This window comes from Schistocerca gregaria, chromosome 3, assembly GCF_023897955.1.
Source record: "Schistocerca gregaria isolate iqSchGreg1 chromosome 3, iqSchGreg1.2, whole genome shotgun sequence".
Taxonomy (NCBI): domain Eukaryota; kingdom Metazoa; phylum Arthropoda; class Insecta; order Orthoptera; family Acrididae; genus Schistocerca; species Schistocerca gregaria.
The window spans coordinates 171,030,920-171,086,493 of NC_064922.1; the positions used below are offsets into that span (position 1 = coordinate 171,030,920).

The 55,574-nt window shown below is 38.9% G+C and overlaps 1 protein-coding gene across 1 annotated transcript; it reads left to right on the forward strand.

The window, feature by feature from the left end:
• The first annotated feature begins 1,099 nt into the window (after positions 1–1,099).
• Positions 1,100–53,243, forward strand: LOC126355067 (glycoprotein-N-acetylgalactosamine 3-beta-galactosyltransferase 1-like). The gene is made up of 4 exons (XM_050005235.1): positions 1,100–2,037; positions 21,227–21,384; positions 34,521–34,676; positions 50,466–53,243. The coding sequence occupies exons 1-4, from the start codon at positions 1,326–1,328 to the stop codon at positions 50,655–50,657; spliced, it is 1,218 nt and encodes a 405-aa protein (XP_049861192.1). The 5' UTR covers positions 1,100–1,325; the 3' UTR covers positions 50,658–53,243.
• The last annotated feature ends 2,331 nt before the right edge of the window (positions 53,244–55,574 follow it).

Consider the following 55,574-nt stretch of genomic DNA (forward strand, 5'->3'; position numbering starts at 1 on the left):
ACAATGGTGTACGGAACGTCACTGTGAACAGGAATGGTACCAGATAGTGTTTTCGGGCAAATCCAGTTTCTGTTTGTCTGAAAATGACGACCGAATTGTGGTTCGCTTCAGACAGGGTGAGCGGCATTACAGTGACTGCATTCACACAAGACTTGCAGCCCCAACGCGAGTCCTTATGGTGTGGTGTGCTGTTTGTTATAACCACAAACCACAGTTGGTGCATGTCCAGTGTGACCTACGTGAATGACATCCTGCGACCCGTAGTTGTACCCTTTCTGCATAACACCGCAGACGTCATTCTTCAGTAAGACAATGCACGACCACATGTTGCTACACTAACATGAGCCTTCTTGGTGTCACAGGATGTCAGCCTTTTGTCTGGCTCACTTGATCAGCAAACTTGTAGCCCATCGAAAATGTAGGCATGCCGCCTTGTGAGGGCCTTCATGCATGTCATCCTTCATTGGTCAGCATGCACAGAATCCTGGAAGGGAGTTGAGTGAGAGGCGTTCTGGCCAACCTTGGTCAATGTATTTCATAAATTGTTTGAGAAATAGGTCCTCAGCTGTATCTTTCGCAATTACAGATGCAGTGACAGGGAACTCTTGTAGGACGTTTTGCATGGCGTTGTCTGTTTGGAAGCACAGTGTTTATCAAGAGTCGAAAGTTGGATCCCGTCTCACAGGTAGTCTGGACTTGGCATCAGCATTAGCCCATTGTGTGGTCAGCTGATAGTGAATTGAATAATTGTAATTGCTGAGACGTGGCCACAACATTGTAATCATTGTGCTGTTTTTTCTGGAATAGGACCAAACAAGAAAATTAATGGTTTAGGATCCATTATGAGGTGAAATTTTTTGCCATAAAGCAATGTATGAAATTTTCGGCTGCCAGATATGTGTGTGTGTGTGTGTGGAGGAGGGGGCAATACTGGCGAACCAGTGACGTATCCCACAATCTCCAAAGGTTTTTGGATGAATAAATTAATAAACTTAATATAGGTAACCAAACAAGCGAATCGTATGAACTTCGTGACTTGTGAGACGAAGTATTGCATAAAGTGTGGATTATTTAATTGTGGTATCTTTCTTTTGGAACAACTTTGACAGGCGTTGTTTCTTGTCACTTGTCATTTGTCAATGTGTTTGTAAACTTTGAAGGATTCGAAGCGTGTGGAATGTTACCAATTGTGATAAAATCCTTTTTGTGTTTCAGTTTGGCCATTTACGAACGAATATAGACCTGTGAATATCATTCTGTCATACAGTACATTCATTCATGATTTAATAATATTGTAGAGCGAATGATAACCACAAACTGCCATAATGTCCAGCATCTGCAGCTACAAAAATATTGTGTTCCTGATTGGTTTTCTGATAGGCATGAACATAGCGTTTTCACTAATAAAAATGGAAGAGGATTATACCATAAACAGTTTTTCACTTAGTCTAACCGTTATTCATCCGTACAAAAACTGGTTCAGCAAGAAATTTTTATCTCGACTTTCAATAGATTATGATGAAATTAGTTACGGAAAAGAGACAAAAGTGTCAGAAGCAGAGTATCTTAATAAGGAAGTGTCCATAATATGTGCTGTTTTTATGAAGAAAGTGCAAAATGCAAAAGCTTTGCAGGACACATGGGGTAAAAAGTGTAACCGCTTAATATTTTTCAGTACTCGGGAATTTAATGATTTTCCAGTTGTACAATTCAAGCCTAAAAATTCATGGCACTTTTTATGTGACTGCATTCGGCACATATGGAAAAATTATGGCAATCAAATGCAGTGGGTCCTCTTTGTACCTGATGACATGTTTGTCATACCAGAAAACTTGAGATACTACGTGGCTCCACTTGACTATAGAAACCCCCATTATTTGGGTCATGCTTTGACATTCTGGGGTCAGTTGTACAATATTGGCCAAGCAGGATATGTTGTAAGCAAAGGGGCCTTGAGTGCCCTGGAGTCTAGATTCAATACAACAGAAAAATGTGCCATGGGAGGCAAATACTGGAAAAATGAAGATTTTTATTTGGGTAAGCATTTGAAAATAGCATGAAGTAACAGTGTCTAAAATTCTTTTGTGCCCCTGGAGCACAAAGATAATTTTGCGTATGGATGCTATCTTGAAAGACTGAAGCCCTATGAAGTAACAAAAATCTAAACTTTCATATTTTTCCTCCTCCTTCTGCTCATAACAAAACTTGTTACAATGGTTAAAAGCTTTACTTGCACATAATATATTGGGTGTCCCATTTATGTTGACCGCCTTAAATAACTGTTTGTCCAGATGCAAATTACAAAATGTTTTTTAGCCATCAGGGGGACATCAATCAGCATGATCGCCTTCATTGTAGTTTTGTTTTTTACCCAGATATGAACAGTGGTATGACTTTTTTAAATGGCACATTGTATTTTTTATTCAGTAATTCATTTCCTCTCCTAAAGACCTATTCAAAAATGTATCACAGTGTGCCAGTCACTGAAACACAATGTTATTAATTATTAATTACATAACACAACGTTGACTTTCAGCCCAGGATCACAACCTCATCCACTTGCTGGATTTGTCAGAAAACAAATGAAAACCAAGTAAAACATAGGCCTAACACAAAACTGACTTTGGCTCCCCCGTATCATTGTACATGAGTAGAACATTAAAAGGTGCTCAAAGTGGTGAGCTGGACACCGATACACTGGTGCACTCGTTGAATGAAAGAATTATTTACTGCTTCCAGTGTTGCCTGCTGAAGAGAATTACAAGCAAGCACTATACATTCCTTCGCATCCTCTGGAGTTTTTGGAATATCGCGATAGACGTCTTTAATGCATCCCCAAAGAAAAAAGTCCAGAGGATTTAAATCAGGAGATCTAGCAGGCCAAGCAACTGTTCCTACTCAACCAATCCATCTGGAAGAATAGATTCGATTCAGAATGTGACATGCACACAAGGCATTATGTGCTGGGCATCCATCGAGTTGATGCCACATAAGCATTCTAGTTCTTAGCGGCACTTCATCCAGAAGAGGAGGAAGAATTTGTCTGTGCCATTTAGACTACCATTGATGAAATAAGGACCAATAATTGTAGTACCAAGCATCCCACACCAGACATTTACTGTCCATTGATGCTGATGTCCTTGTATTTACCTGCCGTTTGTTTGAGAAGGAACATTCACCGGTAAATAGAACATTGAAGAAGCAGTTCAGTTTGGCAAAGATTTGCTGCTGTGCCCATTTACAGGACTGTACATGATTCTGGAAATCATTCCCATGCTATTATTGATGTAGGTGTACATGGTAAGGATGCAACAGGTGACATGTAAGAATGTGATGTGCACTGGTTTTAGGAATGCCAATCCTGTGTTCAAGCTGTCATGTGCTTACAAGTAGATTCATAACAGTAAAAGAGAGAGCAGTAACTTCGGCAGCTTTGCTGTGCGAGTGCTACGATGATTGCATTGATGTGGGTTGAAACTTCCTGTTTCCCGAAGTGTCGCAACAAGATGAGAAAACATCCATCGGGAAGATGGGTTCTTGTCAGGATATTGCTCTCTGTACAATTCCACTGCCTGCATAGCATTTTGTGTACCTTTAACAACAGTAAAAGAAACGTTATGTCGAAGCAGTTTGTAGGAAGGACAGCCTTTATTGTATGCCTACTCTACACAACAGTATTTTAAAGGACTAAATTACTGTACTAAATGCACCTGTACATAAGAAAACAGTATTGCAATTACTGTTCTCCTAACTTACATTCCCCATAGTTGAGTTGCATTTCTACCTTGTCTTTGCTAGTGTACATTCTACTCACACAACTTTTCAATTGATAATGGTTGATCGAATGACGGATGTGCATTTTACTTATGTTTACATTTGTCCACTGTCAACGTCAGCACGTGGATGTGTTCCATTATCCCAAGTCGTGCACTAAGCACTGGGAGTGTCAATGTTGTGTTATGTAATTAATAACATTGTGTTTCAGTGAATGGTACACTGTGATACATTTTTGAATAGGTCTTTAGGAGAGGAAATGAATTACCGAATAAAAAATACAGGGTGCCATTTAAAAAAAATCATACCGCTGTTCATATCTTTGTAAAAAAACTGAGCTACAACGAAGGCAATCATGCTGATTGATGTCCCCCTGACAGCTAAAGAACATTTGCTTGAAACATTTTGTAATTTGCATCTGGACAAACAGTTATTGAGGATGGTCCAGTTAAATGGGACACCCTGTATATCACTTTGTTGTACACAGGCATGGTTAAAACTAAAAAAGACCCATTACAAATATTATTTAAAATCTTGTCTTAACTGAATCTCAGATAAGATTGCATTGTGTATGCTAAAATGCAAGCCATATTTGGTACAATCCTCGTGTGAATATCTACAGTATTTGTAGGGACAAGGCCTTTTATAACTCCCACCGCATATCCTTACATTATTTTTTATTAATATTAACACACAGCTTTTCAAAAGAGATTGTAGCATGTCTTTGTTGACCGTAGAGCGAAAGCTTTTCTTCATCTGCTGCTGAATGAACTATAAACATTGTACACCAGACATTTTTGTACTAGTTCTCCATACATATGGTATTGAGATCTTTATACAAAATGTCAAATTTTAAAGTGTACCATAGACGCTTTCCATGGGCACAGTGTCTATGTTTTTCTCAGAAAGTCTTCACTTATTTCTTAAACAATGGAGAATCCAGGGCAGAATGTAACAATACCAGAGAAGGAAAGTTGCTACTCACCATATAGCGGAGATGCTGAGTCGCAATAGGCACACACACACGCGCGCACGTGCTGCAACTACACTCAGCTCTCTGAGACTGCAGACGTGTGTGCAAGTTGCATTTGCATGAGAGAGAGAGAGTGAGAGTGTCTACTGCTGACAAAGGCCTCAATGGCCGAAAGCTTTAATTGTGTGAATCTTTTTATTGTGCCTATCGCGACTCAGCATCTCCGCTATATGGTGAGTAGCAACTTTCCTTCTCTGGTATTGTCACTTATTTGTTATTATGGCATTCATTTACTAAAACAAGTGAAATAGCAAAGAAGTGCTCGACTTAATGAAGATAAGTGATCACCTGTATTTGAATCAACTAAGCATTTATGAAATCATTCAAAGTGAATCTTATGTGGTTTCCTTTGTGAGACCCCAACTGACAGCTTTCTTTCACATTTAACCATTGCATTGCAAAACTTATTAGTTTTAGTGCAGTATACTGGATTTTAAGCTTTCATTTTTTGATTTGAAACAATATTGTTAACAGATCAGCCTTCCTGCAAGGACATAATTATTTGTTTACCTTCACCTATAAATGTGTCACTAAACTTGTGGCATTATTGTTGGGTGTTTGTTTATATGCTGCAAAATGACAGTGGTAAAAGTTCTGTTAATTTGGAATCTGCCAACATTGTTTATCACCAGTGTTTACATTATGCTTAACTGGCTTATGTATGCTACCTTCTATTCCATTTCTGTTACCATACTTGTTTTATAGCTCAAGTCCATTTATTTGTAATGTGAAATGTGCTGACTGCAACAAGTTACTGTGTGAACCTTCGTCACTTTCTCCCTTTCCTATGGTAGTCACAATTGTTGTGCAAAAAGAGCAACTTTTGGCAACTTTTCATATGATATCGAATCTTGCTAAATTTTGCTTCATTGTCTGGAGAAAGAAGTAAGTTGATTCATTCTTCTAGAAACATACTCTTGGGCTATTATTCATAAACATAGTGGTGCACAAAGCTCCTCTTTTATTGTATATCACTAGTGTTGGACGAGCTCCTTGATGACACTTTTGCACTTACTAAATGAATCTGTGACCAAATGTAGTGCTCTTCTTTAGACCTTCTTGATCTGTTGTATCTGATAAAAAATCCCAGACTGAGGATCACTTAGCTAGGGATTTTGTATGCTACGTCTTTCATGGGTGGAAATCACTTCCTGTTAATTCTTCCCATGACTCTGTCTTTCAGTATGTTAATATTATTTTGACAAATTTATGACTGTGTGTCATTTAGCCACAGATTCATTGAAATTCTAATAAGTTAACCATTCCTTTTATTGCTGCATTATTATGTAGCATTTTCCACATCTACATTTTAATCTGCAAACCACTGGGAGGCAAATGGGATAAGGTATGTCCCATTGTAACAATTACTAGGCTTTCTTCCTGTTCCATGGATTATGTTTACAGTTTCTCACTGTGAAACAAAATGTTTCCATGAACACTTTCTTCAGTAGACATAAATGGTGAGTTTGGAATGGAACCTGTACCTGGAAAGATGCTGTTTTCTCACTGAAGGAGCACCAGTTAGGTTATGCCACCATGCAGAAATACATCTTATTGACTAGCTGATAAACTGCCTACATTGTAATACTGGCCAGCTAAACTATCACATATCAGCTATCTTCTAGCCTGTAGTTTAATTCAGAAACTCTTTTACGCAACAGATGGACTCCGAAGCAGATGTGAATTCACTTTGTGTGTAAAAGTAATTTTGTCATTTATTACATCCTCTACATCACTCAATTGGTGGTAAAAGACTTTTATGGGAGAATACCTCGCTCCTTTCTCTGCCACTCTAAGGCTGAGTGATGGATAATGTTAAGTCGTTTCTCCTTCATAGTGCATCAAAATCTTTCATGAATGCTACTGATGTTTTTGAAGAGTGAATAGGCTAATTGTTAATAACAAACTTCTTAAGGTTGTAAAGTACTGTGAGGCTGTTGCAGGTATGCCAACAGTTTAAAGAACTAGTGGAAGAAGTTAAAGGTAGCAGCTCACCACGCAGTTGTGAAGTTGAACAAGACTGAGAAGTTACCTACCTCCTAGATTAGAACTGTGCGCTGGAACAGGATCAAACCCAGAACTTTGCATTCATAGGCAGTTCTCTTACCAACTAAGCCACCCAGGCATAACTCCCAACTCAGTCTTACAACCTGCCTCGAGCCAGTATAAAACTATTTTCAGGAGTTTCATCTCCGACTTTGGGAGACATCTTCGAAGGTAAGACATCACCTTCATCAATTGCTAGAAGGCCCCACATTTATAGAGCTGCATAGAGCACACCACTATTTGTCAAGTGATGCTGATAGTGTTATTATCTCTAGCTGGTGCCATCATTCTCAGTTAAAACTAATCAATTGTCATTTTGTTGGTGCAAAGTCATCATCCTTGTTTTATGTAACTTAACAGCCTCTTCTTTTCCAGTAAAATTATGATGGTATTTATGAATCTCTATGGCTCCTCTAGATAGATGCATATTGCAGTTTGTTCTCTTTGCCAAAGTGCTCATCTTGCTGAATTTTATTTTGTGGTATCCATCACAGAAAACAGGTTCTGCTCCAGCAGAAATGTCAGTATTTTCCAGATGGCAGTTCCATTTGTGTTTGGCTAAGTGGGTGTTAACAGTCCTTTTTGTTGATCCAATGTATACTTTCTCACAACTACATAGAATTTTATAAACCCCCAGGTGTTGCTATTAGATCCCATAGGTCTTTTTTCCATTCTTAAGCATTCATTTACCTTATTGGTGGGTCTAAGGATCAGTTCAACCCCATGCTTGACCAACACTTTCCTGGGGCAATCTTAATTGTGTTAATAAGCAAGAAGAAAAATTCTCAGTTGGTGACTGTTGTTTCTCATTAGTCCTTGCCACCTCTCTTCTTGGACAGTGTGCTCAATCCACTTTCTTACCGGAGTAACCATTTTCCCTGAAACCTGACCGTAAGTGATTCAACTCATCTTGTGAATAACCCCATTAACAATTTCTATTAGCTCTATCCACCTATTTTTTTTTGTTTAGGGTGATGTTTAAATTCCTTATGGAGGTTCTGATCAGTGTGTGTAGCTTTCCAGTACTCATTATAGCCCAGAGTCCCATCCACTCATTATATTGCTGATACAGCCCAAAAGTTCATTTTGCTATGGAGAAAGAGAGCAATGGGCTACTTAATTTTCTGGATGAATCTTTCATCTAGTGGATAGACAGGACTTTGGACTATGATGTGTACAGGAAAGCTACACAAACTGATCCCTACCACCATATCAAATCCAGCCATCATGCAAGACAAAAAAGAGATGCCATTGAAACCTTGGTGGACAGGCCTAATAAAGTTTGCAAGGCAGTTTATTTACAAGATGAATTGAATCACTTAAAGTCAGCTTTCAAGAAAAATAGATCTTCCAATAAAGAGGTGCATCAAGCACTCCATCCAAAATAAGAGGAAAGACTAATGAGAAACAGCAATCGCCAACTGGGAATGTTTTCCTCCCATTTATTAACAAAATTATGGATCAGACTGGAAAAGTGTTGACCATGTAAAGGTTTGAAACGACCGTTAAAGCCACCTAGAAGATAAGAGTGCTTAAGAATGGAAAGAGGTGTATGACATTGACTAGCACCATCTAGAATGTATAAGATTCCATATAGTTGTGGGCAAGTATACAGTGGAACCACTTCCTCATAGCTGACTACAAGAGTCACTGCCATCTGGGACACATTGACAAACTGGCCTTAGCAGACCATGTTACCTGTGATGGAAACTAAAATTCAGTGGCATGAGCATTTTAGCAGAGATAACACATTATCATATGAGCATGCTTAGAGAGGCCAAAAAGGTTCACACATGCCATAATAATTTTAATACGAAAGATGATGATGTTACTTAAGATAAAATAGAGATATCGACTTTGTGCCAGCAGAACAATGATCGATTACTTTAAATAAGAACAATGGCGCCAGCCAGAGATAATCATACACTCGACATCAGGTGACACATGGTGGTGCCCTATATGCTGTTCTTTAAATGCTTAAATACGGGGGCTCCTCAATGCAGTTCAGTTACTGTTTTACTCCAAAGATGTACCCTGCAGTTGAAGATGAAATGTCAGGGAATAGTTTTGTATATCGACCATGGCCTTTCAGCCTGGAAGTTTTAACTGAAGCAAAACTGGCCATAAAGCTTACATTCTATAGTTCTAAGTCTTGTTTATGCACCCATCAGTGACTCAGTGCGTCAGCTGCATTGTGAGTTGTTACCTCCACACCTTACATTATTTGCATTCCAACAAGAACAACTGTTTTAAGAGTTTTCTATACTAGGTTCTGTAGTGGATACCACACATTATCATTAATGCACAAGTCTCTGCAACAAACTTGTTTTCCTCAATGAATATGATGCCATAAGATATTAGTGAACAGAAACAGGAAACATAAGTTAACTTTTTGACATTTTCATCTCCAAAATCTGATGTTATCTGGAACAAAAACCTTACACAATTTAATCATTAAAGAACACCTGTACCATTCGATTTCCAGTTAAGTTCTTACCAAAATCAATATAAATTTAGAATTATGTGCTTCATTTATTGATTTACGCACGTGCATTGTTTGTAGCCTACTTATGTGATCAACACTTGTGTGGTACAGAATTGCAGGCAATGTGTTGTATCCAAGTTCGTTGATAGTCTGTTTGCAAAAAACCAGTTACTAACCTAGTAGATAGTGTCGGAAGTTCCATGCGGCTTTTCGCAGATGATGCTGTAGTATACAGAGAAGCTGCAGCATTAGAAAATTGTAGCAAAATGCAGGAAGATCTGCAGCGGATAGGCGCTTGGTGCAGGGAGTGGCAACTGACCCTTAACATAGACAAATGTAATACATAGAAAGAAGGATCCTTTATTGTATGATTATATGATAGCGGAACAAACACTGGTAGCAGTTGCTTCTGTAAAATATCTGAGAGTATGCATGCGGAACGATTTGAAGTGGAATGGTCATATAAAATTAATTGTTGGTAAGGCGGGTACCAGGTTGAGATTCATTGGGAGAGTCCTTAGAAAATGTAGTCCATCAACAAAGGAGGTGGCTTACAAAACACACGTTCAACCTATACTTGAGTATTGCTCATCAGTGTGGGATCTGTACCAGATCGGGTTGATGGAGGAGATACAGAAGATCCAAAGAAGAGCAGCGCGTTTCGTCACAGGGTTATTTGGTAACCGTGATAGCGTTACGGAGATGTTTAGCAAACTCAAGTGGCAAACTCTGCAAGAGAGGCGCTCTGCATTGCGGTGTAGCTTGCTCGCCAGGTTTCGAGAGGGTGTGTTTCTGGATGAGGTATCAAATATGTTGCTTCCCCCTACTTATACCTCCCGAGGAGATCATGAATGTAAAATTAGAGAGATTCGATCGCGCACGGAAGCTTTCAGATAGTTGTTCTTCCCGCGAACCATATGTTACTGGAACAGAAAAGGGAGGTAGTGACAGTGGCACGTAAAATGCCCTCCTCCACACACCGTTGGGTGGCTTGCGGAGTATAAATGTAGATTTAGATTAATATCCAAGTAAATTTTATTTAAATTTTCAAAATTATCATTTTGCTCAGTACATCAACTTGTTTTAATGATTTATACTCTGTTATCCAGAGGAACCTGTTGCAATAGCTAATATGCCATGTAAGAGAACTGTACATGAAGTGTACCTCTCATACTGTTAAGGTCTGGTTTTTTCAGTTAATTTTATTTAGTGCAAATTGTAACTTGATACTGGCTGAAAATATATATCATCAATATGCCATTTTCCCCCTCTAATCTCCTCCCCCTTTCCTTGCATTCTCTTCTTCTTTCATTCATCCTCCCTTGCCTTGTCTCTCCTTCTGAGCTCCATCACATATGTTACATTGCATGTATGTGTGTTTATGTGGAGAGGGGCATCTCACTCACATATATATTCACTTCCATTTGGTTGTCAATGATTGTACCAATTTAGATTTTTTTCTTTGCTGTGGCAGGGTTATTACTAACATAATTTGTGTCTCCATTACAGCATTTTAATTGGTAGTAACATCCTTGATGTGGGGAGGAGGTGCACCATGTTTGCTGCCTGGCAGAAGTCCAGTTAGCTGCATACCTTTATGCTTTTGGTGAGGGGAGACTTTCAGACTGTGGTGGCATTGCTGCTGTTAAATTTTATTGTTTTGCATGCATTAACTGTGTGTGCCTTCACATTCACTTATGCATGCTCTGTCACTCACTTCTTTTTTACTGTTGTTTGTTTCGTGCACTCATAGAATTCATAAATCCTAACATGCTTTCTATCACTCATTGAACTGATGCTGAGTATTATTTGGATGTCACTATCTTGATATTTACTTATGTAGGGAGTTAAAAGGAAATAATGACAGCTTCTTGCCAATAAAATTTGTTTCACACATGGAATATAATTTGGCATTTGTTCACGTCATGATTTTTAATATTTTTTTCTTTTATGTACAAGGTGAACCCTAACTCCTCCAACAAAATTTCAGAGATTGTTCAGGAATATTTTTGGTAAAAATCTAGCTCAGAGCCACCGGAATATTTGTGTGTTTTCTGCTGCAATATTGTCAGTACTTGCCATGAGTAATGATGAGAAAGAAAGAGGGTGTATCAGCTTCTGGGTTTATGCAACCAATGAGAGACCAGTGGACAGACAATGTGTTTTGAAGGAATATTGTCACAGTCTCACACCAGTATATCACAAGCTCTGAAACTGTAACACATTTGGAAGAAACAGCAAATAGTTTAAGCTATTAGATCCCAACCTAACCAGAACCTCATAATTCATGACATATTCAGAAGAAACAAGTATATGTGACAACAAATATTATTAATGTAATTTTTGCTAGTAAAATTGTCATACTGCAACCTAACCTAAACTTTGGACTAAGCCACAACTCAGTCTATTACCACATCTAGGGTTTTTTAGCTTTCATATTCATTGATGTAGGCAACTCGCAATCAAATGGTCACATTCAAACCAAACTAGAACCTCTTAATTTATGACATACTTGGGAAATAAGCAGTCAAATATTTGTGTCAGTGGGGATTATCAATCTAATTTGTTCTCTTGGGACCCTGCCTGAAGACATCCTCGGCTATCGAGAGACATTCGGAAAAAAAAGTTAGCGAGATATTAGTGACAAGCAAAATTATGAGTCTCATTGCTACACAGATGTGAAATTAATAATCTTGCTTGTTATAAATATTCAGCTACTGCAATTGAAGCTGTGATATTAAGTCCAAAACTAATCACATCCTCATAATTCGTAACATATATATAAAAAAACAATCAAATACTAGTGACAATAGTGAAGATCAAACATTGGAAAATCTAGGATGGAATGTAACAGTATTATGAAAAATAAAGTTGCTACTCACTATATAGCAGAGATGCTGAGTCGTAGATAGGCACAACAACAAGACTGTCACAAATAAAACTTTCAGCCAGTAATGCCTTTGTTAACAACACACACACACACACACACACACACACACACACACACACACGCAGACACTCAAAGGCAACTCACACACACAACTGCAGTCTCAGGCAACTGAAACTACACTGTGAGCAGCAGCACCTGTGCATGATTGGGGAGGGACAGGGGGGGGGGGGGGGGGGGGTAAGGAGGAGGATGGGGCGGGAAGGGGGAGGGATTGTATAGTAGGGGTGGCGGATAGTGAAGTGCTGCAGGTTAGATGGAGGGCAGGGGGGGCAGTCCAAAAGGAGACAAGTAAAAAGACTGGTTGTGATGGTGGAATGACGGCTTTGTAGTGCTGGAATGGGAACAGGGAAGGGGCTGGGTGGGTGAGGACAGCGACTAACGAACTCATTGTCCTCACCCACCCAGCCCCTTCCCTGTTCCCATTCCAGCACTACAGAGCCGTCATTCCACCATCATAACCAGTCTTTTTACTTCTCTCCTTTTCTGCTGCCCCCCCCCCCCCCCCCCTCCTCCCCATCTCTCCTCTGCCCTCCATCTAACCTGCTGCACTTCCCCCTCTCCGACCCAGCCTCCTCCAGTCGCCACTCCCATCAGGAACTAGTGCTGCTGTTCGCAGTGTGATTTTAGTTGCCTGAGATTGGATTGCTGTTGTGTGTGTGTGTGTGTGTGTGTGTGTGTGTGTGTGTGTGTGTGTGTGTGTTTTGCTTGCGTGTGTGTGTTGTTGACTAAGGCCTTACTAACCGAAAGCTTTATTTGTGGCAGTCTTTTTGTTATGCCTATCTGCGACTCAGCATCTCCACTATATGGTGTGTAGCAACCTTCCTTTTCATAAATATTGTGACTCTAGTGAAGGATAGAATCATTTCTATTTTGGCACTAGAAATTCATTCTCTCTGTTCTCGTCTCTTGTTGGTTATTTGAAGCCATTAGCTAAGAGAAAGCAATGCATTGCCAGACTATGAATATTAGAGCAACCCCACTATGACTGCCACTGGCTCTGATTTAGACTTCAGCTAGTATTTTCTGATTATTGTGGTATGAGGGACCTTTGATCTCTGGTGGCTCATGACAGTATAGCCTAATTGTATTTTGTTTGACTTTTTTCCTTCATTTGTCTTTGTATTTGTGTTGCACTGAAAATATCTGTAAAACATTGCAAACATCAGAGGGAGACTCTGTGTGTCATGTTTGGAAACAAATGTGTTCCATCCACTCATATTACTTTACATTGACAACAGTAACACCTATGTTACTGTTCACCCTCAATCATGCATTCTGTATAGCTCTGTTCTGTCTCAGGCTTGTTTTTCTGGCAGTGTTAGTTGTATGGTAATAGTAACACACATCAGTGGGGATAAGTTTTCTGATGGAGAACTGGCTGATATGTGTCTTGTCTGTAGATTCACTTAATGGAAGAATGGCATAATAATGCTATACTGAGCAATTACTGCAGCGACAGCAATCACATCATAATACATTGCACCTGTAGTACTTGCCTATGAGGCTCACTCAGAAAATATCCTTAAACAGCCTTAAGATTTTTTCTGGATTTGAATCCACCCTATATGTTTATACCTACAGATTTTAAAGTAGAATAGTATTTTTGTGATTGTTTCCCAATGTATTAACCACTTTGGTAACATCTTTCAATGGTATTGTTTATTTTTCATTACATTACAAGGTCTTGTGTTATTTGTATGGTTGGCTTCCTGTCAACAGAAATTTCATTTTCTCCATTTGCATTTGACCAATTGTGTGGTAATAGTTTTCAGTGCACGAAAAGTGTGATAATTCCTGATATTTAGAGAAAGTCTGGAAATTATCTATCAGTGTAACACAATATATTACTCCCAGAGTAGATATGAGGTAGAAAATAAAAGCAAATTGTAACTAAGATGTGAAACATAAATGATAATCAGCTGTGAATATTCCATTAACTAAATGACTCAACTGACCTCTTCTTTTTATTTTTATTTTATTTTGAGAAAGGGGAGAAATGTTTATCCGGTGATATGGTAGGAGCAATATATGTGCAAATTGTGGAAAGGTATTGACTCTATTTTCTCCAGGTTCTAGTGAGTGCCACATTGCTTTTGTTGATTGTGGTGACACAACAACAAGCCTCTGGACTTGCATTTGGGCAGATGGTGTTACAAATATCCATCTGTTCCTCCAGACATACGTGTCCCATGCTTCACCTAAACTGCTAAAGGCAAATGATTTATTTGAAAACAAAAGCTTGTACTCCTTCTCAAATGACTTAATCATAGCCACAATATTAAACCTTCATCTTTCTTCCCTCCTTTTCAGTCCTTGACTGAAATCTTTCTCATGAACTGCAGTAGTTTTCCAAAGCGTAAACTACAAGATTCATCAAGCTACAACAGGCTCGTATTGCCCAACTTGCATGCTCTCGTACTACATGTGTTTATATTTAGAGAAGATTGTTAAAGAAAGATCTTCAGAAAAATGGAAGGATATCTGTCAATGCAAAAAGGTCCAGGTGCATTATATTTGTATACTAGCTGACACGGTGAACTCTGTTCCGCCTTAAAGCCATTAAATAATCAGATTTTGGATCTTAAGTTCAATTTTTTATTAGGAAATACAAATAAAAAAATTAAGTGTTTTAATGATTCTTTATGTTTTTTGGTGCATAGCTTCCACTCTTCAATTAAGTTGCTTGTGTGTTTTATTATCAGCCGCAAAAACAAACAACGCAGATGCTCTTCCAACTCGTGAACATGGCACATATAATTGACCATGTGAAAAACATGGATATTCCAGATTTAAACCGCAAACTTTCAAGGATTGGCCTTGTGATTTGTTAATGGTCATGTCGAATGCAAGACGGATCGGAAATTGAAGGCTTTTAAATCCAAACGGCATGTCAGTTGGGATCATTGGGATCCTCGGAATGAGAACTTTCTCACCTTCAAATTTTCCTTTGAGGATTGTCACTTAAATAACATTGTTCATCAATTTACTTACCACCAAATACATACCATTGAACAGTTTTGGTTGGTTTGTGTTTCAAAGCATGATTACTATGGAACCAACTTATAGGCATAAATTGTGCGGTGGTAAGCCAGGCAACTCCAAGGAGTTTAAAAATTCAATTGGATAGTTGGTGGCTTAATCTTCATTTGTTACAAATTCAATAGATTTGAATGAAAGCATTTTATCAATGATCTCATTCTAATTTGTGTAGTTTAGGTCGTCTACATCTTTATTCTTAGCCGCTAAAATTGCTTGCTCACTCAACCATTCATTACATTTGTAGTTAGTAATGATGTTTGGGAATACTTTTTTGATAAGTTCATTTTTCAATGAGACAAAGGTACAGAAATTGTGAGGAAATGAAATCAATCCAGTCAATTCTTCGACAGGTACTCGACCATTACCAATAGTCAGCAATTGCTCAGAGAAATCTTCAGCAGATGCATCATTAAGCAATGTAACTCTCATGTTTGTTGTCAGGTGAAGTTTATTCACATAGCACCATAGATTTGATGATTTGAGGCAAGCATTTATTTCGTCTGCAGCCGTTGATCTTGGAAGTACTGGCAGTGTTTGGCAGAAATTGCCAGGCTGTAAAATCATTGCTCCTCCAAAACATCTCGAGTCATTGCGTAGGTCTTTCAGTGTTTGGTTAAGTGCCTCTAATGCACGTTTATGCGCCATTGTGCATTCGAATGATATATATTGATACTTAACCATAGACGTTTACCTGTCATTTGCATTTTGTTATTCCATGTCAGATGCGTTTTTGTTATACAACGTTTTGTAGTGACATTTAGCTGAAATTTGCATTTTGTTATTCCATGCCAGATGCGTTTTTGTTATACCATGTTTTATAGCGGTCAAACGGGATAAAAAGTATCGTATGTCCGTCTCCTGGTTCTAAGCTACCTCTCCACCAGTTTTCAGCCATCGGTCCAGCCGTTCTTGAGTTATAAAAAGTGTAACTAACACAACTTTCTCAGTAACTATGAGAGGTGTACAGTGGCCCCATATAATGCCATGCCCGAACATTACTCCACCGCCAACTTGTTGCACAGTGCTCGATGCATTTGATATTCCTCAATTGTCTCGCAACACCTTGTGTATGATTGTCAGCATACAAACAGATCTGAGTTTCTTTGTAAACTACACCCGACACCAGTACTGGGGTGCTCATTCTGCATGATTTCTTGCCCAAATATAATCGAATTCAAGGTGCTAGTGTGTGTGACGTGGTGCTTGCCATGGTTGTCGGTAATGCATGCAATTGTCTCCTAATTGTTTGATGCAATACATGCTGATTTCAGTTCTAGAGCTCTCAGCCCATGGTTTCTTTGACTCAAAAGTCTTAGATATTGATCATTATGTGCACCTGTTGAAAAAGGACAGCCTGTACAATGTAAGTCATCCACATCACCTGTCAGTTGGAACCAATTCCATGGCCACATCTCATCACTTTGAGTCCGATGCAACATTTAGCATCTTCCCTGGTAGAGAAGTCTTCTTCAGGTAATGTGAAGATGTGTGCCCAATCATTGGTCACGACTGTACTGGTCCAAAGACATCCTAATGCATCTGTACTGATGCTTTACTTTCAGCTGAAATGCTGCAGTCCATTTGAGTGAGGTGCTCGTGGTAACTGTATCAAGGGTGACCTTCCAATCGGCACAGGAAGAGTCCCAGTAGCAACATACCTGCACGACACATTGTGGTGATGCAAATTTTTTCTTGACGTGTGTGTGCATTTCTAGTAAGGAAGGAAGGTGAAATAAAATAAGATTTTTTTAAATGATGTAATGTTGGTTTTACCTGTTGCTGTTTTTATTTTACTATTGCAATTTCAACATTTGTGCCATTTTCAACCATAAGAACCTAGAAGCAACATAATATCATTTTTAAAATTTATGGAAGATGTGGAGGAAGTTTGAGAAGATAATCTGGACAGAAAGAAGTACTGAAATGAGTTGGTGAATTTGGAGGAAGGCAGGAATAAAAAGAACTCTGTAGGAAAGTGCCTAAAGAGACAATGGCCATTTAATAGATGCTTTAGATGGAATGATGAAAAGAAGAAAATGGGAGAAAGTAAAACATAGATAATGGTGGAATGAAATTGCAATATAGTTGTGATATGTTATGAAGATGGAGAACCACCAAACTGGGATTGCTGGACAGAGCAAATTCCATCCACCTGAACATGCAGCCAGTGTCTTAACCACTGCACTGTCTCGTGTGGTTGATTCCGATTCTACATTGTTCTTTAATTTTCACAGTGTGCTCCAAATAACTTATAATATGAAACACAATTTTGTACGTCATCACTGCACACAAAAATAATGCTGACTTCTAGGTCACAAACATGTTACTATGTGCCATGTACATGTTCATGTCCCCCTCTTAGTCTACCTGAAAAACATAGTCAGCAAACCCCCTCCTGCCCCGCTGATGATGCGTAATGTATTGACTCAGGAGAATGGCAAGGCATTGCTATCACACACTGTAAAGCTTGACAATATTATTCCCTTCTACGAGGGCTATGCCGAAAGTTATTAGCAGCCCATAAACCATAAGGCGGAGGACAATGGGGTTGTTTTCATTCGAAAGAGCGATGTTTTTCGACCTTGGGACGTGCGTGCACAGCCCCTGGTTAGCTGTGATCCCCCCACAGCTTGGTAAGAAAGCACAGGCAGTGCTGAGTCAGAGACGGTGCTGGATGGAGCTGTTGCGCCGCGACTTTCGCGCCATGATTTTTCACGATTATAAAAAGGGTTGAAGTGCCGAAGAATGCCATTCTTCGTTGCTGCATGTTTGTGGTGAAGCTTCCCCTTCTAGGGCCACAGTTGGAAACTGGTTTCGCGAGTTTTCGAGGCCTCAGCAGTCAATTGAAGGTGAACCTCGTCCCGGTCAGCCAGCAAAAGCTGTGACTCGTGAAAACATTGATGCTGTGAGGAAAATGATCAAAGAAGATCCACATCTTACATTTTGTGACATTGAAGGGACCCTAAATATTGGATCAACAGCTGCACAGACCATCGTTCATAGTCACTTAAGCCTTACTAAGAGATGTGCCCATTGGGTGCCGCATTCCCTGACAGAAAGCCAAAAGGAGGTGAGAGTGGACTGGTGTCATTTTATGTTCGAAAATTCAATGGAGGGAAGTCCAAAGACACCTACAATATCGTCACAGGTGGTGAAATGTGGGTCTACCATTATGACCCTGAAACGAAGCGACAGTCTTCTGTGTGGTGCTTTCCAGAGGAGGAACCATCCACTAAAGTTCGACGAAGTCGGAGCTCTGGAAAAAAGATGGTGGAACTTTTTCACAAATATCAGGCATCTCACCTCTGTGACCTTGGACACACATCGTACAGTCAATGCTGAATGGTACACTAACGATTGACTTCCAAAAAGTCATCGCCACATGGATGTCACAGCATCCAAAGTCCAAGAGTGGGCACCTTCTGCTGCATCACGACAATGCATCTGCGCACAGGGCTGCCAGAACGATGGACTTTCTGGAGAAGGAAAAAGTGGAAGTGTTACCCCATCTCCCCTATTCACCTGACTTGGCCTCCTGTGACTTCTTTCTGTTCTCTAAGACAAATGAAAAAATTCGAGGGCAGCAGTTTTCGTCAGCTGAAGAGGCCATTGCAGCGTACGAGAGTGCACTAAGTGACATCTCAAAAGAAGGTTGGACTGACACATTTTCTAAGTGGTTTCAGTGAATGGAAAAAATGTGTACATGCTAATGGAGAATATTTCAAAAGGTTGTAGACGTTTTTCTGCAAATAAATTTTTTTCACACATTCTGCTAAAAACTTTGGGCATAGCCCTCATATAAACATTACATTATGATCATGCATTGTAATGTAATAGGATAGTGTAGTTATCCCCTTTCATTATTAACCATTACTCCGTACCCTCTAAGCGATCTTAAATTGGGTAGTAAGTGTTGCTTATGCAATATATTTCATTTGTACAGTTTCTGCTGCAGGGATGCTTAAGATTTTGTGTTTTAGTATTTCATTATATAACTAGGTTTTTAACTGCTGCTTAGCCGATAGATACAGATATCACATATCTACCACATGTCTCCACCTCCCCCTTCTCACTGTCTGTCCATCTCCTCATCCCTCCATGTCTGTCCACCACAACCTCCCCCCCATTCGTCACCCCATCATCACCTCCACAACAATGGGAGATTGATGGTTTTTACCCCCACAGTATTTCTTTTCAAATTGTAAGTAATATGTGTCCAAGGTTTTGTAGAAAGCAGTCTAGAGACTTAGGTAGAGATGTTGAACATATCTTTATGTGACATGCACTGCACACATGTATGTTCTATGCTCTGCTGTTTTGCACCATATCATATCAGAGAGAAAGTGGTATTCAGCCGTGCCTCTGTATCTTATGTCCCAAAACAAGTTGATAAAATTATGCACTCACTTCAGACCTGGTTAACACACTGAACAGCACCATAAGAGAGGAACTGACCTTCATGCTTTATATTACACCCAAATGTAAGAAATTAATACTGACAGGTCATTTTTGTACATTTTTATATCACAGCTTCTCATCTCCATAACATCCCTAGAGATAGTGGGCAATCTTATTCCCACAGTATTTGTATATGGTATATACATATATGTACCTAAGGAATTTGGTTGAAATTGCACTGGATGTTCCTGAGTTTATGGTTCAGTGTCAGCCTCTTTTCATTCTCACCCCAATGGGATATAGGTAGTTCTTAACCCACAGTGTTTTTCTTTTTTCCTTCTTTTTTTTTCTCCAGGTAATAATTAACAAGTAAACCCATGATTCCTTACAGAATCAAACTCCTCTGTATAAATCAAGTTCAAACTTCTGGTTGCTTTACAAATGAGTTAATGTGTTAAATATACGTTAAGCTTGCATGTGAAATCATACTAAAAGTTAAAAGTCTCTTAAGTACTCTCAGTATCAATCAATGTCTGAGTACTTAGCTCTCAGTCTTAAGAAAACCTAGTCTTTCACATGACTCAGTGTTTATGATGTCCTGTATCCTGAAGTATGTTTCTTACAATGTCCAACTCCACCTGCATCCTTTCTCTGTCCATCTCCTCCTTCCCCCCTCTCTGTCAACCTCATTTTACCCCCCCCCCCCCCTCTCTCTCTCTCTCTCTCTCTCTCTCTCTCTCTCTATCTCTCTCTCTCTCTGTCTCTCTGTCCTCCTCTCCCATCTCTCTGCCCATCTCCTTTTCTCCTCTCTCTCTGCCCATCTCTCCTTTCCCTCTCTTTCATCCATCTACTCCTCCACTCTGTCTCTGTCCATCTCCTCACCTCTCTTTGTTCCTCTCCTCTTCCTACTCTCTGCTCATCTCCTCCTCTTCCCTCTCTCTGTCCATATATACATCACCCCTTTTTCTTCCCCACCAATATAGTTAATTCTGCTTGTAAAATATTGTTCTGATATGACTACCACTACCCATTACCATATTGTGCACATCGTCAATGTTTTCATTTTTGGTTGCAGTTTTAGCTCATTGTTAATGTGTTCTCTTCAAGAATACTGTAGCACATTTGAATTCTGCAACATATTTTCTAACTGTTGAGAAAGGACAAACACATTTCTTATACCTTTCCTGGAGAAATTCCTTCAGTAATGACCTGTTAAAAGCAGAATGAGCCATTCACTTGTAGTTTAACTTGCACTCTTTTGAAACATTTTGACAGATTAAAATTGTGTGCCACAGTGTATTGTTCACATTTTTATCTACTTGCTTGTGAAATATATGAAATGCACCTAACAAACATTCATAATAATAGCAGTTTTTTGCAATTTTGTTGTATTTTGAACCATCCAGAAGCCAACTATTACTTTTGTCTGTATTTTCTTTCTTGGTTTTTTATGCCTTTCGACCCTGTTGTTGTAGATAAATATTAACTTTTTTTAATTTAGGAAAGCACCTGGGAGAACTTGGAATAACCCCAGAGGACACAAGAGATAGCCTAGGGAGAGGAAGATTCCATGGTTACAGTTTTAACCAGTTACTGTTCCGAGGGAAGATCTCAACACTTGGTAGCTATTGGAAAAGGAGTGTCTTCCCAGTTCATGAGGTATGATTGAATTTAAAATAATATCGGTCTTGCAATAGTCTCTCTTCTTATCGGTCATGCAATAGCCACTTTTCTTTACTAAAATTCTTCCTGTTTTTTTTGTAAGTTTTTTTTATCCCATTATGCTCCTTCACATCTTACATTGTTGATTTTGTACAACTATTCTCATATTGCTGGAAGTAAACTGAGATCCACCACCACCACCATAACAACAACAACAATCCAAACAGTTGAAGACTTTTATGTATGTGTCACTTCATTTATTTCTCTTCATTTGTTCTCTTATCATACAATCTCTCCTTTTGATATCTTTTGTCTTCTTGTGAGGCTCAGATTAGATTAGATTAGATTTACTTTCATTCCAATGATCCGTAATGAGGAGGTCCTCCAGGATGTAGAACATGTCAGAAAAACAACAATACATGACAAATATTTACAACTCAAACAAATAAGCTAATGTACCATACCACAGGTCCCAAGTGGCATGGTCGTCATTTTTTAAAGAACACTATATGAAAGAATCATTTTAAAAATAATAATGCACTGAATTTAAAATAAAAGCTTGTTTATTTATTTATAAGGTAATAAACGTGTAATACAACTACTAAATACTTATTTACAATGAACACATTACTGCACTGAACTGGTGTAGAAGTTAGATTGTACACACACACACACACACACACACACACTCTCTCTCTCTCTCTCTCTCTCTCTCTCTCTCTCTCTCACTCACTCACTCACTCACTCATTTACAATGAACGCATTACTGCACTGAAATTGTGCAGAAGTTATATTGTATAAATCAGTTGGTTCTACTGAAAAATTCATCAATGGAGTAGAAGGAGTTGGCCACCTATAAATTCTTTAGGCTTCTCTTAAACTGAATTTCATTGGTTGTTAAGCTTTTTGTGGCTACTGGCAAGTTATTGAAAATTTGTGTACCTGAATAATGCACACCTTTTTGTACAAGACTAAGTGACTTTAAATCCTTGTGAAGATTATTCTTATTTCTAGTATTGATTCCATGAATTGAGCTGTTGGTTTGAAAAAGTGATATATTTTTAATGACAAATTTCACCAAGGAATAAATATATTGGGAAGTAGTAGTTAGTATCCCTAGTTCCCTAAACAGGCTTCTGCAGGATGTTCTTGAGTTCACACCACATACAACCCTTACTGCACGTTTTTATGCCCGAAAAACTTTAGCTTGGCTTGATGAATTGCCCCTCAGTTCTTTATATTTCTTGTTGAGCTATTTTATTTTTGTTTTGTTATTATTTATCCTTGTCACAAGTCCCCCATTTTTCAAGATGATCTGCTACATATGTCGTGATACTAATATTATCATCTCATTGGTGGATATGTCTTTGATGGCATGAGATTTCCACTTCATAGGACAGGAAATCTTTTCAGAGGCTGGCAATCATTCTTAACACACACACACACACAATTTGTCCTGATTTCAGTGTGGCTATTCAGGTACATCCAGTCAAAGTAAAGAAAACAGAAATGTATAGGGAGCAATTCAATGTGAGATAACACACAAAAAGGTTAGCATTCACTACTGGATTGGACATTACAGTCACAATAACCAGCTTGAGTCTTGTAGCAACTGATTGAGCTGTTAACAACAGATTAACATAAGCAACTCTGTAATCAAACATGGATAGGCATATAAATAAAATATTAAACAAACAAGTGCTAATCATATTATGAAATAACATGAGTGTACATTAAGTGCTTTAAAATTCAGAAACAAACATTCTTCACACATTACATCAATACCAAGTGCGAATACATAGTGAAGTATTACACAGTTTTCTTTGCTCATTTTTTAACTACAAAACAAAAAAATATGAAAGAGACAGACATTGAAAGGAAAGGAAGAGGCAGATGGAAAAACAAATCTGTTACATGCATTAACATTGTATTCAAAATACATTTGAAAATTTATATGTATGGAGAAACCGTACCTGAAAGTTGAATGAAAATAAATAATAAATACTTACATGCAGAGCGTAAGATACAAACAAATTTCATATGTCATAGAGATTAATGAAAGGAAACATTAATATAGTATCAGACAATTGCACAAATGTCCCAGACCTAGTCTCACTGATAATAACATCCACATAGTGATAGAGACAGAAAGTTGGCCAAAAACAGATTTTAACCCTTTCACTACTGTGGACATATAGACATGTCCTGCTACACCATTCCCCAGGTGCTTTTAGACATGTATACGCGAGCACCTTGGATTTTCTTTCGGTGCTACGGACATGTATGCATGCATGCTGATGCCCCAACCATTCACTGCTGCAGACAAGTTACTTCCAAATTTCAGTTAGTATAGAAGTTGTGAGTATTTATCGTACAACATATGTGCCTCAGTGTGTGCTACCATTTGCAGAAAACCTCTTTTCAATATCTTGAATCATTTATGAGCTGTGACAGTTGTTAAGACCACATGATTCGTGATGCACAAGTACATGAATGAGTGCATCGCGTGTAGTCCTCCATCAAATATAAAAACCCAATAACTCAAGAATGAAATGAGATATCGTTCTGCTCTCAATTTTAAGTAAAATTTTGGTGTCTTGTCTGTATTTCATCCCCAGTAATGTATGAGCAAAAGTCAACTGTATGAAAAGTTTACCCAGTGTGTTTTCACCTCTGCTGAGGTGAGTACAAGTAACTAAAACAATTATGATCAGCCTTCATTATCAGACTCCTACCTTTCTTTGGGAGACATATTTCAATTGGCATTTATAATTTCATTGCTGTTGACTCTTCTGCTGCGACAGACACATGCTCACTGCATTCCATTCTGAGAGTGGCTTTTGTTATGGCTGTACTGCTCACCCAATGCTGATGCTTGTGCTGAGAGCACAATGGAAGATCCAGGCTGTACTAAAATGTTCTAGTGTTTCCCAACCTAACTGCTGAAGCATAGCCTTCGTCTGATTGACAGTTTCGGGCTATGTGTTATCATGCAACATGATGATTCTGTCTGACAGTCTACAGACCAACAGAAAGCCAACAGTAAAAACACCCCACATCTCCCCCACCAAAGAAATCCAAAACTGTTCGCACTAGTTCTGGTAAGGTCATGATAACCTTCCTCTTTAACTACAAGGGCCCCTGCTTGTCAAGTTCCTTGAGCATGCACCACAGTCAATGTGCAGCATTATGAAGACACTTTTTGGAAACTGCAACACATGCCATAAAGTGAAAATGCCCAGGAATGTTGTCAGACCGAGTCATCCTGCTATCCTGCTGTGCTATAGTGCCCATCCCCACACTGTCAATCGGATGAAGGCTACTTTTCAGCAATTTAGTTAGTAAACACTGCAATATCGTCCATGCATCCCCAATCTTTCCCTGTGTGATTTTCATTTTTTTGGCGACCTGAAGAAAGACATGCATGGACAATGGTTTCAGTCAGACAAGGAAGTGGAAAGGTGAGTGCAGTTGTTGATCCATTAGCAGCTGATCACGTTCTATGAAACAGAAATTGAGCATCTCGTCTCGGAGGAGGATATATGTCTTAAAGTATGTGGTGACTACTTTTGAATTGAATCATTCTGTGGTCCCACTGTGGTGGTTGTTTGATTTTCATTCTACTGCCCTGGTACAATATTCCAATGAAAGGTATGTGTCATGACAAGTTGTGAGGGGTGAGAACGACCCACTGTGACTTTACAACCATATTAGAAAACTACTTTGCAAACTGAAAGATCTTCACTGCAGATTTAAAAGCAGACAAGCCTTGTCGATGAACAAAAACTGTATGAAACCTAAAGTACTGTACGGAGAGCCATGTATGACATATTCAACAAATTTGAAAGTCAAATTCTATCTATCAGTCTGACAGATAATCCTGTAAAATTTTGGCCATTGAAGCAGCAAACAGATCAGTGCCATCAATCAAAACATTCAGTGACTAGAGAGAAGACTAGTATGCTAAATTTCTTGTTCCAGAATTGTTTCACTAAAGAAGGTATTACTTTTAATTGTTGTACAAATGCCAAAATAATGGATATTGAAATAAGTGACCGCAGGATAGAAAATGAACTAAAATTATTCAGCAAAGGAAAGGCAACTAACTGTACCTCATCGAATACCAACACAATTGTACATAAAGTATGTGAAAGAATTTGCTCTTCTTCAAGCAGCAGTCTTCCTTAGGTAGCTGGGGGTATGAATTGTACTAAGTGTTTGGAAATATCAGCAGTTCTTTTCCTTTTTCAGGAAACAGCTGTAGGCCTGTATCAGTGACGTCAGCTTGTTGTAGAATTTGATAACACATTTACATAATATGACCTTTTCAAGACTGAAAATCACCTCTGTAGGCATCAATATGTATTTAGCAAACAACAATAGTGTGAAAAATCGGCTCATTCCGATTGTCCATGAGACCCAGAGGGCAATAGATACCAATGCCCACGTTTCTGCCATGTTCGATGATTTCTGAAAGGCATCCCGTACAGTTCCTCATTGTCAACTAATGAATAAAAGGTGGTCATACAGAATATCAGACCAGTGTTGTGAGTGGATTAAAGAGTTCGATCTTCAGTCAAAAACTACCCCAAGGGAGGCATATAGGACCATTACTGTTCACCGTATACATAGGGTGAACCAGAACTCCACCAACAACCTTTCGGAGTTCATTCAGGGAAACCTTCTTAGTATTTTGGTATAAGGTATCCACCATCTTTGGCAGCTTGTTACAGAGTAATAATGTAATTATGATTTATTCAGTTTGTTGCCACAATCACCCTTGTTTCTGTAAAAATACCTTCACATTAATGAAGATAAAACACATTCAGTTTTATCACCGTGAGTACATTCTGTTCTGTCAGTCTATAGCACAGCACGTAACAATTGCAGAACTGTTCCCTTGCAGGGATTGTTCAAAATGTTGACCACCATGATCATGACAGAGTGTACAGCGATGCATCATCAACTGTCTTACACACTGAAGAATTTCAGGAGTTTAGTGTATTATTTCCATTCCCAGATAATCCTAACAACTAGTTCCATACGACAACGATAGTTCAGGTATACATGCCGCGTCGCAAGCTGAAGATGAACAGGTAGAGAAAGAGTGTGAGGATATTGAAACAGTAATGCAGTATGTAAAGGGGGACGAAAATCTAATAGTCATGGGCGACTGGAATGCAGTTGTAGGGGAAGGAGTAGAAGAAAAGGTTACAGGAGAATATGGGCTTGGGACAAGGAATGAAAGAGGAGGAAGACTAACAAGTTTCAGATAGTTATAGCGAATACCCTGTTCAAGAATCACAAGAGGAGGAGGTATACTTGGAAAAGACCGGGAGATACGGGAAGATTTCAATTAGATTACATCATGGTCAGACAGAGATTCCGAAATCAGATACTGGATTGTAAGGCGTACCCAGGAGCAGATATAGACTCAGATCACAATATAGTAGTGATGAAGAGTAGGCTGAAGTTCAAGACATTAGTCAGGAAGAATCATTACACTAAGAAGTGGGATACAGAAGTTCTAAGGAATGACGAGATACGTTTGAAGTTCTCTAACGTTATAGATACAGCAATAAGGAATAGCGCAGTAGGCAACACAGTTGAAGAGGAATGGACGTTTCTAAAAAGCGCCATTACAGAAGTTGGGAAGGAAAACATAGGTACAAAGAAGGTAACTGCGAAGAAACCATGGGTAACAGAAGAAATACTTCAGTAGATTGATGAAAGGAGGGAGTACAAACATGTTCCAGGAAAATCAGGAATACAGAAATACAAGTCGCTGAGGAATGAAATAAAAAGGAAGTGCAGGGAAGCTAAGAAAAAATGGCTGCAGGAAAACTGTGAAGACAGTGAAAAAGATATGATTGTCGGAAGGACAGACTCAGCATACAGGAAAGTCAAAACAACCTTTGGTGACATTAAAAGCAACAGTGGTAACATTAAGAGTGCAACGGGAATTCCACTGTTAAATGCAGAGGAGAGAGCAGATAGGTGGAAAGAATACATTGAAAGCCTCTATGAGGGTGAAGATTTGTCTGATGTGATAGAAGAAGAAACAGGAGTCGATTTAGAAGAGATAGGGGATCCAGTATTAGAATCGGAATTTAAAAGAGCTTTGGAGGACTTACGGTCAAATAAGGCAGAAGGGATAGATAACATTCCATCAGAATTTCTAAAATCATTAGGGGAAGTGGCAACTAAATGATTATTCACGTTGGTGTGTAGAATATATGAGTCTGGCGACATACAATCTGACTTTCGGAAAAGCATCATCCACACAATTCCGAAGACGGCAAGAGCTGACAAGTGCGAGAATTATCGCACAATCAGCTTAACAGCTCATGCATCGAAGCTGCTTACACGAATAATATACAGAAGAATGGAAAAGAAAATTGAGAATGCGCTAGGTGACGATCAGTTTGGCTTTAGGAAAAGTAAAGGCACGAGAGAGGCAATTCTGACGTTGCACCTAATAATGGAAGCGTGGCTAAAGAAAAATCAAGACACGTTCATAGGATTTGTCGACCTGGAAAAAGCATTCGACAATATAAAATGGTGCAAGCTGTTCAAGATTGTGAAAAAAGTAGGGGTAAGCTATAGGGAGAGACGGGTCATATGCAATATGTACAACAACCAAGAGGGAATAATAAGAGTGGACGATCAAGAACGAAGTGCTCGTATTAAGAAGGGTGTAAGACAAGGCTGTAGCCTTTCGCCCCTACTCTTCAATCTGTACATCGAGGAAGCAATGATGAAAATAAAAGAAAGGTTCAGGAGTTGAATTAAAATACAAGGTGAAAGGATATCAATGATATGATTCGCTGATGACATTGCTATCCTGAGTGAAAGTGAAGAAGAATTAAATGATCTGCTGAACGGAATGAACAGTCTAATGAGTACACAGTATGATCTGAGAGTAAATCGGAGAAAGACGAAGGTAATGAGAAGTAGTAGAAATGAGAACAATGAGAAACTTAACATCAGGATTGATGGTCCCGAAGTCAATGAAGTTAAGGAATTCTGCTACCTAGGCAGTAAAATAACCAATGACAGACGGAGCAAGGAGGACATCAAAAGCAGACTCGCTATGGCAAAAAATGCATTTCTGGACAAGAGAAGTCTACTAATATCAAATACCAGCCTTAATTTGAGGAAGAAATTTCTTAGGATGTACGTCTGGAGTACAGCATTGTATGGTAATGAAACATGGACTGTGGGAAAACTGGAACAGAAGAGAATCAAAGCATTTGAGATGTGGTGCTATAGACGAATGTTGAAAATTAGGTGGACTGATAAGGTAAGGAATGAGGAGGTTCTACGCAGAATCGGAGAGGAAAGGAATATGTGGAAAACACTGGTAAGGAGAAGGGACAGGATGATAGGAGATCTGCTAAGAGATGAGGGAATGACTTCCATGGTACTAGAGGGAGCTGTAGAGGGCAAAAACTGTAGAGGACAGAGATTGGAATACGTCAAGCAAATAATTGAGGACGTAGGTTGCAAGTGCTACTCAGGAAAGGAATTCGTGGCGGGCCGCATCAAACCAGTCAGTAGACTGATGACAAAAAAAAAACACGAGTATCAACCAGAGTCGTGTAAACTAGGCTTTTCACATGCCCCCAAAAGAAGAAGTCAATTGGTGTCACATCTTGGGACCAAGCTGGCCATGGTGTGGGACCAATGTGACGAAACTGTTCTTCATTGTGGTTTCTAACATAGAGTGCAAAGTGTGACAGCACCTGTCAAGCTAAAACAACATAATATGATGAATCCTCAGCAGCACATCTTCTAGAAACTGTGGGATTACATATTGAAGGCATGTTTAGTACCCAACTCCATTCTGTGTGTCAGGAGGCTGGGAAGGTCCACTCACAAAATCGTTGACAGTACCAGCCCATACGTTCATAGCAAACATCTGTCAATAGAACCAACACACTAATGCTTTTCATCTTCCCATACATGGCTGTTACAACTGTTGAACATTCCCTCACTTGCAACTATAGCCTCATATGTGAACAACGCAAAAGCAGGAACCTTGGAGTTTTCTACACATTACTGTAGGAACCAATTTTTAAACACTACTAGAAATGGGAAGTCTTCTGGCTGCAACAACTGCACATTCTGTGAATGTTCATTGGAGGAATCCTCCACCCACAAAAACAGTAGCTTAAAAACTGTCAGTTGACTGTTACTTGCATAGTGCTCACCAGTAGGACCTTTACCAGATACAGGATTGACAAATGGAATACAAAAGATCCCAAAGAGAACAGTGCATTTCATCACAGGTTTGTATAGTAAGTGCAAAAACATCACAGAGATACTCACCTAACCTAACTACAGTTGCAGGCATAAGAGAAGCTGTAAGCATTACTGTATGGTTTACTATTAAAATTTCAGGAGTGTACAATCCTAGAAGAGTCAACCAATACATTGCCTCCTACACACGGCTCACAGAGAAGCCATGAACGTAAAACTAGAGACATTTGAGCTAACTTATATCCTTGCCAATAGTTGTCCTTCCCAGGCACAGTTCATGACAGGAACATTTTACTATAAGCAGCCTTTTGGCCAGTCCCATAACTTTGTCATTATTTTACTGTTTGGTCTTTTAATTTGCAGACTTCTTCCATAAAAACAGCTCTCCTCATAATATATATTTTATCTGGTTATTGCCTTTGACTATGGTATACTGTCTTGGCATTTAGTTTTTTGTTCTGACATGTTAACTGTCCATAGTTTTTCAGTGCATCCTTCACTGCCAGGTTAACACATTGCTTTGTGCCTTCTATCTTTTCATAGACTTTAGTTTTCATTGGCTGACTCTCGCTTTTGCCAGCCCTGCTGTCTTTCCGCACCAATTACTTCCTTCCTTCCTTCATTTCTTTCGTTTCACATAAAATATTCTGTTTTCATACCCAGGAGAATGGCCACTTTATTTTTGTCAATAAGTTAAAGTACCACCCTTAGTAATTTTGAGCTTTTCCACTTTTATGTATATACACTGAAATTTTCATAATGTAGATATTAGAAAAATTTGCAGCATCTGAAGTAAATAAGAGCTTACTTTCTCTCTCTCTCTCTCTCTCTCTCTCTCTCTCTCTCTCTCTCTCTCTCTCTCTCTCTCTCTCTCTCTTTATTTTAAAAGTGGCTATTGAAATACAAGGAGTGTATAATAACAGATGCAACTCCAGATTGTGAATGGCAAGTAAATAAAGACATGACATTGAGTCATTTAAGAATGAGAATTAATTTTTTACTTGTGAAGTAAATTAAACTGGATCCAGGCTTACACAAAAAAAAAACAGCACCTTTGAAATGTATTCAAGTGACCACATGAATCTACCAGTCCTGATGTATGTACTGTAACTTATCTTTTATCACTGCTTTCAAGGCTGCTTGCCATTTAAGTCTGATCTGAGATTAGGAAAAAAAGAAAGAGATTATATTAGGACTGTGTGGAGGATATGACTGAGTCACTCTCTTGTCACTGCATTGTTGCAGTTTAAGCACTGATTAGATGGTCCAGTAGAAGGAACTATCACTGGATGTCTTCAAGCATGATCTTCAAAACTGACTCATGATAGAGTTTCATAATTGTTGAATGCTTTTAATTGATAAACCATTTAATTTGCAAAAAAAAAAAAAAAATTAAAAAAAAAAATGCAGTGTTAAAATTTCCTGTGTGTGTGGAAATACTCTGTTTTAAATCCAATTTGAACCTTGCTGTTCCAGTCTTTTCAGGGTGTACCTAAATCGTTCCATGCTGATACTAAGATAGTCCCTGAACGAAGGCAGTCTGTCAATGGCCACAGCTTACCATTAACTTGATCAGATAATGTAAACTGAACTTTAGAACAAATGTTCTTTCAAATTTGCGAATGCTTGGTCATTGTGTTTCTGCTCTCAAGGAAACCACAGATGCGTACAAGATTTTGACCTGTTCAGTAAAGTGGAAAAACCATTCCAATATTTGTAGGGTTCTTTGTGTGTCCCTTCTGCTCTTCTCCCAGCTCCTTCAAGAGAATAATTCCATAGTTCTGTGGCACTGTAGGAAACTTTTATTTTTGGACAGTTTAGAGGACTTATTTACTCAAAGGACAAGACTGAAAACATTTGAGTTTTAGGACAGTGTCCTCCTTTGGAGCTAATGAGTACAAAACATGCATACACAGGTATGGCTTTATTGTCCCTGCTGACTACATTGTACGGGTGCTGTAACCCAACTGGGAAGCACATGCAAAAATTCTGGGGGCACTGAAAGTTGTTCATGGCAAGTTGAGATTGTTGCGAGTTGCTGACTGTTGATGTTGCCAAAACTGTTCAGAGTTGATGATAGTTTGGATAGGTGCAACAATCCCTGGTTCTAGAGCACCAGTTATAACAACTGCTGCTACTAGTGCTGTTGTTTCAGGCATTTAATAATTTCATCATCAGTCTGGATGTGAAGACCACTAATATAGCTTGGATCATCCCACAACTAATGTAGTGTTAATGCTCTTCCATGATATATAACAAAGCATAGAATAATATAGTACACATAAAAACACTAACTGAAGAGACAGTTTGAAGAAATGAATAACTGCCCTTTTTGCAGACCACTGAAATGTAATCCTGTTTGTGAGTAATTTTACCTAGTCCCTATCTTCATTAGAAATATTCTTCTTCTAATTACTTGTAGAGAATCTACACAAGTCTTATCCGGCATGTTTCACGAGTGTGGATTGAATGTATACAAGGTTTATTGAATTAAGTGTCCAAGGGTACATGGTGTATTTGGGCTTCTGTGGTTACATGGAAAGCAATCCCTGCGTAGGAGCACTAACATTGGGATGCCTCGTCCTCCGGGCATTCACCAACCTCTGTGATGAGCGAGAGTGATGCGCACTGTTGCCCAACACATCTTAATTAAGTTCGTTTGAATGTGCATGTTAACGGTAGTCACATTTGTCACTCTTACATGGTCATGTGAGAAGTGTTGGTGTAAGGAGTTCAAGAAAGGACAAAAATGTGTTGAAAAAATAGCACACTTCCACCATCCCCACATCATCATCATAGCACAAAATATCGAGGTCAATCATTAACTTTTAGAAGGTGTTCTGCTCAAAGTTGGTCAGAAACATTGTATCTGTTATGAAAGTGATCAGTCAGTCATTCAGAATGAGTTGGGATTCCAAAAAGTGTCAGTTTGTTGATTTTTAAAATTGATGAATGGGTAATATAAGCTGCAGTTCTTCATACACTTTTCATGTCGTGTGAAGGAAGCGGTGATGGGTTTTTCCCAAAAATTGCCCCATGTAGTAAGACTTGGATCTGTCATAACTCATTCAAATTGAAGAAAACTATAATGAGACGGTGCAGGCATGGAAATAGGGTGATGGTGCTGTTAAACTCACAAGCACAGTTTTCTAGAAATGAAAAGGCACTCTGGTGGTAGGTTCCATGCAGGAAATCGGGCTGTTAATACTGAGTGGATTCTTCTTTGGCATGTTCAAATTTGATACCATTCCAAACAGAACAGTACCAAGGATGGAAGTATGTTGCAACTTTGTAACATGGCTAGATCCACAAACATCAAATGATGTTCATTGACCTGCCCTTGTGCATCCTGCCTGTAGCTCAAGGTTGTTATGTGTTGGTGCCACATATTTTACCTGCTCAAGGAATCTCTTGGTGAACTGGTGGAGAGTGCTTCTTGACAAGTGCAGAGGTACTACAGTTTGTGTGCAGTTGACATTAGTGTACTCATACTTTCTACAAACATTGCATTAAAACTGACCAGTGGTAAAAGTATGTACAAGGGTTGAATGAAAAGTAATGCCTCTACCTTCAGTAATTTGGTTTGGATGGGAATATTTTAATAGATCAAACGCAGAAATAACCCGTAGAATGTGATCTTTAATTACCAATATTCACTTTTCCACATAATGACCAGCCAACTGGATACACTTCTGACAACGATGAACAAGTTTTCAGAAGCCGTCATGGAAGAAGTCAACATTCTGTTTCCGCAACCACAATCTCGCAGTTCTCTCAACGTCTCTCGGTTGTAATGGTGTACCCACGTTTCGTCTCCTGTCACAGTTGAATGGAAAAAGGTGTCACCTACATTCTCATAACGTGAGAGGAGTTCCTGGCAAATTTGAAGTCTGTGAGCTTTCATTTCTGGAGTCATCATCCTGGGTACCCATCGTTCATGGATTTTCCAATAGCCAAGCAAAGCAATAATGTGACCCACATGTTCTTGTGAAACGCCGATTGTGTTTGCAGTTTCTCTCTGAGTGATAAGACAATTGTCCTTAATCAATCTGTCAACATTTTGCTTGTGAAACTTGGTGGTTGGTATCACAGGATGTCCAACTCTTTGTCTGTCATGCAGGTCAGATGTTCTCGCCTCAACATCTTTAAACTTACTCACCCAATGATGTACAGTGCTCACATCAACACAATCACCATAAGCTGGTTTCATTCTCTGATGAATTTCCTTTGGGGTGACACCTTCTGCTGTCAAGATTTCAATGAATGCACGTTGCTTAAATCTCATTGACCGACCATCTGCGCAAGGTTCCATACTTTGCACTGTAACAACACAACTGTTCAGTACTAAGGCTTCCTGCCAACTGGTGCTGTAGAGAAGAGGCTACGGAACAAGCCAGTACCTGCTGCATACCGATGCTGCCAACTGTTGAAGAGTTACGAAGGTGGAGGCATTACTTTTCAGTGAACCCTCATAGATAAGCAGTAAAACAGTAATTGTGGATCAATTTTGAATATAAAAAATTTTATTATTAAATGCTCGTTCATGTTTTAGCCATTCTCATATTTATAGTATGCTGTTGGGTTCCAAAATACTGCCTCCGGCAGAAATATATGAATATTAGAATGTAACTAAATTATTAACCTTTCTAAAACTGATGCAGACTGCACAATTCACATATTCAACAGTCCTTATAAGCACAATAGTTCTTGTTAATGGTTTTGTCTGCATACTTTTTATGTTCATTACTTGTTTCATAATGCCTCATCATCAAACATATAACCTCCTGAACTTTCTTGTATAATGACATATTGGTTAAGTTATTAGTATAAAGCAATTTTTATTGAATTATTTTCTTACCACATATTCTCAGGGCCGTGAGTGCTGCAGTGACTTGTCTATTACTTTCCATGGAATTGAAGCAGATAAAATATATCTTTATGATTACCTGCTCAACCATCTGAGAGTCTTCAGGCATGGCGGCCATCGTGGAAACATGCCACCTGTACTTAGCACACCAGAAGAAGAAGTAAGTAATTATATGTTTAAAATGCATTGTTCTCTTACCTTATCATTTTAGGTTCATCTGCTACCTACTTTTTAGCTTAAGTATGCTATGCTATGTTAACTTAATTTAAACAATATAGCCGCATGTAAACAATCATAGCTACTAGGAACTTTATTTCATGTTGCAATTCACATAATTCTCAGACCTCTGCACTTGATCTAAATTAATCCAGTAGGTCTCCAGATATTTACATCATTGCATAAAATAAAAACCATAACAGTATAATCATAGTTTTGTGATATTAGTGTTCTTATCTATTCTTTTATTGCTTTACACAATGTACGGTTGCTTACTTTACTTTATTTTTTCATGTCTGGAAGCCATATCATAATCTTTAAACCCAGTATTGTACCACATCCAGAGCTTCTTTCCTATCCAGCCACAAACTGTTGTGGTTGTATCTGTAGGGACAGTTTAGAGCAGCCCAGGAAGTGTTCCATGTATTGCACAGTTCCACAACCACACTTGTCGTCATCCACATTGCCTTGACCCCTCCCTGTTCTAATGTGGTTCGGGTTCCTCAGTGTTTCTAGTTTTTCTAGAACTGCCAGACACTACCTGTGCTGATGGATAGTCAAGATAGTGGTTCTTCCGTGGCCTGGTTTAAGAACCTTTTACGGCATCTCAGTCACCCAGGCTCTTACTGAATGCCAAAGAGAGTATGTCAGTTGTCAGTAGTTTGCCTGTGCATCTTTGTAAATTCATGAGATGATTTTTGGGAGCTGGGACTCGCAAGATCAGCAGTTCTGTGGCACTTTTGCTGGGTCGTGGGTTTCATATACCCCATTGTTATTCAACATGTTTCACTAAGGGTTACGTTGACTTTCTTTGCATGGGTAGATGGGGTCCATACAGGGCAGGCGTATTCAGCCATAGAGAAGGGTAATGCTTGTGCAGTGGTTCTCAGTACAGGAAGTTTTGCTCCCCATGTGCTATTTATGGGTTTTGCAAAATATTGTTTCTGGTAGACACCTTATGATGAATCTTTTTACACTGGTGTCTATATGTCTAAGATCTTTCCAACATCACACCTGTATGTTCCAATGTGATATTACTCCAAGTAACATTGAGCTTCTGTGAACTGTGCTTGCCAGGTCATCTGCATGTAGGAAATACTTCATATAATTAGGTGTTGGCTGGTTGTTAAGTGTGTAGTTTAAAAAGGAAGTGGGCCAGACCACTTTGCTGGGCCAGTCCATTTCTTTGATTCCTCCATCATCTCTTTTTCCCATAAAAAATGATATAAAAGTGTCCATTTCGTAAGAGAGACTCAATGATCTTGGCGAAATGGTAATCTCTGACTTGAGTATAAAATTTCTGGAAGAGCAATCTATGGTTGACTGAGTTGAGGTTGACCAGTGATAGTCCTGTAATATTTTTATTTCAGTCCCTTCTTGTCTGTTGCTGAAACATGTATCCAGTTGTTTGGTTAGATATCTGTAATTATTTGAAGAGTTATCACACGCCATAGTTCTGGTTTTTTAAATTTTACTTTGAGCCACACCAAGTATTTACATACAGGGTGTTTCAAAAATGACCGGTATATTTGAAACGGTAATACAAACAAAACGAGCAGTGATAGAAATACACCGTTTGTTGCAATATGCTTGGGACAACAGTACATTTTCAGGCAGACAAACTTTCGAAATTACAGTAGTTACAATTGTCAACAACAGATGGCGGTGCGGTCTGGGAAACTCTATAGTACGATATTTTCCACATATCCACCATGCGTGGCAATAATATGGCGTAGTCTCTGAATGAAATTACCCGAAACCTTTGACAACGTGTCTGGCGGCATGGCTTCACATGCAGATGAGATGTACTGCTTCAGCTGTTCAATTGTTTCTGGATCCTGGCGGTACACCTGGTCTTTCACGTGTCCCCACAGAAAGAAGTCACAGGGGTTCATGTCTGGCGAATAGGGAGGCCAATCCATGCCGCCTCCTGTATGTTTCGGATAGCCCAAAGCAATCACACGATCATCGAAATATTCATTCAGGAAATTAAAGACGTCGGCTGTGCGATGTGGCCGGGCACCATCTTGCATAAACCACGAGGTGTTCGCAGTGTCGTCTAAGGCAGTTTGTACCGCCACAAATTCACTAAGAATGTCCAGATAGCGTGATGCAATAATCGTTTCGGATCTGAAAAATGGACCAATGATTTCTTTGGAAGAAATGGCGGCCGAGACCAGTACTTTTTGAGGATGCAGGGACGATGAGACTGCAACATGGGGCTTTTCGGTTCCCCATATGCGCCAGTTCTGTTTATTGACGAAGCCATCCAGGTAAAAATAAGCTTCGTCAGTAAACCAAATGCTGCCCACATGCATATCACCGTCATCAATACTGTGCACTATATCGTTAGCGAATGTCTCTCGTGCAGCAATAGTAGCGGCGCTGAGGGGTTGCCGCGTTTGAATTTTGTATGGATAAAGGTGTAAACTCTGGCGCATGAGACGATACGTGGACGTTGGCGTCATTTGGACCGCAGCTGCAACACGGCGAACGGAAACCCGAGGCCGCTGTTGGATCATCTGCTGCACTAGCTGCGCGTTGCCCTCTGTGGTTGCCGTACGCGGTCGCCCTACCTTTCCAGCACGTTCATCCGTCATGTTCCCAGTCCGTTGAAATTTTTCAAACAGATCCTTTATTGTATCACTTTTCGGTCCTTTGGTTACATTAAACCTCTGCTGAAAACTTCGTCTTGTTGCAACAACACTGTGTTCTAGGCGGAGGAATTCCAACACCAGAAAAATCCTCTGTTCTAAGGAATAAACCATGTTGTCCACAGCACACTTGCACGTTGTGAACAGCACATGTTTACAGCAGAAAGACGACGTACAGAATGGCGCACCCACAGACTGCGTTGTCTTCTATATCTTTCACATCACTTGCAGCACCATCTGTTGTTGAAAATTGTAACTACTGTAATTTTGAAAGTTTGTCCGCCTGAAAATGTACTGTTGTCCCAAGCATATTGCAACAAACGGTGTATTTCTATCGCTGCTCGTTTAGTTTTTATTGCCGTTTCAAATATACCGGTCATTTTTGAAATACCCTGTAGATGTTTGTGTAATGAGTGACAAATGACAATGGGCTGTAACTTTGTACATCTTTGTATTAAACTTACAATATGCTAACATACTAATCAATTACATTTTAGAAATTGACACAAAAGGCAGGAAAAGTAAAACAAATTAGGCAGTGAATTTCTTTCGATTAACTGTTAGCTGTAGAATTGGAAACTGGCAAAATCATAGGTACTATTTTACGATGTGGATTTTTCAGTGTCCACCACCCTGGAATATTGAAATTTTGAAGACACATAACTTTTGAAATAATTTAGGAGTAGATTTTGGAATAAATCCATTCTCGAGCTAGAGTATAAAATGTGTGCGCGCGCGCGCGCGCGCGCACACACACACACACACACACACACACACACACACACACACACACACACACACACACGTGTGCAGTCTGTGCCCCTAAATGAAGGTGACTTGTAGAAGTGAATTGGAAGTGTTTGATGGGATAGAGGAAGAGGAGACTGTTGGGTGAAGGGCATGGGAATAGTGGGTTAATGGAGATTGAGGTGAGGAGTGTTGAAAAGACCCACAGAAGAGAAAAAATGCAAGAGCTTAAAGCCACTTAGCATATCTTGTACCCTGTCACAAAGGAGGCATTTGACGCCACACAACTACCCAGGTTTGTGAAGTCATTTACCTCTGCATTGAAGCAGCCTGCACAGAAGACTAGTGTTGGCACCCAGACTATGACAGCTGAGCAGGGCACCTCAGTCTGCACCTGTATTAGCAGCTTCAAGCCTTCACCACTAGTCCAGCAACCAAATGTTTCTGCCACCGAAATAATGGTTGAAGCAGAACCTCATGTCATAAATGATAATTGGCACTTACAACAGTCAACTGAAGAGCATCAACAGAACATTTCTGTTAAAATCGCTTTACCATCATCCCCAAAATGCAAGCTGGAGACAAAAAACAACAGGCTAAAACAATCAGGTTTGAAGCCATCTGATCATGCAGGATTGATCCTGTGTGAATGTATCTGATGATGGCCATGCCATCAATGGTATGGATGTCTACACCTGCCTGAGGGAACCAATGTGTCCCTCAAGTAACCCCCCTCCATCTCTCTCCTCCCATTGCAGTCTCCCACTCTGGAGGAATGACAGGAAAACCTCACTGTTAAGATGTCTTGCCTACTTCAGTAGAAGTTAAATGGGTTTAGGACCCATGTGTACGAACTATATCTATTAGTTCAGGGTAGACCAATATGTATATGTTGTGAAGGTACTTGTTTTTAATTATCTGATGCTCCTGAGCTTCGTGGCCACATTCTCCATAGAAAGGACGACCTTAGTGGAAAGTGAACTGGAGGAGGAGTGGCTTTTTTCATTAACGTTGCCTGCTACTTCTTACTTCTCTCCCCCACACTCATCCTAGAGGCAGTCTCTGTATCGGCACGTGTGTGTCACGGGTTGTCAATATGTTCCCTGTACCTGCATGATGAGATAAAAGAAATTATTCAGATAGTTAAAGCAGATGAAAACTTAATCGTGATGGGGGACTGAAATTCGATAGTAGGAGAAGGAAGAGAAGGTAAAATAGGAGGTGAGTATGGATTGGGGGAAAGGAGTTAAAGTGAAATCCACATGGTAGAGTTTTGCAGAGAGCATAATTTAATCATCGTGAACACTTGGTTGAAGTATCATAAAAGAAGGTTGTATACGTGGAAGAGACACCAAAAGGTTTCAGATTAATTATATAATGGTAAGACAGAGATTTATGAACCAGATTTTAAACTGTAAGAGACCACCAGGACCAGATATGGAATCGACCACAATTTATTGGCTATGAACTGTAGATTAAAACTGAAAAATTGGAAAAGTGTAGGGAATTAAGGAGATGGGACCTAGATAAATTTAAAGAACCAGATATTGCTCAGAGTTTCAGAGAGAGAGTTAGGCAATGATTTACTAGCACAGGGGAAAGCAATACAGTAGAAGATGAATGGGTAGTTTTAGGAGATGAAGTAGTGAAGGTAGCAGAGAATCAAATAAGTAAAAAGACAGGGCACAGTAGGAATCCTTAGATAAGACAAGAAATATTGAATTTAAGGAAAAAAATTATAAAAATGCAGCAAATGAAGCAGGCAAAAGGGAATACAAACATTTAAAAAATGAGATTGACAGGAAGTGCAAAATTGCTAAGCAGGAATGACTAGAGGGTCGGTATGGCCATTGACAGAATATGACAAAAATGCACTAAGAACCTTTGAGCAGAAAATACTATGCAAAATCTGTGGTGCAGTAAGAGAGGAAGAAGGCTGGAGGATATTCTACAACACTGAATTAAAAGTCTTAATACTAGATAGAGACATAGTAAAATTTGTGAAATCACAGCAAATACGATGCCTGGTCACATGGAGAGAATGGCATGGGATAGAGGCAGGGGACAGTATTCCAAAGCGCCATTCAGCTAGGCAAAAAGGGAGGCCTAGAAGAAGATGGATTGATGATGTAATAGTGGATCTCACCAGTATGGGAATCAGGGATGGAAAAGAGCAGCAAACAACTGAGAAATGTGGAGGAAAATCATTGAAGAAGCCAAGGCTCAATGAGAGCTATAATGCAACAGAAGAATAAGAAGAATGACAGATGTAACAAGAATTAAGAAGCATATTTCCCTAGGGGAAAGATAGCTACTGCCTACGGGGAAAATTGAAGAGACCTATGGGCAAAAGTGAATCAGCTGTATGGATATCAAGAGCTCAGATAGTAAAGAAGGGAAAGCTAAAAGGTGGAAGGAGTATATAGAGGGTCTGCACACCAGAGATGAACTTTAAAGCAATATTATATAAAGGGAAGTGGATGTAGATGAATATGAGATAGGAAATATGATACTGTGAGAAGAATTTGACAAATTTCTGAAATATCTAAGTTGAAACAAGACTCTGGGAGTAGACAATATTCTGTTAGAACTACTGATAGTCTTGGGAGAGCCAGCCGTGACAAAACTTTTCAATTTGTTGTGGAAGATGTATGAAACAAGTGAAATACCACCAGACTTCAAGAAGAATGTAGTAATCCCAATTCTGGCAGAAGCAGACCTCGGTGAAGATCAGTTTGGATTCTGGCGAAATGTAGGGACATGTGAGGCAATACTTATCCTACGAATTATCTTAGACGATAGGTTAAGGAAGGCAAACCTTCACGAATGGCACTTGTGGACTCAGAGAAAGCTTTTGACAATGATTACTGGAATACTCACTTTGAAATTCTGAAAGTAGCAGGGGTAATATAAAGGGCATGAACGGCCACTTACAACTTGTACAGAAACGAGATGAAAGTTATAAGAGTCGAGGGGCATGGAAGAGAAGCAGTGATTGAGAAGGAGGTGAGACAGGGTTGTAGCCTATCACCAATGTTGTTCAATCTGTATGTTAAACAAGCAGTAAAGGAAACCAAAGAAAAATTTGGAGTAGGAATTAAAGTCCAGGAAGAAGAAATAAAAACTTTGAGGTTTGACAATGATATTGTAATCCTGTCAGAAGCAGCAAAAAACTTGGAAGAGCAGTTGAAGGAAATGGACAGTGTCTTGAAAGGAGGATGTAAGATGAACATCAGCAAAAGCAAAACAAGGGTATTGAAATGTAGTCTAATTAAATCAGGCAATGCTGAGGGAATCAGATTAGGAAATGAGACACTTAAAAGAATAGATGAGTTTTGCTATTTGGGCTGCAAAAGCTGCTGATAGCTGAAATAGAGAAGATGTAAAATGTAGACTGGCAATGACAAGAAAAGTATTTCTGAAAAAGAGAAGTTTTTTAACATCAGATATAGATTAAAGTGTTAGAAAGTATTTTCTGAGGGTATTTGTCTGGAATGTAGCCATGTATGGGAGTGAAACATTGATAATTAAGTGTTTGGATAAAAAGAGAATAGAAGCTTTTGAAATGTGGTGCTGCAGAAGAATGCTGAAGGTTAAGTGGGTCAGTCACATAACTAATGGGGAGATACTGGATAGAATTGGGGAGACGAGGAATTCATGGCACAACTTAACCAAAGAATGAATCATTTGGTAGGACACATTCTTAGACATCAAGGGATCACCAATTTTATATTGGAGGGAAGTGTGGGTGGTCAAAATGATAGAGGAAGACCAAGAGATGAATACAGTAAGCAGATTCAGAAAGATGTAGATTGCAGTAGTTATTCAAAGATGAAGAGGTTTGCACAAAATAGAGTAACATGGAAAGAGGCATCAAACTAGTCTTTCAACTGAAGACCACAACAACAACATGCCCCTATATGAGGTGCCAAATGAAGAGACTCTTCATGACATCCTTACTCAGCACCCAACCCCTTCCTTCTGTGTGTTTATTTTAATACACACTTTATGCTTTGGGGCTGTGCAAGCACATGGGATGAAGCAGTTGAGAGCCTTCATGTCCACATGTGCATGTTTGATGAACACAGGGCAGAGCACACACTTCAACACTGCAACAGGATCATTCATTGCTACCAGTATCTCAGTATGCTCTGTGGCCCTCACACAAACTGATCAGTGGGAAGTAACTGATGACTTGCACTGGATCCACTTGCCAGAGTGATGCTTGAAAGAAAATCACCACGATGAGTGCTCAGTATGGGAGACTGGACACTTTACAGCCATCTTGTTGTGTTTGAACAGTATGATTGTACCCAGGAATCGTTGCATCATTTTACCCAATTGATCCACCACACCACTACTGAAGTTTCCATTCCACAGTCTTAAGGTGAACTGAAAAGGCAGTATGTCCATTGAAGGAGCAATGAAAGCCACTCTTCAATCAGGAATAGATGTGTGGTTCAGATGCCAGTCAACTAAAGTTTAAGTACCAGCCAACTGAAGAGAATATCAGGTAGCGAGAGTGCAGTGTCACCAAAATATTAAAACCAGTAAAACGAGATTGTGGCAATAGTTTTTGACCATCATAAATTGTTCCACTAAAAGTACAGCTGTATGAGAGACCATCAGGAGTATTTCAGGATTCAACATTCCAATGCTACAGAATGAGTGCTGAGAGGGGCAGCTGGGGCTTCAGTTCCACCACTGCATTATCTGTGACTCACGATGTGTCTTCTGTCACTATAGGATCCACTGTAGTATGTTGTGGCACCACACAGGACAGAGCAAAGAAATCTTCCTCACCCTTTTAAACCTCACTTGGCACCAGGACACTGACTCATGTCAAGAGGAAAATTTAGTTCCAATTTTAAAGCCTGTGAAGGACTGGACAGAGCCAAGCAGTATAGAGTTACCTCACTAGCTCCATTGGAATGACCTTGGAGCAGATGGTCAATTTCCACCTTGTTTGGATCTTAGAAACCAGACAGCTCCGTATTTGCTTTTGGTATGGATTCAGGAGATGTCACTCCACTGTTGGTAACCTGGTCCTTGTGGTAGCAGCTACAAAGAGGCTTTTCTGTGCCAGCATCACCTCCTGGGTATATTTTTTGACATCAAGCAGGCCTACGACACTACTTGGAGGCATATTCTTCTCGCGCAACTCCATGAACGGAGTGTTTGAGGATTTCTTCCCCACTATTTTTGATATAAAATCAGTGGCATTCTCTCTGATCACTTCAGTAGGAATTTGAAGTCTTTCAGTGCAGTGTTTCATATGTGACTGTCTTTGGCATCACTATTAATAGTATCAAGTTGATCATATCATATATCATGGCATGCCCTGTTCAGTGTTCTTAGTTTGCTGACAACTTCTCTGTCTTTTGTTGCTTGTTGAGCCTAGCAACATCAACTCATTGGTTGCAGCTGGCTATGATATAGTTGAAGGAATGGGCAGAGAGGAGGGGGTTTTAATTTCTCAACTGAGAAGTCTGCATTCAAATTAACCATTCACATTCTGTTTTAAACTTTCCTGCGATTTGAAAGGGGGATATTGTTCTTTATTTTAAAGATATGGTGAGGTTTTTGGGTCTCACATTTGGCTGTAAACTTGCATGGTTGCCACACCTTAGGGACCTGAAAAGTTGTCCTGGAAAGCACTGAGCATTGTAAAATATCTTGGCCATAATTCATGATGAGCTGACTGAACTTGTCTGCTCCAGTTTTACAGGGTCTTTGTGTGACCCTGGCCTGATTATGGTGCACAGTGTGTGAGAGTCTGTATGAGGCCCTTATTTAGAAATATTGGACTTCGTGTACTTTGAAGGAATTTGGCTAGCCACTATGGACTTCAGAACCAGCCCCATACCAATCCATGCTAAAGCTAATGACCCACCACTTCACATCAGGTGATGACTCCTCATAGTCCAACAGGCCTCAAAACACTGTCCAAGCCATAAACATCCTCGGCCACCAATGGAAATGCTTTTTCATCATTGACAATGAGCAATGAGGCCCTATGGGATTCGCCCAGAGCATTGCCTTTAAGAGATGAAGGTGGCTAATTTTAAAGTTTTGCACCAAGGTTCGAGAAGATCTCCACCTTGGCTCCTGCAGGGGCCCAGAGGTATTTCAGACTTGACACGTAATAAGAAGTACTGCACTCCAGATTTTACATTTCACTGTGTTTCTTAACAATTTAGAACGCATCACAATTTTAAAGTTGCATACATTGGTGGCTCTAAGCAAGAGGATTCCCTTGGCCATTCAGTAGCATTTTGTGATCACGTCTTCAGGATTCATTTTTGCTGTGAATATATTGTAGTTACCACAAAGCTCCATGTGATATAGAAAGCAGATGAGGCATTTTTAGAGCAGATGGTTTTTCACCTACTCCAATTCCCTTAGTGCCCTCCAATCATTGCAGATAAACTGTTCCAGCTAACGTATGACCAACTGTACTTCCTTCAACTGCAGGGGAACCTGGTATCTTTCTACTGTGTACCAGGGCATGTTGGAATTTGGGGAAGTGAATAGGCAAGCCAACGTGTCAAGGAGGCCCACAGGAAAGGTGCTGTGGCACTGTGCCATTCCCCTGCAAGTTGTCCTTTTGGTGCTGAATCAGAGATCTGTACAGTTGTGGGAGGAGTGGCTAGCAGTGGGGGACAATACGCTGCACTTAGTGAAGGCAGCTATCTAGCTGTAGACTAACTCCTGCCAGTCTGGCAGGATGAAGTGGCCTTGACTCACTACCAAATTGGGCACTGTCCCCTAATACATGGCTTCTTCCTCTGGTGAGAGAACGCCCGCCCCCTCCCCAAATTTCTAATGCCTCGAGCATGCAAATTATTGTAAGCAACATTTTAACTAAGTTCTGCATTTTGTTGGGTTGGTGCATAAATTCATAGTGTTTTTCAATAAGTTTAATAAATTCAACAGATACACATGACAGAGACTTCACTATTTACAACTGTCTAACGTTACTGGACTAACTTTTCTATTCCATGGCTGTAGAAATCGCATGGTTTTGACATGAAAGAACTCATAGAGTCATGTTCAGAGCACATTTTCATCTGGAAAGGAAGTTCCTTAAAGATTTCAAAAGAGAGTGGAAAAGATGAAAATCTGAGGACCCATGATCAGGAGAATAAGGTGGTGCGGAATGACATCCCAACCCAACTCTGTACAGCGATTTTTGTCAGTCTAGCAGAATGCGGACAGGTGTTATTGTGGAGTAGCACCATTCCACACAGTCTTCCTGATCGCTGTTCTCGGATTGCATCTGCAAGACATATCAGTTGTTGACAATAAATGTCAAGATTGATGGTTACACCTTGGTGAAGCAATTTGTAGTACATCACACCATTGCTGTTCCACCAGTTGCATTACTGAGTGAGGTGGTGCAGTGGTTAGCACACTGGACTAGCATTCCGGAGGATGACGGTTCAAACCCGCATCCAGTCATCCTGATTTATGTTTTCCTTGATTTCTTGACATCACTGCAGGCAAATGCCAGGATGGTTCCTTCGAAAGGACACAGCTGACTTCCTTCCCCATCCTTCCCCTAACCCAATGGGATCAATGACCTCACTGTTTGGTCCCCTCCCCTGAATCAACCACCAAATGCATAACATTCTCTTTTGTGAATGTGCATGCAGGTCTTTTTACAGGACGTTGCTGCTCTGTTTGAGCTCAACCATCCCTTTATTTTCCTTATGTTAGCATAAAGACACCCTTTCTCGTGCCACCATACAGGATAGGAATGGTCGATGGTGTTCCTGAGCCAGTTGATGCCAAGATAGCAGATATGCACCCATGGTCACTTGCTGATTTTTGGGATTACGGCTTAAACATGTGGCATCCTTACATCCAATTTTTGAACCTTTCCCATTGCATGCAAATGTGACATGATCGTGGAAGGATCACAGTTCATCACATTTGCCAGGTCTACAGTACACTGACCTTGATCATTATGAACTAATGTGTTTAAAGTACCTTCATAAAAACCCGAATGTCTTTCTAAATGTGGAGTCATTAATGTCAAAAGGATCCTCCTCAAAATCAGAAAACAGTTTTCTTGCCATGCTCTGTCCAATGGCATTATTCCCATACAAGGTGCAAATGTTTCTCACTACCTCTGCTGCCATCACCACTCTGATAAACAGTGACAGAAAAATATGTCACAAATGTTCAGATTTCTCAACTTGGCACTCCATTTTTTAGCATCCGCAGCACCTCTCACTATCTCAAAATGACATACAGACAATATGTAAATCCAAATAGCAACAGTTAACTACAAATAGAAAATGACAAGTCATGATAGGCTCGAAGAAGCAAATTTAGGTGAGTGACCTGCCCTCTGTTTCAGCTGAAAACAAGACAGATGTAGTCAAACTTACATGTAGTCAAACTTTTAAAATTTTGAGAAGTGTCTGGATTCCAGCTTTAACTGTTAGGCTGGAGATTTTAGTGTGCTGCAGAGCAGCTGGCTCAGCCGTTTTATTCCAACGATCAGCTAACCACAGTTATTTGCTGTTTTATTTTAACTTGTTCCACTGCTTTTATCCTTTTTACTGTGATATTGTAGTCTAAATTGTGATTTCCATTGTTTGTGTGTGTGTGTGTGTGATGTTGTTGCTGGTTTTATTATTATTATTATTGAAAGAGAAGGTGGTGGTCCTTACGTTTTTCTTTGCATTTCATGTTTATTAATTTTGTGATCCTTAGCCACACTCATCTCTTAAAATTTTAGTAAGAACACTAAAGACCCTGCTGCCATGCACCCACACCACAATATCACCACCACCACCATCACCATCAGCAGCTCCATTTTGCTTGTGATTCCTTGTTCTTCCCAGAGGCATGGTCTGCCATGTTCATCATCAGTCAAACTTGTTTGACCACACTAAATGTCTGTGTTACCTAACCTTTGTTTCATATGATGGTGTGTTATTGTAATATATTTCCACCAATTCAGCATGAATTTGTACAGTAGTGGTCTTCGTCAAATATAGAAAATTAATTGGCATGCAATACTCCACTTTACCAATGGGCAGTGCCATTTCTTTTAGGCTCCTCTAGATATGTGCAACGGTACTGTGGCATGGGGATTTTAGTTTGTACCAGACTGCAGACATGTACCTGCAATCAGGCAAATAGTTAATTATGTAACTTTATTTTTTCAAGTTGATAATATAAACTTTGACTACTCCTCGTATTTGCTGCCATTGAAAATTATTTATTCAGTAAAACACCAGTGGACTGGCCCAAAAAAGTGTAAAATGCAGGAAAGCATAGGACACACAACAAGCAAAAATGTATAAATTACCCTTTCTTTATATTGTTCAAAACATGAAATTAAAACAATTTAAATTGGCATTTTAAAAAAAATTTAGATAATTTTTTTTTTCTTTCTAATAGCAGTTAGCTCTACTTGTCTCTCCACAGTATGCAGTTTTTGCAAATTTGTATGGCAATCAATGTTAAAGGTTGTGATAATGTCAAAGAAAACTTAAAGTACAGAAATGTTGTAACATGGAATTATTAATGATGGGAAAGCAGTGTATTGAGAGACTGGCACCTCTCTTGGGACCAACAAAAATGATCATGAAAAGCAGGAAAACATAAAATGCGGTACTGGAAAAATGGGGTTTAACTGTATCTGTCACCAGTGCTCTTCTGAACTAGCTGTTCAGATTAAGTATTTAGTATTGGTTCATAAAATTTCTCATCACACAAACCACTTAAAAATCTGTAATTATTCCAGTCAGTCTTCTATAGTGAGAACAGAGTGGTTGGAGAGAGTCAGTACTAGCAACCTGAGGTTTTCTCTAGAGTTTTCATTTACATATGACATTCAGTCTGGTAGTTGTTAGTAGGACTGAATTAAGAGTTTACACCTATCCCTGATACTGAGCCTTGCCTAAGCAATATAGCATGCAGCTTCAATTTCTATCTCGGGTGATTTGTGTTTCTTGTCTACTGTGATGAGTCCACCACCTATATCTGCTCAATATATGCTTACATTTACCAAAAAAGCTCACTGCCATCAATTTTGGTTTTCAGTGAGCTCTTAACACCTAATTTTATATGAGCACTGCTTTTTAGGAGTGCTTCAAACTGTGGGCCTTTGTTGCAAATTCTTTGACTGATGTTCACTAGGATTTTAATAGATTCACTTGTAGGGGGGGGGGGGGGCATTTCTTTGGGGTCTCCTACTGCTATCATTTTCAGGACTGGATGGGGAGTTGCCTAATGAAAAACCCTTCTTTATCTTCTGATGTGTAGTACACCTCGACTGATGTAAGTGGACTTAGAGTTCCCAATCTTATCACCCAAGGCTAACAAGTCACAACTTAGCTTGTTTCAGAACCTCTGAAGTCTCTATTTCAAGCCTTGTACTCAATTCAAAATTTGGAAACAGTGCTGTAGATTGTGAGCTTTGTTGAAATCCTGTGAGCAAGGTTGGTCTTCTCAGCCATGTCTGCCAGTTTCTGGAATGATCAAAATATGACCTCAGAGCCTAGAGGAAATGCATTGCTTATTCCAAAAAATGTGCCACACTCTACAGTTGGTCACACCTTATTCTCTCGATGGCTGCCCAAGCAGCCTTTTCGGCATATTGAATGAGGCCTCCAGGCATACACACAAAGTGCACAAGGTAATGCTGTCCATCCGTTGCTGGCATTTCACTAAAGGGTACCATTGTTTGTCATACTTTCAAACTGCCAATAATTAAAAGACACCTGTCCTTTTGTGCTTGCCTCCCCCTGACATGAGTTATAACAAGCTTCCCAGGTGGTCAAGCATGTCACATAGGCTCGGTTTCAGTTTCAGTGGGAGACAGCACTTCAAATTTGATGATGGATGTAGTACAGTGAGTTCTGTGGTCCCTGCATCACATGCACAGGCCATCCTTAGACCGACCACTGATGCACTCCTCACAGTTAGGTTGTTGAACTGTGATAGACTCCCACATTTCCTGGGAACGGAGACATTATTTATGGTGGATGATGGTACATGAGGTATCTTATTCAGTACACCTGGTAAGTGCCTCTCAGTAGCCATCCCAACAAACCCTTTCGCAGCAGTTTGCAATCACTTGACATGAATTAGGGTGATTCCCTGTTGCTCTCAAACAGCAACTAAAACAAGTCTCTGTATGTTGTGCGACTCCACTGTTGACTATAGAATGTCTAATTAAACAACTTTCAGCCGTCTTCATTTTCAAACTGTTATTTTATTTGAGTACCAGTTTCGGCAATCACTACACCATCTTCAGGCCCCCTGACCAATATGTAGGAAGATTCCAACCTTGGTCCCAGTCAGAATAGGGGCCATCATTCAAATACTGATATCTGTAGATTTTTGTTTGATATAACAATCACTTCAACCATCATCTGCCGACTGTTAGATGAAATGAAGGTTTACCTAACAGTCGGGAGATGATGATTGAAATGATTGCTGTATCCAGCAGAAATCTACAGATACCAGTATTTGAACAATGGCCCCTATTTTGACCAGAACCTTGGTTGGAATCTTCCTACAAGTAGGTAGGAGGGACTGAAGATGACATAGTAAATTGCCGAAACAGTAGCCAAATAAAATAACAGTTAGGAAATTAGACATTTGCAACTAACACAGTATACACATATTAGAGAACAGCATTCACTGTGGTGCTGCATTATGGCTGGTGCAATGTTTTGTTTTAAGCTGAGCTTGATGATTCCCTTTTAATTCCTGGATTTGCTACACCAACAGGATCACAAGTTCTAAATTAGCTAATGGCACCTAATAAAGTGATATTTCACTTATAACAAGAGATAAAAATTATTTTTTCCCAAATATACTTGAAACTTTGAGTCTAGAAATTTTGTTTTGTAGTGGGTATGCTCATAAACAAACTGAAAAATATTGGAAGTATACAGCAAATGGGGCAATATAAACCTTTATTGGGGGGGGGGGACTAAATGTTACACAACGTAACAGTTATAATATGCTCAGAACACACTGTTGTGCTTTAGCAGCTGACCAAACAAGAGCTATTTTTGCATCATGATCGTATACTGTCAGACACTTCCTCAGAACAAAATGATCAGTACATAGGAATAAGTTGGAAATGTTGCACTAATTATGTAAATACCTACACTGTGATTAAGGGGAAACTGTTTTATGTCCATACTGTAGCTCACATATTCTTCACCATAATTTTTAAAAAAATGTGATCTGACTATATTTTGTGGTCCAGGAGATATCCACTGACAAAATTTGTTGGCTATGTCATAATTTGTATTTCCAGATTGTAAAATACCTTTAACAGATGTGTATTTTGACAGGTTTGGAAATCCTTTCTAAGGAAGGAAGGGCACCCTGTTGAAAATGTTTCCGCAGAAGAATACTTCAGGCTGTGGCAAGACAAAGTATCTGCACCAGATGACTTCAACAAGCGCATCCGTAGTGAACAGATGTCACATTTTTTTGAAGGCTTGCTCAGTGCTGCTCAAGGAAATGATTCAGTTAATGAATAACATTTGTTTGCAATATTATTGTTCAACACATCACAGTGTAACTTGTCTGTGATAATTAAGTAGTGGTCATATGTGTAATTTTGTAAGATAATGACATGTCTTTTGAGATGCGTGTTATGTTTCTCTTCTTACATATGTGTTTTTGTTTAGCAGTTGATATAAGGGAAGTTCATGGAAAGATGTACATCCAGTTTTTTCAACCTTTGTGTGATTAAGACAAAAACTGCCATCTTAAACTTCCAATTTTGTTATGTTAGTGAGGCTGTGTGTTAAAAAGAAAAAAGAAAAAAATGGCATACACAATACTAGACTGCCACTGATGGATATTAATAACTTTTTATGGCAGTGACTTGAGAGAGATGTACCCTAAATTCTCCCAATTTCTATACTTGTCTCACTTTTGACAGCTGAAAATAATTTTGAAAACATATCACTCTCATTTAATGGATAATAATAAGATATCCAGATTTTATCTTTTTTGAAGATACTCCATAATTCGTTATTCATATGTACAGTATAATGATGCCAATAGAACTCTCTCTCTCTCTCCTCTAACTTAGATGTGAAAGGAATTGATGTATTTGGAATTGATGTATTTTGATCAAATGTTTGTGAAAGATGCAGTGATAGTACTCATCAGGATGACATCAGTTTTTCCATGTGTGACGTGCCAGAATTTTGTTTTGTTATTATTTTATTAACTGTATCAATGTTTTGAATATTGCTGTGTTGTGAACAATCAAAAGTAAGGTTTGCATTTCAGTCCTTATTTTCCATGATTAAATTAGCAAGTCAGATGGAAACTTGAATCCATGGTGTGCTTCAGTTTTCAGACACTTCAATAATGATCTAAACTGTACCGGATCTGAAGTAACAAATATTAGCAGTACAAAAATAATGTCTCTTGAGGTCCAGTGCAGTCATCTGATGAATCAGAAGTATCTGGCCTATTCACTTTCTCTTTTCTCCACAAGTGTGTCCGAATGTTGCATACAAAGCTTTTCTCAATTGATACAAATGCACTTACAAAAATTATTTTCATGATTTTTAATGTCTTAAAAAAACTTGATGGGGATCATGTACAACCAACTTTACCACTTAACAGTAAGAACAAAAAGTTTTTGCAAATGGTTTGGGAGCTGTGTGCCTTAAAAAGATGCTGAAGGAAGAATCATAAGCAGCATCCTTCAGGTAAAGGAAGCCCAGGCATAGACAACTATATCAGAGCACTGTAAGATCATATTGGGAAATAACTGTCACCAGTAATTCTGACTTCCTGTTTTACATTCCAATCTCCACCCTCCATCACATTCCCTTTTTTCAGTGTGTGTGGGTGTGTGGAGAAGAGAGAGGGAAGAATGAACTATCATTTGACTGTACTGGCAGAGGCAAATTTATATAGTTTTAGTGTTGTGGTTGTGAAGCTCACGTCCGTCCACTATTGACTTGCTCAGTATTATAAGTGCCTTGTAGACATTAGAATTTTAATAATAGTACATCCAATTTAAACTTTTTTATGTAAAATTCTAAAATGTTGCTGTTATGTGTTTTAAAACATTTTCTGTTATTGTTGATTTGAAACAACTCATTTCTGATCAGTATTACTTACACAGCTATATATATGTTCAAGCACACTTTTTTAAAGAAATGTTTCCTATACATAACTTATATTTTTATAGTATGCTAAAAGCAAATTTTGTAAACTGTATGTAAAATATTTATTTTATGCAATAACAGCTCTCTTCTCACACATTTTAATTGCCATGGTGCTTTGTATACTAAGAATGCTATAAGGAAAATGTTAATTTACTATTAGAGAATTGTTGTGAAAAGATGCAGTATGTTCACAGAGATTGGCAACAGAAGTGTGAGGCCACCACTTATAAGAAATCTTCACATTATTTTTTAAAAAAGCGGTACAGACTCAGTGAAATGTTAAATTATGGAATTGTGAACAGTCAGTACCCTTTTAAGCCGCCACTATATGACCAAATTCCTGGCCACATAATGAGGAAGCTGCTGCCTTCAGTAAGCATTAGCCAATTTCATGACTATTTATATAGTAATTTAGTATCATGAAATATTTTCAATAAAAGTGTCCATAATCTAAATGGCAAACAGTAATAAACTGGCTGTCCATCTTAATAACACGTTTAAGCATCGAGCATAAATAAGAGGTTATTTCTTCCACACCGCTAACCATCCATTGTTGTTTGAGAACTCACATCTGTTTTAACATTTTGATAGTAACAAAATGATTTTTTTCTGTTATAATATTTCCCAAAAGGAGGACACTTCTGTTTCATTCATATTTTCCTGGAAAAATGTTGCCCATTCTGTGTTCAGTTCATGTAGAGAGCTCTTCACTTTATTTCCAATCAGAAAATCAACCATGAATACTGAATTTTATGTGCATAGCAAATGATTTTCATATGATAGCTTATGCAGAAATTCTCTTAACATTTAATTATTAATCTACATTCCAATCAGTTTATTTTTGTAATACATTGTACTGGAAAGCTTAACTGTACTCTGCAATTGTATCAAACTATGTAAATGAAGAAATTCCAGTGGGAACTTAATTTTATAGATGCTCATGACTGGGAATTAAATACTATGAAGCAGAATGTTGAAGCAATATGGGAAGGAAGAAAAATTTGTGAAGTCTGTTTGAATGAAAAGTTTCTGTTTCTTTTCTTATTTAACAGTTTAGAAAGGCGTAACTCTCTTAAATAAAACAATTGTCAATGCTTTTGGAAATCTGTAATTTTTTGACTATAGGAAAAAATATGTTTATAAAAAGCAGCAAAACTTCATGCCAGTTTAAGTAATAGCCATTTAATGTGCCCAATGTATTTCCTTGCTTTTGAGACTTAATCTGTACTTATCATTAAAAGTTTAAGTACTCTCAAACATCTCCATTCACCAATTACATAATATTATTACAAGATACTCCTGAATTTATAGGTTTCTTACAAAGTAAAATAAAGTTGAAATGGTATTTAATATTGCTTTATTCATTTACATCCCACTATATTATGAAAGTAACAATATTATGAAGATTATACTTGCTACTCATCATACAGTGTAGATGCTGAGTCACAGATAGGCACAACAAAAAGAGTGTCAGAAAGTGACCTTTGGGCCAACAAGGTCTTCGTCAAAAATAAACAACGTGTCTATTTTCGACAAAGGCCTTGTTGGCCAAAAGCTCGTTTTCTGACAGTCATTTTGTTGTGCCTATTTGCAACTCCGCTGTATGGTGAGTAGCAACTGTAATTTTCATAATACTTTTACATTCTATCCTGGATTTTCCATTATTTGATTTTAGATTATGAAATTGATATATATGGGAAAAGTTTTTGTTCTATTCACTGTGTTATGTTGAGTAAGTGACAAGTCTTTACTCCTGAAAATTGTTGTCCATACCTTGAGATATAAAAATGAAATGGTAGATTAGTTACAGTAAGTTAAGCATAAATTCACGAGAGTAAGAACATTTTGAGACTTTCACACTTCTGATGGTTGATGAAACAATTATCAGATCTAAAACAGGAATATATCAGGATCTGTTCTTAACATAAATCAATGGCTTTTCAGACAGTATAAGACACAAAGGAAAAATTCTTTCTGCTGACAACAGCAACGTTATAGTTACTGATAAAACACCAGAATGCGTAGTATGTAACATGGTGGTGTGTAACATAACTATGTCGTGTGTGAGAAACAGTATGCTGTCATCAAGCTCAAATTTGTAGAGTTCGTCCACAAATGGAGCATCCTCTCCTTCAGAATGACAATGCCAGACCCCATACAAGCACTGCAACATCTACAACAATCCGATGCCGTGGGTTCAGTCATTGGTCATCCTCCGTATAGTCCCAACCAGGCCCCATTTGATTTTCATCTGTTTCCAAAACTTAAAGAATGCCTTTGAAGATTTCACTTTGATAGTGATGAAGTGGCACAATCAGAGGGAGAGTGTAGTTCTGTCAAAGAAGTCAAACATTCTAGAGCGACAGTATTGTGGGGAGAAATGTGTTTGTCATTAACACGTCTATCTTGAAAAATAAATATAATAGAGGGAAACATTCCACATGGGAAAATATATATATATTTGTTTGTGTGTCTATCGACCTGCCAGAGCTTTTGTTTGATAAGTCACATCATCTTTGTTTTTTGAAAGATAAATATATAGACATGAAGAATAAAGATGGTGTCAGAATGATAATAAAGTTTGTTTTATTTAAAAAGCTTTAAGAGTTTTCACATAAAATATTTTAAGACTACTTTTCAGCACACTCTCATATATTCACCTAGTATTTGAGAATGGGAACAGTTTGCATCTTCCAACACACTTTGCACATAATATCAGACCTCTTTAAACTTTTACTCACTGGGGTCTGTCAGGGATGTAACTGGACTCTTCCTGATCTGAAGGATAGCATACAATGACGAGTCTCTCTGACTACACCAGGTATGGTGCAAGTAACTGTCATGTATCTGAGTCAGGAGACCATATTGCACACATGTTGCAACTTATGACCCTATCTTGATAAGTGTGCCAGAATTACTGTTATGTGTTTTATTGTCCCTCTCCATTTCCTGCACCCACATCTCATTCTGGGTGCTTACAGTGCCACATTTCCATCTGATGGAAGAAAGTGGACATACTGTTCTCTTTTCAGCTTATTCCACGAGTGTACCAATTAATAAACATACCCACCAGGTTTCAGCATCTGCTATGTATACAGTCCACATTGCACCACTTGGGACATTGTCAGTTTTATTATAACCCCCCTTACTACAGCAGGAGATAGCAGGATTTTTTTTGTTGTTTTTTTGTTTCTGTTTTTGCAAACTAGCAGCTTTCTTTCTAATTTACTTGATTAAATTTGGCTATCATAAGCATGAATA

Bases quoted from the DNA above. Each gene is read 5' to 3' on its own strand.
- LOC126355067 (XM_050005235.1), top strand. From the start codon at position 1,326: ATGTCCAGCATCTGCAGCTACAAAAATATTGTGTTCCTGATTGGTTTT. The intron at 2,038-21,226 runs GTAAGCATTTGA...TTTTTAATTTAG, and splicing joins AAATGAAGATTTTTATTTGG to GAAAGCACCTGGGAGAACTT. The intron at 21,385-34,520 runs GTATGATTGAAT...ACATATTCTCAG, and splicing joins GTGTCTTCCCAGTTCATGAG to GGCCGTGAGTGCTGCAGTGA.